The 56157-nt window shown below is 38.6% G+C and overlaps 2 protein-coding genes across 3 annotated transcripts; one reads left to right on the top strand and one right to left on the bottom strand.

The window, feature by feature from the left end:
• Positions 1-5978: 5978 nt before the first annotated feature.
• On the top strand, positions 5979-20394 carry LOC120744262 (desmoglein-3-like). 2 transcript variants are annotated; one of them, XM_040048538.1, is made up of 14 exons: positions 5983-6115; positions 6365-6490; positions 7120-7275; positions 8317-8455; positions 8914-9083; positions 9445-9579; positions 12338-12523; positions 13950-14503; positions 15467-15609; positions 16811-17032; positions 17943-18182; positions 18494-18627; positions 18842-19150; positions 19266-20394. In XM_040048538.1, the coding sequence occupies exons 1-14, from the start codon at positions 6074-6076 to the stop codon at positions 20025-20027; spliced, it is 3318 nt and encodes a 1105-aa protein (XP_039904472.1). In that variant the 5' UTR covers positions 5983-6073; the 3' UTR covers positions 20028-20394. The 2 variants fall into 2 exon arrangements, with proteins under 2 accessions (XP_039904473.1, XP_039904472.1); XM_040048539.1 differs by lacking the exon at positions 16811-17032 and having other exon boundaries at positions 5979-6115.
• Positions 20395-24855: 4461 nt separating this feature from the next.
• b4galt6 (UDP-Gal:betaGlcNAc beta 1,4- galactosyltransferase, polypeptide 6) lies at positions 24856-47069 on the bottom strand. The gene is made up of 9 exons (XM_040048436.1): positions 46308-47069; positions 42137-42253; positions 36986-37099; positions 36693-36817; positions 35547-35663; positions 30814-31001; positions 30568-30690; positions 29106-29207; positions 24856-27361 (listed from the first exon to the last, which is right to left on the bottom strand). Exons 1-9 carry the CDS (start codon positions 46420-46422, stop codon positions 27214-27216), a joined length of 1149 nt encoding a protein of 382 aa, XP_039904370.1. The 5' UTR covers positions 46423-47069; the 3' UTR covers positions 24856-27213.
• Between the last annotated feature and the right edge of the window lie 9088 nt (positions 47070-56157).

Raw genomic sequence — 56157 nt, 5'->3', positions numbered from 1 at the left:
TTGCCCAAAGGCAAACTGTGTACATTGCAGTGTCACACTAACGCCTTCATTTACATAGTTCCAGTAAAAACACATGGATATCAACATCAGTCCCAATGTCTGTCAATCTGTTCTTCTCACTTTACTTTATTATTTTGTTATAGTTGACTGATTTCCATTTATATGCTTATTTCTGCTGTGTTATTGTTAATAGTAAAATTCCATCCATCCATCTTCTTCCGCTTATCCGGGGCTGGGTCGCGGGGGCAGCAGCCGTCCTTCTCCTTAGCCACCTCCTCCAGCTTGACACCGAGGCGTTCTCAGGCCAGCCGAGAGATATAATCTCTCCACCGTGTCCTGGGTCTGCTCCAGGGCCTCCTCCTGGTGGGACATGCTCGGAACACCTCACCCAGGAGGCGCCCAGGAGGCGTCCTTGTCAGATGCCCGAACCACCTCAACTGGCTCCTTTCGTTGTGGAGGAGCAGCGGCTCCACTCTGAGCCCCTCCTGGATGGCGGAACTTCTCACCCTACTTCTAAGGAAGAGGCCAGCCACCCTTTGGAGGAAGCCCATTTCCGCCGCTTGTATACTATACACACTATACACAGTTCAGGTAGAGCACCGCTTTCCCCTCCTAAGTCGCCTGACAGTTTGCCAGAATCTCTTCGAGGCAGTCCGGAAGTCTTTTTCCATGGTCTCTCCGAACTCCTCCCACACCCGAGTTTTGCTTCAGCCACTGCTGCGTGCTGCTCGGCCTGTCGGTACCTATCAGCTGCCTCCAAAGTCCCACAGGCTAACCAAACCCGAAAGGACTCCTTCTTCAGCTTGATGGCTCCCCTCACCTCTGGTGTCCATCATTTGGTTCGGGGGTTACCACCATGGCAGGCACCAACTACCTTGCGGCCGCAGCTCAGTGCAGCTCAGTGCAGCGGCCCAAAAATCGATCATCGACCTGCGGCCTAGAGCATCCTGGTGCCACGTGCACTTATGGACACTCTTATGTTCAAATATGGTGTTCGTTATGGCCAAACTGTGGTTTGCAATGAAGTCCAATAACAAAACACCGCTCGGGTTCAGATCCTGGAGGCCGTTCCTCCCAATCACGCCCCTCCAGGTCTCGCTGTTGTTGTCGTTAATAGTAAAATTATTCATGAAAATTCAAAGACCTGAAGTGTGTGTGTGTGTGTGTGTGAACAGTTGGTATGCCACTGATCTTGGCCTCTCTAATTGGTTGTGTGTGTGCGCCAGTGATTCTTCTTGGGGTTTTTTGGTAAGGACACACGCAGCACTTTCTGGACATTTTGAATTATGAGGACAGGGTTGATGTCCTCAATGCGGGGCCGGGTCGTGGGGGCAGCAGCCCAAGCAGAAGACATGGCACGGGAGCCAGGGGAGCGCGCAGGGATTTATTGTTGGATTATTCTTTACCTCACTGTAAATAGACACATTGTTGTGCACAGAGTCCTGCATTTTGGGTCCACCTTCCCCACATCCCTACGGCTTGCACTGGCAAACCGTGACACTGATACTCTCTTTCTGGCCAGACACATGGCGGCACTTCCGCTATAATTTTGTTTGTATTTAACAAAATAAAAACGCTGACATAAGTGTACACAGTTTTTGACTGATAGTGAAAATTGTTTTTAAAGACCTTAATTTAACATTTCACTCAACAACAAACAAACCCTCCCTAACAAAAAAAGGAACTTCAAAGGCTAAATGACATCATCTTTCTTCACGTCAATATACGGGCTGCAAGTAGGGGTGACGTGGGCTACAGGTGGCTTCTCGGACTGTGAGTTTGAGACGCCTGCTCAATCGATAAGTTGCAGGATTTAGGTTATAAATACATGTTCATATTTATTTTACAATCAGAAAGAAAGAACAAGAGAAGGGAAAAGTGCAGGACAGACAGAAAGGTGACAGGCTCAGATTGTATAAACTACTACGAAATTGGCATTATATTTCCTGTTTGTGTTATTATTTGTTGTAATAGGGGTACTAAATAAGATGAGAGCTAAATTTAACCACAGTGTGGATAAGTTAGCACACTGGCCAAATGTGTGGCTCATGTGAATAAAATACCATTATGTAACTTAATGAGTGAACTGTCTGCACGTTTCTCCTTAAGACAGGGGTGTGGGAACTCCAGGCCTAAAGGGCCGGTGTCCTGCAGGTTTTAGATGTGTCCTTGATCCAACACAGCTGATTTAAATGGCTAAATGACCTCCTCAACATGTCTTGAAGTTCTCCAGAGGCTGGTAATGAACTAATCATTTGATTCAGGTGTGTTGACCCAGGGTGATGTCTAAAACCTGCACAAACCTGATCCATCTAACCTGAGTCCTCTCTTTTCACAAGCTAGAAACAGAGTTTACCCCTCATGTGAAAGAGAAAGTAAAAAGTGAGCTGTTGGAGCTACTATCCATGATGTAAAGACCCATCAGGACATCCAAGATGATGGCCCCAAGTGATCAGCTACTTATTATATCTATAACTGGAAGTTTAGTAGAGGTTGGGGTCTGTCACACCAGGCAGGATGCCCATGAAATAGCGCAGCATCTCTCAGCACCGAGTGAGATGTTAGCAGCCCAACTGGTCGCAGCAGATGGCCGCTCCTCCCTGAGCCTGGTTCTGCTTGCTCATAGGGGTTCATATCATTAGTGGGGTTTTCTCTGTTTACTGTGTATTATTGTAGGGTCTTGACCTTGTAATATAAAAAACACCTTCAGGCAACTATTGTTGTCATTTGATGCTATATAAAATTCAATTGAATTGAACTGAAAAAAACAGCTCATAAATAGTTTGTCTAATGTGCGGTTTGGTGTGCATCGTAATTTCCCTTTCATGTATCTTTCTCTCCCTGCTAAAGTATTCTGTTCAATCAAATGTGAAACCCACCTCTCATGGTTTGTAGAACACCCTTCTCTCCTTCTCTGCTGTCTGTCTGTCTTGGCTTCCTGCCTGTCCTCTTACAAACCCTACTTAGGAAATACCTCCCCAGATCTCAAGCAATGCTTCTAAACTCACAACCCACAATAACTAGTTTCAGCTTCACAGCTCCACATAAACTATGCCTCACCCTTTCCACAGACCCTCCCTTACTATAAGTTTTAAGTTTAGTGCCAGGTCAGATTATACTTCTCTGTTGATATATTTTATAATTGTAAATAAACCGAGTGAACACCAGCTCACTGAAGCCGTAGAGAGCAGGCAGACAAGTAATCATGTGGAGTGTAAGAGTCCTTTTCAGGGAAGGTTTTGAGAAAATGGGCACTGCAGGACTCAGGAGACATCAACATGAGGTTCCTGGCACACTTAATGAGTGAGGTAAATGAGGTATGTACAATTCAATTTTATGTATACAATGCCATACATTACCCCAATGTGCTATATATTGTCGAGAGAGCTCTAACAATCAAATGACCCACTATGGGCAACTGCTTGGCAGTGGGAAGGAAAAACTCTCCTTTCAACAGGAACAAACCTTTGGCAGAACCAGGGAGGTGCAATGACTGTGGCAATACAGAGTGGTGTATTAATGCATCATGGTAGGCCCCCAGCAGCCTAGGCCTATTGTAGCATAACTAAGGGAGGGTTCAGGGTCACCTGATCCAACCCTAACTACTCTATCAAAAAGAAAAGTTTTAAGCTGATATTAAAAGTAGAGAGGATGTCTGTCTCCCAAATCTAAACTGCGATTCAGGAGACAGGGTTCTCTCCAAAGAAAGGTTTTGCTCCAAAGCTGGAGAGGTTATTTCCAGAATGAGGAACTGCTCGAGTTCAAGAGCAGTGGCAAAAATTTTATCTTCATTAAAATGAATCTTTATTAAAATCACAAATAGTTTTTAAAAACCGGAAGTAACCCTGAAAGATAGAATCAAACATGCAAACTTGACACAAAGTCAGAAAGGTAAACAAGACAGAGCTGACACACGAGGACAAAACACTGGAGGACAAAATAATAAACTAAAGACCAAAACCAAACGGGAACTAGAATGTAATAGCACTTGAAGTCCAAAAGAAACCAAAAAGACAGAAAACTCAAAACTCTGGATTAAAGACCAAGGACCATGACTGTCAATATATTTAAGGTCAGTAGTTTTACACATTATGAAGCAGAAACTTATCTCCATATTACACAATATAGTTCAATTAAAAGCATTTCATAAAGTTTAAAGAGTTGGCAACAGAACATAACATCACTGCGAAGGTTTCTTTAGAGTTGGAGAATGGCCTAAGGGCTGAACGCTTACCTTGGATGCAAGCCAGTTTCACTGTTTTGACAGAGAAACATGTCTATAGCTCTTTATATGAAAATATAAGAACTGGTGGTTGCCTGCTAGACCCCGAGCAGCTGGCTCCTTAGAGCAATGACCCAGCTCCCTCTGAACTCCTAATCCATCCAAACAAGCTGTGTGTGTGAGGTAGAAATAAAGTCTGCATGTGAAGTATGACCTCACATTGAGGACCTTCAAACTTTATGAACAAGCCATTGTTAATAAGGAACCTGATCTGTTTTGCCCAAAGGCAAACTGTGTACATTGCAGTGTCACACTAACGCCTTCATTTACATAGTTCCAGTAAAAACACATGGATATCAACATCAGTCCCAATGTCTGTCAATCTGTTCTTCTCACTTTACTTTATTATTTTGTTATAGTTGACTGATTTCCATTTATATGCTTATTTCTGCTGTGTTATTGTTAATAGTAAAATTCCATACATCCATCTCCTCCTGCTTATCCTTTTAAGTGTGTGTGTGTGTGTGTGTGTGTGTGTGTGTGTGTGTGTGTGTGTGTGTGTGTGTGTGTGTGTGTGTGTATGAACAGTTGTTACGCTACCTATCTTGACCTCTCAAACTGGTTGAAAGATATACGACCGAAAGTATGTGAGAACGTTCTTGTCTGTACCTGCATGTAAAAATAAGAGTCTTAAACCAGCAGTATGCTGATTTGATCTTTTTGCCTAAGGCTAAAACATTAATGAGAAGGACTAGCATTTTCATTTAACACACTACGCATTGATGATAGCATCCCTGGAGTCATTTGACTTGATTTATTTATTTTGCTTTATTTTGGAGAACGCCTTAAAGTGCCCAAAGGCAAACTGTGTGCACTGCATTGTCACGCTAACACCGCCATTTGCATCATTCCAGTAAAACTTTATGGATATGAACATCAGTCTAAATGTTGATCCATGATTGAAATGGAGTATTTCACAGTATGTGTGTAGGCACCAGTCATTTGATCAAAATACAAGGTTCCACCAATGATATAAGTTCATATGAATTAATTTTCAGATGACTTGCAGATTTACAGATGACTGTCCAACAACAAACTACAGAGATTACAAGACTACAGTATGAAATGGTGACATCATAGGCGCCATGGTCTATGGACTCAAAACCCCTATACATGAAACAGTCCCTCATCTGATATTGCAGTTTTCTTTTATGAATGTTCTAGATTGATGATTTGGCCACTCACAAAGTCTAAAGTCTCTCTCTCTGATAGTTTTAGTTTTTCAGCCCAGTTGATCCTTTACTTGAATGTTAAATGGTAACAAGTATTTAGTGGAAGGCCAACATCTGGAATCAATCTGGTGGAATTAATTTTCCATAAACTGCACAAAGACAGTCAGGAAAACTCAAAATTCATTTTGCCAGACTCTCTTCCCAAAATCAAAGAACTTCTTTAAATTTTACCATGGAAAACACTGAAAAAAGCTAAACTATTTATTCATTTATCTTTTTGAAAAGTAGCCTCTTCTCACGGAATGCCTTTGAAGTGTGCTTTAGGTGTGGATTACCTTTAAAATTATTGTGCTGATAAGACACACCTTTAACTCTCAAAAGTACATGCTGTACATGCTTGTGTTAAATAAGGACGCTAAATAGAAAGGGCCTGCACATCACAGAGTGTGTTGGCAGCACATTGTGAGGTAACATCATGTTTCCAAGCCCTATAGAGGGACGGACTTAAACGTGATGTGGGTGTGTCTTTACATTATTACATTATTAGATTACATACAGCACATCGGTTTGTTCTTTTTTGAAAACCTGACTCAACACATCCCAACCCGTCTCTGCACTCATGGCGGAGTTGAGACTACTGCTTCTATTTTTACTGGCCTTAGTGAGTATTCAGTCTTAAACTACTATCACATTAACATGCTAGGGCATCCTTCTTATTTAAAGCGACAAAACAGCACCATGAAGTGGTGCGGTCAGATATTATTTATTTTACTGCCTAACACAGATTATTATTTATATGCTACAATCAAAGTTGGCGGTTCGCAGATAACACAGTGTAAGGAAAATAAGAAAGCCTCGCCCAGCGTTTTGTTGTGGACTGAGGGATTTAACTGTACTATTGTCATTACAGATGATGAGTTCTGAGGCCAAAGAGAAGAAGGTAAAGAAACTGAGGAGGAATCGGAGAGATTGGATTCCTCCTGCTACAAAGCTGATGGAGAACATCGACTACACCCATTTGGAACACGTTGCAAAGGTCTTCAGCTCATTGAAATCTTTATAGCATATACACATGTTATATGCACGTTATATTTTTAAGCAGTGGCTGAGTGGCTTCTATCACATCATTTGGTTATCTTCCGCTACTTTAGGATTGCATGTCATGAACATTCCTTTAAAAAAGTCCAGTTGTACACACAGTTGAACACTTGAAAACAACCACAAGTCATAGGTTTGCTGTCAGTGCAGATTTCCTATTAAAAACTAATTGTTAAAGGATTTGCAAATCCAATATGATCACAGTGATACATTTCAGGTGCAGACATTTGTAAAGTTCTGCATATACTCTTTCTTTTCAATAGTAAAATTAAAAGTTTAGACATCATTTATGTCTGTGCAGTATCTGTTGTACCTGCAGTGCTTTGGCATAGTTTTTGTATTATTACAAAAACAATTCCAGTAGAGAGGGAAAAACAGTTCTTGAACACATACTTGCTCTTGCTAAAAAGTATAACAAGGAATATTTAAGAAGCACCCCAACCTGACATCACTGTCTGAGACTTAAGTTCAACTTCAATAGTAGAACAATTTTTTACATGTTTACCATCTATTTTACCAAGTCTTACTATGTAATTTACAGTAAATGCTCCCCCTGTTTTATTTCAGATACGCTCTGATAAAGACAAATTTGAGATAGTTCAATATTTCCTTTCTGGAGAAGGGGCAGATAAAACTCCATTAAACCTCTTTGTGGTGGACCGAGAGACTGGTTTTGTACGTATCACTGATCTGCTGGATCGGGAAAACTGCCCATCCTACAATGTAAGTTTGTTTTGATGTTTGTTTGTTCATTTTTTCTTTTCTGTTTTTTACTCTGCACAGTTTTCTTTCACCATTTTCTCTATTATGTAACACCAAACAATATCATGGAATTCCATTCCTGGTCTCAGCTCCAGATACAGACCTCAGGGAACGTATCCACAGCAATCGCAGAAAAATAGAGTTAGCATTTTTGTATGGTTGAAGGAATGTACATTAGCTGCTAACATTAGCTACTAGCAGCTAAAATATATATTATGAATGTCAAACAGAAGTACAATCATTGCATTTATTTCTGGCCTTTGTATTTCACCGAAACTACTGGAGTCAATCATTGCCATCCATTAGCTGGTGGCCAGGACTGCTGGTCATACTGCTGTTGGATGACAGGCAGCTCCAGCTGATTTGTCATTCTTACAATTGTAAGTCAGTCCCTTCTTCATGGCTTATCTTAAGCTTACACAATTTCTGATTGCTAATAGCTGGTGATAGCTCACAAACCTGCTTTGCAGCTTGTTTTATGAAGTAGGCCACAAAACCAACAGTTTCCAGTCCAGTCTTTTATCACAACAAGTCCACATAAATCCAATCTAAAATCAATCCTCCTTCTGATAAAATGTAATTATTTTTAAAAGCAAAACTACTCAGGCCAGGTTAAAAGTATTTTCCTTTAAAATGTCCTTTTCTCTCACCGGAGTGTTTAATTTCAACCATCTTCAACCTGCCACAACTGTGTCCAATAGCCTCCTTCCTTCCTGTTTTTCTCCCTAAACTCATTCTTACTCTCCCCTTTATAGAGAAGGGCCCTATCGCACCAGATTAATAACAGATTGCAAATTTTACTGAAGAAAAGAAATGACTTTTCTTCAGTAAAAGTTGAACTTTAAAGTTGAACTTGAAGGATCAATTTTAATCTTAGGCCGTAGAACTCCAGGTACGAGCTGAAATTCCGAAGTCATTAATATAGTTTCTATATATAATTGTATTACATATTAAAAGTTACATTTTAAAACTATCTCAGTCTGTCATTCACAATTTACACAGCTATCAGGGATCGCTAGATACAGGAATGGGACCACGGCAGAGGATAACATCCCACTGATTATAACAGTCCAGGACCAAAATGACAATGCTCCTTCTTTTGAGCTGCATACTGGAAACATTAATGAGGCAAGCGAAAAAGGTAATGATGGATTTTAAACACAGTTTTCTATATGTGATGGGATACAAATTGCATTTTAGCTTTTATGGAGTTCTTGTGAGAAAATCCCTGAAATCTGTCCTCTTCTGAAGATATTTCTTCAGCCTAGTAAGACTAGGAGTAGTGAGATGATATTGCACGAGCAATAGAGAGAGGGGGAGTCATGACAGACAGGGGAAAAGAAGAACAGAAGAACTCTGGGCTAGAAGCTTAACATTTCACAGACGACCTTCGACTTGCTTAGTCACAGCCGTCCACATCATATTTACATCTTAAAAACTGTTAAAATATGTCTGCGTTCTATAAGATCCAGTTGACATTCATTTTGCGAATCAGCCTCTAACCTTCTTTTTTGTCGCATATAAACACAGTCTGCATATATTATGTATGTGAAAGTTGTTTGTCAAATGATCATGTTGAGCTGTTGTGCTCCACTGCAGGAACCTTTGTCATGCAGCTTGAGGGTAAAGACAACGATCAAGCTGGAACAATTAATTCAGAGATCTCCTACAGCATCGTCAGTCAGAAGCCAGAAGGCACAGGTCACATGTTCCATTTAGATGAAAAGACTGGAAAACTGTATGTCAAAGAGCCCACGCTGGACAGAGAGGTGAGGCTAGCAGTCACTGCACGTACAGCAAGACACATATATGCTTCTGCATTTTTGCACGAATTTCTTTCTTAGCTTTCTTAATATATTTCTTAAATATATACATTTTGGTTCAGGCAATCTTTGTCAGGTACAATAAAACAATGTTCCTGGACTGAAAATGTAATTCAAATAAAATATTCTTAAGAGAGACAGTGTGCAGATGTCATAATTGGACCATACCTGCTAAACGCGCAAAGGTGATTTTCTCATCGTGGAAGGAAAACAGGACCGACTGGACCGACTCATCTTAGCTTAGTATGATTACAATTCTTCTGAAGTATTTGGATATAAGTCATGCGTTTTCACCTCCTTTTCACAGACTTATGACTTCTACAGCCTGGTTATAAAACTAACTGATATGGGAGGAGCAGCAAGTGGACTAACAGGAACTGGAACTGTAGAGATCAAGATCCTGGACATCAATGATAACATGCCTACTCTGGAAAAATCTGAGGTAATGAATATGGCCTTTACTTGTTCTTAAAGCATCCAAATTTATTCTTATATTATTAATCACTTTCAAAACAACTGTACATAGCTGTGTCTGTCTCATTATTTATGGATGGCTTAAGTTATGCACTTTACGTTAGTGGTATCAAGTGCGCTTTGGTGGCCCAAGCTGCAGGGAGTTTAGGAATATCCAGTAGCAGTAAAAGGCTGTTACTTCTGCACGCTACCTGTTCCCAGAGTTTTGAGAAGCAGTCGTAGATTCATTTCCATCTTCGTAGTATGAAAGTATTCATCTGCGTGTCAGACAAATTGTGGCAAAATGGTGTTTAAAAAAAATTCTTAAACTGTGGTGGCCCATTTTGGAAAGCTCTGGAGTTTGCTCCTTTGGACTGTCTATGTAATTTAGACATAGCTTATGGATTTGAAAAGTAATACAGGAAGAAAGTTACCCTGCATTCTTTCTAATTGCCATGGGGTAAGTCCCTTGGTAGCAAAAAAAACAGTTTCAGTTGTTGATTTATTACTTCAGAAAATATTTCTGTCACAGTCTGTCTGAGGCAGACTGCATGTATTGTGAAAAGGACTCAAATGCAGACCAAAACAGAACGTGAAAAATGACACAGTACACACAGGAGGGTAATGAGGGAAGTGGGAACACATGGGGAAAAAAGCTGAAAGAAAAGAACATAACGACATCACAAGGGGAGAGTAAAACTAAACACAATGAACACAGGAACACAGGACCACTTCAAAATAAAACAGGAAACATAATGAAATACAGACATGAGAACATGAACTTGACAACAAAAGACATGAAACACATAAAGGACAAGGAAGACTTAACACAGAGGTTGAAAACACAAGGGAATCTAATAAACACATGAACTTAGATAACCCAATGAACTTAAACATCAAAATAAACTCAAACTCAAAACGCTGGGTCAAAAGACCCAGGATCGTGACAATTTCTCTCCTGAGCTCAAGTTCAATATAGTTTTAATGTTTGTGTTGGGTCTGTGTTTCCACAAGCCCCGCTAATTCTAGAGACTTATTCATCATGAAGAAAACAAGACAGTCAATCGATCGATTATTTGCGCAAGGGAGGCCTCGTCCGTGTCCACCATGAAAATGACCTCCAGATCTGACCTCCTCCTGCTGCCTTTTATTGAGAGACAGTTCACACAAAACACGTCAGAACAAAGCCACGCCCCCTTGGTTCTAAGACAGGCATTGTATGTATATGTGTGAACTTCTGTATTTAAGTAAGAGTGTGTGTGTGTGTGTGTGTGTGTGTGTGTGTGTGTGTGTGTGTGTGTGTGTGTGTGTGTGTGTGTGTCAGACCTCCTGCTGACCAAAGGGTCGTAAACGCAGGAAGCTTACATCAAAAGCACAAGGATGTGTCTGTGATAAAAGACTACAGCCCCCCACCTAGAACCTCGAGAATCTGGGGGGAAGGACAGTGGAATTTCTTTCATCAGAGTTAAAACGATGTACAAATGGTAAACATGAAAATGACAAACATTTAACAATTCACTCTAACAGTTTGCTTTGTTGAGCATGGGCCAATTTTCAATAAAATGGAAGGAGTGCATGTTTTCAAGCATACTTACATTGTAATGTCATGTGAGTTGTTCATGTTGTTCCAGGTTACTGTTATAAACAGTTTTTAAGTCAGCTCTACCTTATTACTTTTTATCCCTATTACTTACTCAGTATTATAGTGTACTAAATATGTAACGATGTCTGCTGTTCAGTTTTTATAAAGTATGCATCGTGTTTTAACTTTTAACCAAAACTAGCATCCAAGCCAGGAGAAAAACTTCCAAGCAAGACAGTATTAGTGCCTCCTGCTATGAGCACACCATAAGCTCAGAGATTCCAACAAGCCTCTTACAGCCCCATAAACCCTGCTTCCGAGTACAAACTACACTGTGTTCATTAAGGCTGTTGTCTTTAATTCTTTGCTCTAAAAATGCCCTAAAAAGGTCAGTGATCACTGTTTTATTACCACTATTAATCTGCAGCATGTTTTAAAGCAGACAAAGAGCGATTCAGATAATCCATTTATGTTGTAATAAATCAAGGGTCCAGCGTACACTGTGCGGGACAGGATTACCTGGGTCCTACCCTGGTGCCTGGCCTGTCAGGCCTGTATAGTTGGAGAAATACTTTGAGAATCTCATCAATCTCATCTCATGCCTTCTATAATAGAAGCAGAGTCTGAGGATGAGGGGACGGCTCGATTTCATCTTTGTTTTTTGTAGATGATGTAGTTCTGTTAGCTTCATCAGGTGGAGACCTGCAGCTTCCACTGCAGTGGTTCACAGCATGGCATTCTGAAGGATGGACTGATGGGTCGCTTAACACTGGGGTTATGATAATTATTGGTGAAAAAACAGAGCTGCCTTTTTTCATCTGGTAAATACAAAACATCCTGTTTCAGAATGACACTGAAAAAACAGTTCATGAATTTTTGGCAGGATTTCATTTAATCTAAAATTAACAAGAATGCTAACTGTGAGAGACCACCTTACAGAAAGCTATAGAAAATTTAAGAAGGAACTATGTACAGTTTATCATTTCATATAATTTCAATGTTTTTCTAGTCTTTGATAAAGAAAAAAAAGTACAAAAGTACAAGATGACAATAGGATAAGTTTGAATTACTAAAATAATGTATCATTTCCAGGCACTTAACATCGTATTATTACAAAAACATTTTCATTATTGGGTGTATCTTTATCATGCTGTTCTAATTTCAGTATTCTGGCTCAGTGGATGAAAATGTTGACCATGTCGTGGTGATGAAAATCAAGGCTTTGGACAAAGACCAAGAATACACAGACAACTGGCTGACTCGCTTCACAATTTCCAAAGGAAATGAAGATAATTTCTTTTCCATTGAGACAGACAAGAAAACCAACGAGGGCATCTTAAAGTTGATAAAGGTATTTAATACAGCGGGTAAACAACTACTGAACGTGTCACCAAGTTTCAATATTTTCGATATTTCAGTAGCACCTTTATTAGTTTTAAAGGAGCTATAAAAGCATTTTCACTAGATGTCAGTCGCAACCAGTGTTGGTCAAGTTACTTGAAAACAGTAATTAGTTACTAATTACTGATTACTTCTCCAAGAAAGTAATCCTGTAACTTTACTGATTAAATATTTTCAAAAGTAATTAGTTACTTTATTACTTACTTACAATTAAAAAAAAACATGATACACAACCAGAATATGTAATATTAGAGACACTATAACAAACACAATCACGGTTTAGTAGCGCAGTAACGCAGCATGCTCAAGGGAAAGTAACAGTACTCTTATTACTTTTTTTGCAATAGTAATCCCTTCAATCGTTACTTGAAAAAAGTAATCAGATTACAGTAATGTGTTACTGCCTAACCCTGACCCTGACCCATGCAATTCATACCTGCAAAGAAAACAAACCACAGATGCAGGGACACCGCGAAAAAAGTCTTGAGCACATGAAGAAAGGGAGGTGCAAAAAGGAATGGAAAGTCATGACACCAGCTGAAATCTGTCGGTACTTAGAAGCAATCCTGCCCGCCTATCTGATAGCCTGAATGTTTAAGTGAGCACTGCTAGGGCCATAATCAGGGAGTGGAAAGACCATAGACCGGCCATGACCAGGTGCTCCCCCACAAGATTTCAGACAGAGTAAAAAGAATTATCAGCAGAGTTGTCCACTTGTAGAGAGCTACAGAAAGACCTGGAATCAGCAGGTTGAATTGTTTTAAAGAAAACAAGTAATGCACTCGACCACTATGGCCTGTAGGCATGCTCACTGAAGAAAAAACATCTTGAAGTGCATTTAAAGTTTGCTGACCAACATTTAGGCAAGCTCGTGAGATCCTGAGAGAATATCTTCTGGTCTGCCGATGCCATGTTTGGAGGTCAAAAAGCACTGCATATCACCACATATATATGTTATCACTGTAATATTATGGGTCTTTATATACTGAGCGGTTTGTATACACTAGAGCTCTTTCTTAGATTTAGTATAATTTAGTTCAGTCTGTCACTGTTCTTATTGTTACCACATTTCTCATTTTTACACATAACTCAATACTTAAAACGTAAAACCATGAACATCTATAGTTTGATTTCTCTACACGTGTGGATTGGTGGATTGGTTGTTCTCAACATCTGGTGAGAATTTCATGACAGTAGCACCTTTAGAAATTGGTGACGTGTTCAATGTTTTACACTATGTATTTGTATAAACTCACTTCAAACATTTTAATTTGCAGCTAGTTCTGGGTTTGTCTCTTGAATGTATTTCATTTTGTGTTTTGTGTGTCTGTTTTCTCTCAAGTAACTCATTTTATCTTTTATCATTTATTTTGCAGCCTGTGGATTTTGAAGACGTCCAGAAGCTTGAGCTTGGCCTTTTGATTGAGAATATTGCTCCGTTTGTGATTGGTAGTGCTGTACAGATGGATGTGGATGTTCATGTTGGAGAGGGTAACCCTCTAGTTACTGGAGCTGGTGCCGGGGCAGGAGCTGGTGCTGGTGCCGGTGTGGGTGCAGAGACAGAGCTGGGAGTAGATGTGGAATTGGATGTAGGCGTGAGTGTAGATGTGGGCCTAGATCTGAAAGGCAAGGGGGATATAGGGTTGGATGCAGGACTTAAACCTGAGGTGGAGGCTGGCCCTGGAGTTGGACCTGAAGTGGGCACTGATGTGAAGCTTAAACCAGGACCAGGAACAAAGCTGAAGCCAGATGCACCAAAAAGCTACCCCATTAAAATATCAGTTAATAATGTACCAGAGGGTCCAGCATTTATACCTGACACCAAGATTGTTCATGTATCCGAGGACCCAAAGGAAGCACCTAAAGATGGCAAGATCGCTGTGTTTGCCGCCACTGATCCAGATACAGGAAAAACAGCTGAAGATGTCAGGTTTGTCAAGTTACAGTAAAATCTGTGAGACTTATGTTCAGTAATTGAACAGTCATCAGCTTTTGACCTAGTCATAATGATCCAGTTTTCAGTAATTTCCATTAATGGCAAAGCTACCAATGATATGATTTATATAAAAATGTCACTCAACAAACACCTATTTCATTTGATCAAAGTATAGCAGAGTGTTGCAGTAATGGCAATAATAATATAATGGCTAATGCTTTACACTAAGGTTTTCTAAGAACAGGCAGTAATGTGGTTAAAATTCATTACAAGATATTTATTAACACATATGTAAATATTATGTGTCAAAAAGACTATAACTGGTTAACTAAAGTATCAATGATGACAATTTTTTAAACTTTACTAAATTATTTTTAAATTTGGTAACATTTTATGATTTTAGCTATAATATACAAGAAAAGTATCCTAGTGAAGTCAAGAAATAAATTAAAGTTTTAGAAAAATGAATAAAATATAGTTTCTGTTGTTACTTGGTGCTATTTGAACAAAAATGAATTGGAAAAAATTGAATAGCTGTATTAATCTTAATGAGGGCTCTTTCCTTACTTTTACTCTGGTAACAGCAAAAGTTGTCAATTGGTGTAATAATACATTAACTAATCGTAGCAGGTAGCAGGGGTAGCTGTAAAAACAATAAAACAACGTTAACATTTAAAATATCTTTGATGGGTCTGTTTAATCCTATCAAGACACAAATTATGTTAATAATATAAAGTCTTTAATGTAAAGCATTACCAGGTATGATTATTTATTATAATTAATAAAATAGTTAAAAACTACTTTGTGTTAGAGGTTTTTTGTTTGTTTTTGAAGGTTTCATCTTTATCATAATGTTGAGCAGGTGTTTTATGTAAATGGAAACTTTTACTTCACTGATGCTCGTTTTTACTTTACTGATGTTTCTTTTTTCTTTCTTATATATGTTTTGCATTCCAGTTATGCCAAAGCTTATGATCCAGATAACCTGTTTACAATTGATGCAGAAACAGCTGAAATTAAACTCAAAAGGACACCAGACAGGGAGTCACCTTACTTGAAGAATGGTACCTATATCGCCAAGATTCTAGCTATACCCAAAGGTAATTCTCTTGTCAACACTAAGACTTCATTGCTGCTTCCTCCACTTCTTATATTTAGGTTTGAAGGTTATCTTTTTCCCTACTGAAGGATTTCATTTCAGTTAACTACCAATAAAATATTGGTAGCAACAACTTTTCAGATCTTACTTGAAAATTTTCATTGTGGAGGGCCAAGGAGAATCAGGTATTTAACCTATCAGGTTAACAAGCCCCTAGAATTACTGGGTTGTGCTTGTAGCCAAGATATTTAAGGCAGTCAAAACAAATGTGTAACCTGCCTTCATATGAAGCCCTTATGTCATCAAACATTTTGGATTTGATCTTAAAAGCTTTTATTATCTTATTTCATATGATCAACATATAAGTGGAATCTAATTAAAATATTAGTTTCACCAGTCTAAATTGAACATATGAATAATTAGTAATGGATTAAAGGTCATCAGGGAATGGGAAACCGGAGGGAGACACAGCTGGGAGCATAACCAAACAGAGTCCACAGAGACAGTTCAGGAGGCCGACCCAGAAACTGAAATACTAGTAGAATTCAAATCAACAAGAAAATGTTTTAAAACTCTACAAACCTAATTCAAAAAATGTTTAGGTATAGTCCTGATGCATGCTCAATCATCCAGGTAAGGAAGTCCCAAAAAGCTGATTCTGTTGATCTGGACACTGAAAAATGCTACGTCCAGATGAAAAGAATCAACTTTTCAGGTGCTTAGGTATAAAGCATGTATATGTACCAATGACTGAAAATTAGAAAGTAGAAAGCACTTCCTTCAACTTAAGGAAGGGCGATCGTAGCTCAAGAGTTGTGTGTTCGTCTTGTAATCGGAAGGTTGCCAGCTCGGACAGTCTCGGTCAGTCTCGGTCATTGTGTCCTTGGGCAAGACACTTCACCTACTGCCTACTGGTGTTGGCCAGAGGGGCCGATGGCGCGATATGGCAGCCTCGCCTCTGTCAGTCTGCCCCCGGGCAGCTGTGGCTACAACTGTAGCTGCCTCCACCAGTGTATGAATGTGAGAGTGAATGAATAGTGGTATTGTAAAGTGCTTTGAGGGGTCCTGAAAAGCGCTAAATAAATGCAATCCATTATTATTATTATTAAATGGAAAGGTGCTATGTATACCAGTCCAGCAAATGGCAATCACGGCATTTGCTTCAAATTCTTACTGACATATTTACCGTATCTGCTTTTCAGACATGCCATCAAAGACAGCAACGGGAACAATAGCCATTCAAGTCACTGACGGCAATGACCACTGTCCAACCCTGACTACAAACCATGCCAGTCTGTGCTCTGATCAGAAATCTGTTTACATTACGGGCATTGATGAAGATGTTAGTCCCAATGCTGCTCCGTTCACGTTCAGAATAATACCTGATGGGACACAAGGCAGCTGGGTTGTAGAAGTCATCAATGGTAAGAAAATCTGGTTTCAGTCAAAAGAAAAAATGGAAACGTTTATTTTCGCCTCTGTCAGTGCGCAACAGGGCAGCTGTGGCTACACTGTAGCTTGCCATCATCAGTGTGTGAATGTGCGTGTGAATGGGTGGATGACTGAACGTGTAAAGCGCTTTGAGGTCCTTTGAGGACCAAGTAAAGCGCGATACAAATACAGGCCATTTACCATTTTAATTTAATTTATTTATTTATTTTTGCATTAGTAATTGTAGTACTAATTTTATTATTATAGTGATTTACCGTAAAGACTTAAGCCTCATCTATACAGTGGGGGAAATGAGTGTTTGATCCCCTGCTGAGAATATGCAAGTTTGCTCACTTACAAAGAAATGAACAGTTTTTCATTTTAATAGAGAGAGAGATCATAAACCAAACATTTAGATTAAGAACAATTCCATAAAAGTTGATGGGCACAGTAAACACACCCCTAAACCTTGTGGAAAGCCTTCCCTGAAGAGTTGACACTGCAAAGGGTGGGCTAACATGATATTGAACTCTGTGGATTAAGAATGTAATGCCACTCAAGTTCATATGTGTGTAAAGTGTGAAAAGTTTAGGCAATATAGTGTACATTTTCAGTTACAATACAATAATTATTTCCTCTAATGCTATTACAGTGGCATCAATTCACCCTATTCTAATATCATGCAGTAAAATAAACTATCTGCTAGTTTACAGAAAAGAAATTTGGGCAAATTTTTATATGTTGTTTTTACTAAATGTAATGTAATTGGTTTTTCCTTTCCAAAGTATTTGCTTTGTTTGAGGAGGCAGAATAAATCCTGAAGTAAAGTTAATTCGAAGCTTGAGTTGCAGTGTAGTGGAGGGAAATTGTCTTTGAAAACTTTTTGTGCTTTGTTATCTCCAGAGACAAGCGCTGCTATTCATTCTCATGTGCCACTCTGGCCTGGACAACATAATCTCCAGGTAGAGGTGTTGGATGCCCAGGGTCTGTCTTGTCCAACCAAGGAAGTTTTTACGGTGAATGTTTGTACTTGTTCGGAAACAGAGGACTGCAGCCTGAGAACAGCAAGACTAGGAACTACATCATCTAAGCTTGCTACACCAGCCATTGGCTTGTTGTTACTGGCATTTTGCTTACTGCTATGTGAGTTGATTTTAGAACATCCACTAATGATACGTATAGCAGGCCTAGTTGGGAAAAACATATGTTTAAGATTTTCAATACATATTCAGGACTATTTTGTGTCTGTACAGCTATTTATTCTATAGTATTATTAAGTTCTATTTAAATATAATACTAGTTTGTTGCAACCTATTGTATTTTTACCTACACTGAAAAAGTACTGTGCATAACAGAAAAAAGGTTTAAATACATGAAAAGCCCAAACTTTTATGCTTTAGTTTGAATCTTTACATTCGAATTTGAATGTTTTTATCTATTTTTTATTTGTGCAGTTATCCCATTTCTTCTGGTGGTCTGTCAGTATGCAGGGGCAGACAAAATCTTTCCTGACCAATTTAATGAGCTACCATTTCTCCCCAAAGAAAACCTCATATCCTATCATACTGAAGGCAGAGGCGAGGATAAGGTGGGCATTCACGTTTGTCTGGGAAAATTTTTTTTTGTTTTATTTAATGTGGATATGTAGAAAACAAACTGATTTTTAAGGAGGAATGCGATAGCTTGTCAGTCATCCCTGATTCAACTTTGTTTTAAAAACATGATTCTGAAAACTGAAATCAATGTCGTTTCGTACAGAAGTTGTGTTCAAAGATAATTTTTTCTTCTTCTTTTACTTTTAGGAAATGTCACGCCAAAGTTTACCTGTTATGCTCCAAAAGGTTAAGATGGGACAGTCATCAAATTTCAACAGGAAAAATTCAAACATAATGGAAATTGATGAGATACAAATCCACAGCGAGCAGAAATATCAGGCAGCTGTCCAGACTGTAATGGAGGTTGACAATGCTTACACATTTTCAAGGGAATCAGTGAACCTTGGCAAAGGGCGTGCGTCATTCAACAGAAAAGTGATGGGTATACAACACACAGAAGCCCTGTATGAGGACATAGCCCTTCCTGATGCTTTTCTCAATGATTACTACTCTCAGGTACTATGGTATAATAGCTATACATGCAATTATTTGTCACAGTATCTTCTCTTTGGACTCCTGTGTAATGAAGCTTTTGATGCCACTGACTGTTTTGTTTATTTGCCTCAAACAGAAAGCGGCATGTGCTGTTCCTGTGGAGGATTCCCATTTGGAATATGATTTTGAGGGCCAGGGCTCCTCTGCTGGTTCTGTGGGTTGCTGCAGCCTTCTGGAGGATGACAATGACTTAGATTTCCTCACTGAACTTGGGCCAAAGTTCAAGACTCTGGCTGAGATCTGTATGTTTCCTACAGTGTCCCCCAAACCCATATTGGCACAAAATGTTGCAGGTGCTATCAAAAGCACAGCTGATTTTGTCGAGCCAGTTTTTAAGAGCAGACAGGAGCACATTGTTGAAACAAAGCATGCAGACATAAAAACAGAAAGAGTAACGTCAAATACAAATATACTACAGTCATCTGTCGGTACTGTAAGTACTGCCCGATCTATGACACTTCCTACCTCTAAGCGTACTAGTGTCAGACGTTCCTCTCATATTAGTCATTATGATAAACTACTCAGTCCAGTTCAGACTGTTTTACTACAACAGGAACCAATTTACTACACCAGCTCTGTATCACAACCCATACAATATGTAGTTCAACCACATCTACAGAACACACTTTTGTTAGTAGATGGCTCCAACGGAACCAATCGATTTTTTATCCAGGACATTGAGAGGTCAAGAAATCCTGCTAGCCACAGTGTTCCAACCAGCCCCATTGCCTTCCTACCCATCAGCCCACCTATGCCTCTGGGCTCTACGGAGGATAGGAAACTAATGCAGCTAAATGGTCATTGTATGCTGAATAAGGTTAAAAGTAGTCAAAAGTAGGAATTAGGAAGGCCAGTTGGAACCAATCTCATCTCAGGGCATTTTGACAAGAGGTGTTATTCTGGTTATAGAACCCTTCAGAGTGTGTTAGATTTGGCAGTCCAGTATGCATCATAGCCTACAAGGACATCTTCTTGCCAAAAAACAAACAAACAAACAAACAAAAAAAAGAGTTGGTGGTGGTTGTTGTTGTTGCAGTATGTAGACACGTGGAGTACACATGGGTAGATGTGGTTAGGACCATTCAATGTTTTAAGAGGTTTCTGATGGTGGTAGTAACAAGGCAGACTTGTCCAGACGTAGCTGATCAAATCAGCATAACACTGCTCCAAGAAAATCTGCCATTGGTGTAAACAATGGCTGTCAGTAGCTGTCAACTGTATTCCAAAAACACATGAAGGAGTGGTAGACTGTGTGAAAGTCAGTTTCAAGCTTAATAATTTGGTCATATGATCAACAAGAGTATTTAAGCAAAAGAAATAAAGAATACTAGTCACATCAAATATAGTAATATAAAAACCTTGCATCACAATTGCATTCATGTGAAAGTTGACACTGGAAGTTGGCTCATAACATCAACCTAAATCTTTTTTTAAAGGCAATTGTGCTCATGGGAACGAGTGGCCCCCGAGCAGGAATACCATATTCATATGAGTTGTTCGCACTAAAGTAAAAAGCACCATCACTTCACCCTCTCAGCGACACCCTGATAACGACTGTGTTTAGACTGTTCCTTCCCATTCCATGCAAGGCCACCTGGGTTGGCTGGAAGACTGTTTACTTAGCCTAGCAGGGCGAAGGACACTGTCTCAGCTGAACTCTGGACACACACACACATACATATATACACTGATATGCACACACTCATCCCCCCTCCCTTTCCAAACGCCTTCGATGCTTATTCCCTTCCGATGTTGACGGTGGATCATGGAGACCAGCGCACGCAGGCCCGGATGTGCTGTCTAATTCGGCTGTCTCTCACCCTTGTCATGTGTTTCTTTGGTGTATTAAGAGTTTTTTTCATTTGCTATGTGCAGAGGTGTTTTTTTCTGTTCTCAAACTGATCTCCCTGTTGGAGCTCAGTCTGGGGGGAGTTATTTTTTTCTCCTTATCTTTCCTCATGTTGTGCATTTTCCATTGTTATACCTCTCTGACCTGTCTTCCCCATGTGATGTTTTGTGTAATGTATGTATGGTCGGAGGGTAAGATGGCGCCGCCATTGCGTGCAATAGGTCGGCAGCCTTATGAAATTTCCCCTTGTGGGACTAATAAAGGTATATCAAATCAAATCAAATCAAATATCAGAACGAGTTCATCATGAAGTTGAAGCTTAGTGAAAATGACAGTGAACCCAGTGGAGTGTTGCTGAGCTAAAATCAATAAGCTTGATTGATTTTCCACTCTGTAATGCATGCGCAGGATGAACTGATCCCAAAAATATAAATGCGGGGGAAAGGTGTGGTGATTGTTGCATTTAGCATGCAAAGGATAGATGGATGTTTCTTGAACGCAAGAGTTTGTTTTCTCATTATGTGATAGTGCTCTCATTTAACAGGGAGTCAATGAATATAGGACAAATATGATCTCTCTTTTCTAGTCTCTGTCAGTACTCTCCAGCTTATGAGCTATCTACTTTAAGGTGCGCATTTGAGAGTCAAACCAGGGAGTCAAGTACGTCTGATTTGAGGCTCCCTTTTTTCAAGAGCTATAGTATCCAGAGTTATAGGCAATGAAGATGGAAAATTATTAACAAAATAATCAACCTCTGTGGATTAGCATTCAAGTAGCTGCTCTGCACTCTGTTGGCACAAGGCACTGAAGAAGATAAGAGCAGATGAATGATATCTTTAACTTGGTAAACTGACTGCTTCTTATATAGCACTTTTCTACTCTGAGCACTTTACACACCTTGACTCATTCACCCAGTCACGGCAGCACTTTTTTCCTATGCTCTTTCTCTGTAAGTCCTTTCTTTCTTTTTTCATACTCAGATGGATGCATGAGAGAGCAGACTTGTGAGACGTATTGCTGCAAGTGTACTTATACTTTCTTTTATTAGAATATAAGGGATTAAATGTTTAGTTAAATATCTTTATATTGACCAAAAGAGGAATTTCACTGCTCTGGTTCACTTAAGAAAGTAAAATTAGTTTGATATCCCTGTCTTAGGGGGTTGTCTGATTATAAGTTGTCTTACAGTGTAAAGCACATTTAAGTGACTCTTGTTGGGATTTGATGCTATATAAATAAAACTGAATCGAACTGATAGCTGGGACAGACCCTGTCTCATTGTTTGATTTCAAATCTACTTTCATGTTGTACAAAGTCAAACACTGACTCGTTGTTAAAAAACACACACACACACACACACACACGTGGATCTGCATATCTAAGTCCAATTAAAGTTCATTCTTCACCAAGGCAGCCTGGAGATAAATGTCACAACAAATACATGTAATGTTATGAGGACAAGAAAGCAGATGAGACAGCTCACTTTCCAGAATATGCTGATGTGTTTATTTACTTTTTGATTGACAGAAAAAAAAAAGCTTTCACAAAGTAACAACATAAAACACTTAAATTGTTTTATACTGTCTGGAACTAAAGACCGCAGAAATCTGACAATATGAAGGGCTCTAGCACTTGCTAGTAAGAGGCACAACTCCAGGGAGTAGGTGCTACATTAACATTTTAACAGGTTTGGCTCATTTGTTCTTTTATAGAGATGTGGGCATGAAAAACGTGACAATTAGACAGTTAGGATCAAAGAGCTACAAAGAACACAGGCTACTTTGTTTAGATGAAACTGGGATGAAATCCAAAATACTCAGACCAACTTGAGCATGGCAGGGAGTACGGAAGAGGATTAGGGCCCACTGGGGGAAAAAAAAAGTGGGCACGTCTTTTTTTTTTTCCTTTTCTTGAATTCTGAGATTAAAGTCAGAATTCTGACTTTTTTCTCAGATTTTTTTCCAGTGGCCCTAATCCTCTTCCGTACAGGGAGTGATTTTGTTTTCTTTTTAAAATTTCAGTTATTACTCTTAGTTTCATGACACAATTGGGCCATTATTTAGAAAATGTCTCTACTTTATCAACTCTGAAATAACAACCACTGTAGCTATAAACAACAGCAACTTAACATATTTTGGGTTTTTTTCACCATATGAACGAACTTGACGGTTTATCACTAAAATGGTGAACTTACTGGCAAACACCCAAAGAGGTATGAACGTCCCAAACTGTCAAGGTCATAAAGTCATCACATCAGGTTCTTAGTAACCGCTTTCTACACAGTGGAAAGTTACCACCTGTGCCAGCCATAAAAGCAAAACCTCGTTTCTGCTTGTCTTCATGCACATGGAAACTAGTTATGGCCTACAATATCTTGTGCGCAGATGTATTTTAAGACCGAGCCATACAGAATGAAGAAAATAAAATATGTTTTAAGGTGTAGCCATTGCTTTGATTAGCCTCAAAGCTTGAGGATCTTTGCACAAAATACGTAGTTGCCTTCAAACTATATTCTCTTGGAAGGATGTGAAACACAGATTGTTTATTTATTTATCATTTTTAAAGGCACCTCAGCTACAAAGGACATGGATAAAATGTCCACTGCCCTGACAGCTCAGTCTTAGTGCATCGTTGGCAAGATTTTCTTAAAAATGACCCACAGTTAGTCATGGTAGATCATTAAAGGATGACAGGACATCAAGGCAAGAGAGGACAAAGTATGCAAAACATTCCATCAAAACCTTTTGGATCTGAAACATGAAAAACATACTGCATATTCTTTTAGACTTCATATAATTAATATGAAGGGTGAAAATCATTGATAATTCAGTAAAATAGAACATTTTTTAATATCTATGCTAAAAATGTAAAGTCATAAAGTAACATAAAAACTCAAGGCACAAATACTACAAATAGAATAACCATTGCCCAATGGTGAACACATTACCTGAACAACCTTACATACTTTTAGACTACTGATAATCATGTGATGAAAAGTCAGTTTCACCTGATACTGAGACCCAGTGAGCTGACAATCAAGAAAACTCTCACCTACTTCTGTATATGGATCAGTTTTGGCCAGTCAAGTCACCTCCTAAAGGAGCTATATGTTAGCTGCCCTGTCAGACCATCTCTTAGTTCATAATGGAAAATACTCTTATTACATAGACTGACTTAAAGCAAAAAACAAAACAAAATATACTAGAGATTTGCAATGGATTCAGTCAGCAACCACACCTACCTATAGGTCTTTAGTCTATCTGGCTGTTTGAACTACATACAGTTTCCATTTTCTTCCAGTTAGCATGCTTGTGTTAGGCTTTAGCACCACAAAAAATATCCCAGCAAAGGGGTATAAACTTCAGTTGTACACTGATAATGGACATGGGGCAAGTTAATGTACCAGATGATCTAATCCAATCCCATGTGAAACAAGGTTTTTATTCTGAATACTGCTTCCCAAAATTTTAATATTTTTCTACAAGTTGGAAATTAAGGCATTAGTACTGTCACTGGAGGATCACATTAATACAAAATATAACCAAAAACAAAAAATGACAGCAGAGTCACAAGAAAGACAAGTGCATGCCTTTAGATCCTGCAGATCCTACTCTGTGATAAAGCAGAGTGTTTCTGAAACCTGAGCCTGGATGGGATTGTAGGTTCTCACTAGTCTTTCCAGCTCAAAAACATGGAGCATACAGAAAATATAAAACAAAATTCTCTCCATCAGTGGGATATTTTAATTTCAGCGATCAAGATAACTTTTCTATGAACTTAAAAAAATATAAATATGCAAGCAATAATGCATCATCTGTTGCCAGTCGTTTTGATGTATTTTAATTTTTTCTTGTTTAAGAGTTACTTCTTAGCAAAAGTACCTTAAACATCTGTTACGCAGTTTATCTGCAGATTTCAAACTTTTAACATAATATAAGCCATCTCCTTCCACTTCCAATTTTACAAGAGGCAAACCTCACCAGCTGTTGAAAACCACATAGAAAAAAATAGAACGCAACGATGTATATGTTTAAAAGTTTTAAACGAATTGATTTTCGTTTAAATGAATCTGATGCTGATGCATTCTTCATTTTTCCCTAAATAATTGTGTGCTTTTATTGCAATATTGCCTGAGGATCTACAGATTGAAACATTCAACAATTTCCGGCCAACCAAAACACTAAAATTAGTTATACTATATGGATATGCCGTTGTACAATTTTGCATTAAATCCAAGGTTTAATTTGCAAATCACTGATTTGGTCTTTTTTCTTACATGGTACCCATTTACACAAAATCAGGCTGGACAGTTTGTGTTCATATCTTATTCTGACTAACTGGTCTCTAGGTAGGCATGAATCGCAGTTACAGAGGTAAACATATTTGGTCACCAATGCTCTAAATTAGTGGACAATCCAAAGCAGGAACACCATTTAGGCTGACAACCAAAGAACAAATTGACACATGTATAGGAGAGTAAGAGGTTCATTCTGAAGCCGTTTAACAGGATTCAATAATCAGCAAATAAAGTCCAGGACAAACGTGGGCAGAGAACTATTTAACAACATAAAATCTCCAAACATACAAATCATGGTCAAATTTAAATCCTAGCGACACAGAGAATCATAACGGTCAACATGTCACCAAAAATTCTGTGTACACATTTCTATCATTACGCTCTCTAGTGCTTAGGTTTAGAAAAAAAAACCTGTTTTCACAGCATGAATACCTATGAGAAGCTCACACCAATGTTCTCTCGTTCTGGCTCTTCTCACTGCTTGGCAACTTTGGAAGAAATTAAAAAGAAGGCCCAAAACATTTAAAGCCACAGTCCAGACACATCATCCACACATCAAATTGCCATGCTTCATTACATGGTACAGTACAATAAAGAGGTCTATCATCTCGTCCAGCACTTGGAAAAAAAACAAACAAAAGCATAGAAAACCATAAAAAACAAAAACATCTGAGACAAAAAATATAGACTTATGTGAAACCATGAACCTGTACTGAGCATGTTGTGTGGACACGATGGCCAGCCATGCTCTTTTTACAAAGTCATGGAGCGCCTTAATCATGCTTTATCTAACCTTTATTTGTACAGTGCACATTTAAAAAAATAGAAATTAAATAATTTAAATACGCAGATCTCTACCTGATGAAATTAATTTATGTTTGAAAAAAAAAAAAGTGTAAAAAAAAAAAAAAATTAAGGCATGCAAAAGATGCTAACAAATAATGAGATGTGGATGCTTTTTGACCCAAACATCTTACATCGTTAGAACTTCCAGCTGGAAAGGAATGATTCACTCTTATTAAATACTCAAATCAAGGGTAGCTGCCAAAATAAAATTCATATCCACTGGAATATCACTGTATTTGCTCAAGCATTCAAAGACTATTTACATATCTGTGTTCTGTGATCATTAAGAGGCTGATATTTACATACATGTTCATGCAGATTCAGCAGCAGTGCAGGAGAAAAAACAAGACAAAAGAGAAATACTAAACATCCTGAAACAGAAAATAAATACAATTTATCAAAATAAGAAAAAAAAATGTACATCATACATATATATGTATATAAATGTTAACAGTGTGTCCCTCTTTTAAAAAGATTACTGTTATAACAAAATGATATGTATCAAACAAATGAAATAAAAGTTGAGAAAAAAAAACAAAACATGTTTATTGGCTTGTAAGGTGATGGTTTTATACATCAGACGTGAAGCAGTGCAGAGCCGAGAGCAGGGAGCTGTGGTTTTGCCACATTAAGGCTTTGCAGTAAACATTAGAGTTGAGATAACTGCTGCTCAAGATTAATGTCGACTTGTAGTTAAGCTGGTACAAACAAAATGACATGCAGCAACAAACCCATCAATTCACACTCAGCACACCCACACATTTTTCAACTGACACACAGAATGAATTGTTCATCTTTAGAAACTAGCCACTGCCTTTGAAACACAAAAAAACTTTTTTATTTGGATTGGATTTTTTCCACAGCAAGATTTCTTGGCAGCATTATATGGCGCTTCTCTTTATCCCTCAGAGCCTGTGCCACCTCCTCTTCTCCACAGCTTTACCTCTGAACTGCTGAAGATAACACCAGGAGGTCAGACTGGAAGAGAACAGGGTGAGCTCAGGGAGTGCAGGAAGATGTGGCTGGGTCAGTTCAGTACTCTGTGATAGGGGCAAGCTCAGGATAAAGGTCCACAGAGATGTTCTTGTAGAGACTACTAAGCGAGATGTGTGGACTGTAACGCAAGTTGTTGAGACCATCCAAGTGTTGCCGCTCTTTGGAATATCTTAGGAGTTTATACCTACAAACAAAAAAGTGACACAGTATCAGTACACTCTACCTGCTCTACTCCTATTTGGGCATTTAGGAGATTGAAGCATCAGGTTATTAGACCCAAAGTGTCTAAACTGGTCCAACATTAAGGTAACAGTTATCTAAATATAGTCAGGTCCGGAAATGCTTGGTCAGTACTTTTGTATTTCTGCCTCTCTACACCACCCCAATGGACTGCATAGCAAACAGGTGCTGCTAATCAAATATACTTGCGTAACTGATCATCAGCAAATGTGAACACATTTACAAAAGCAGAGGTTTAGTCAATTTGCTGGTCTGGAGCACTCAGGTGCATCTTGGACTCCACAGGCCCCAGTTACTGTTAAATACCAGAGTTCATAACAGTACAATTACACAAAGACTAAACAGGTATGGCTTGTCTGGAAGGGTTGCCAGGAGAAAGTCCCTTCTCTCTCTAAACCCCCCCCCCCAAAAAAAACCAAAAAAAAAAAAAACCCCACATGGCTCGGTTTTGCAAAGTTAGATATAAACATACCACAGATAAGACCAGAAGTGAAGATGATTGGCTTTAATTCACAAGGCCAAATTTTGTGAAAACAGCATATTAACAAAAACACACTATCAAGTACAGACTTGGAGGATTGAGGACTTGGACTTGTGAGTCAACCATGAACTCCTCTGTATAGCAAAGTATTCTAGAGTCAAACATGGGGCTCTCTCCCTCTGACTACTAAATATAGAACAGAATGACTGAAAATGAAAGAAAGGAACCACGGTATTGCAACAGCCCAATAAAAGTCCAGATCTGAACTTGACCGAAACGTTCCGAACCTCAACAAGGTCAGGTACAGACGGCCAAATTTCTACAGTAATTAGAGAAACTGATCATACTGAAAATGATTACTGGTTGCAGGCCTTTACTGCAAACAGCTTCAGTTGTCGACTATTTGAACTGTGTCGCTTTATTTTCAGTCACTGAAAATCATAAACTCTGTTGGATTGAGATCAGTTGACTTACTTGATCATTAAAGAATATCTCATTCCTTTGCCCTAAGAAACTCTTGGGTTACTTGTAGTAGACTTTTGGTCATTATCCATTTGTACTGTGAAGCACCATTTGTTACATTTTGCAGTATTTAGCTTAATCTGGGCAGGGAGTATAGCCCTGTATACTTCAGAATTCATCCTGCTACTTCCATCAGCAATCGCATTATTTTATTATGCAATTATTAAAAAATTCACATGGTTCCACATTCCCAGGCCATAACATTTCCGCCATGTTACACTGGTGTGTACTGCAGATGGTGTGCAGATCAGCGTAAAGGCAGATACAGTAGATGCACTCTAAGACCTCAACACCATTACCAATGGTGTGACTTAAGAAGGTCTGAAGTTAATACAAACACCTCTTGTAGCAACTTTAAATTGTGCATACAGTTTCCTCTCATAAACAGACCCATAGACAAGTGAACACATCAGGGTACAAAGATACAGACCGGTGGAAACCATAATCCAACAAACCTATGTTTCAATTACTGGATGGCCTGCTCTGCTCTTTTTTCTAAATTATGTTTGTGTACAACATATTTGTATGCACTATCTAGAGGATGTTAGATCTGCTGCAGTTAGAATCAAAACAAAATAAACTCAAATTAAAATTAAAGGTTTAATGCTTTTTTAAAAAAGATATTATTCATTAGAGTTAGGACATTTTGTAAATGTATTTTTTAATATGAAAAAAGAAACTTTACCTCCCAAGAAACTGCACCTCTCCTCTGTGATGGTGAGGAATTGATTTATACTTGCCAATCTCCCCCTCTGGTCGTGTCACATTCAGATCGGCATACTGAACCCTGCAAGGTAATCAAGCTGCATCACTATTTACAGAATTAAAACCAATATTAGTGTATACATAACATCAATAATAATTATGGGCTTTTAATTATTCCTATTATTATTATTTTAATTATTGAGTGCACAAGTTTGAATTTATATTGGACTTTTTAAGCACGGGAATCAAAAATATGTTTTTCTGTTTTCTATCTCGTGCATGCAAAATGTATAAACATTCAGAACTTATGTCAACGACGTTGCTGAATTGTGTGAACAAATGTTTTTCAGTACATCACTGCAGGAGGGGCTTGTCAGTCGGAAGGTTGGTGGTTCAATCCCTGGTATAGAAACAGCCACTCAAAATTGCCGGTTTCAGCCAGATGTCAGTCGGCTGTCTGTTAACTGACAGCCAACTTTCAGCTAGCAGTCAGCGGTTGGGAGTCCCCTCCTCCGTCCTTTGGGGCGTATCTACTTTCCACTATAAACAAGCCCCTTTAACTTAATTGCAGAGTGTCACCAAGAGATTTCTTCCAAAAAAAAAAAAAACTTTGACTTGGATAGTTAGCTGCAGATGATTTTCTCAGTATTACTGTAGGGTCTTTGCCTCATAATTAGGTCTGTAAGTGTTAACGTATCAATGGCATCATCACGATTAAAAAGTTTTAACGCAATCAACCCATCTGGAGCACAGAATGGATCAACTGTCCGAAATGCATTGACAGAGACTTTTAAAAATTGAATTGAATTTCACATTCTTTTGACAGCTTTCGTTGTAAAAAAAAAAAAAAAAAAAGTTATGTTTTAAAAATGTAAAATAAACTTAACAGGCAGTTTGACCATTCAGACATTTTACACTGCAAATCACCAAAACTATTTCCAGTAAACAGCTTTTCCTTGTGTTCCATTTTAATTTAATCTAATAAACAGATACAATTTAAAAGAAAATTAAATACAGAAAAATTATATTCTTGCACACAAGCTTCCTCATAGATCCCAAACCAGATGTGGAGGTTATTTTTGAGACTATTGTTTGCTGGGCTGTTACTTCTTCAGACTTCAGTTTCAATTATGAGTATGTCCTTCTTTCCTTTTCTCTGTTAGGTTGCAATTTAATATTTTAAAGATTTCTTCAGACTCTTATATTGTGCAAAAGTCTTGAATGACCCCAAATTTCTCTATATTTTGCTACATGGAGGCCAGAACTTCACCTAGTTTCTTTAGGTGCTGTCCAGGCTTTATGAAGGCATTTCAAAGTCATTTTTTGGACAGTGGCTACTTGTCCAAGGTTTTTAGTAGATCACACATTGCAAACTCAGCATTTTATCTAGCAGCTTCCTCGGTAGCTAGTAAAGTAAGAACACAACGTAGTTGGTAACTCACCTGTTCCATAAGTCATCATCCTCTCCACCCCAACCCCAAAATGCATTGGGAAAACCATTAATCTTCCAGAACTGATCCACAGTGAGCCCACTCACACCACCAAAGAACTCACTATATGGAAGACTGAAAACAACAAAAGAACACATGTTTAATAAAAATCAGAAACTTTCTAGTTGGTTAATAATTCCAGGTCTGTTGCAATTAAATTATTATCCTACCAGTCTGGTAAATTTTCCACACACTCACATGTACATGTATTTGTCCAGCCTGGCAGCAAAGTGGCGTGGCATCTGACCACAACCATAGTAGTTTCTGTCATTTTCAGGGATATGGTCAACATCATGGAAAATCAAGCAGTCCCAGTCCAAGTCCTTCATAGCTTCCATGAATCCCACATTAAATAACATGGCTCTGTTGAATGGCTGGCTTCCACTCTAAAAAGTACACATTTCTGGTGAGCATGGTGCAGTTTTTTATTTTTTGCCAATAACAATTCAGTTTAGTAAACTACATTAGCACTTATTTAAAGCAAGCAAGAGATCTGAAACAATGCAATTAGCAAATTGCATAGCTCACAGTAAAACAATAACTTTAACATATGAACTAGGCAAAAAACCCACTATCAGTCCTAACTATATGTAACTTTTGCACTACATCAGTGCATCAAACTACTATGAGGATGGATGCATGGATTTTAGCAGTATTTATAATAGTTGGGGGGGGTGGGGTCTCCCATGGCAAATTGGTCCTGGGTCAGGGACCACACAAAGAGCAGTTCATGAGAAGAAGTAGTAGTATAGCTGGTACTGATGAGGAAAAAAGCAAAGAGGATGTTTGGTGTATCCTCTGGAGCAAAAAGGTGCTCTCCGATGCAACCATGGCAGCACTTAGGTAATGCTTACTTCTTAGATAGAACGGAGAGCAATCTACAGTAAGCCTCCAGACGTTGTATTGAAAAATGCAGATGAACGGTTAACAGCTTGCTATCCTGTTTCACATGGAAGCAAACAGGGGTAACTCTAAATGGAAGCATGGGTGTACTAGACCATATTTATTTCACAAGCTTTCCCAACATTTTTTAGATTGAAAGTGATATAATATAAAAATACTGCATTAATTAAATTGCATTAATATTTAAAACTATGAAAATAAAACTTTCTTCACAGATCAGCAAAAATGCACATGGGCCAGTAAAACTTTGAGACACTGGGTTTTTAGGCTGGACACTAAATTATTATTAATATTAAATAACATCTAGACCATCGTAATGTCTTGCACAAAAACTTCAGAATACTGATATGCTCACTTTTCTTCACTGCAGCTACAACACACCTTTAAATGCTTACAGACACAAACTGACTCATTCACTAGCACACTTAAACAAATCTACCAGGAGATAAAACATTGTCAGAACACTTTTTGCCTTCTATCGAAGTAAGTAAGTCTTCCAAGAAGACAGAGTAAAGGCACATTTCTTTATGCCTTAGTTTAGATTGCATACATATCTAAACGACTTCACCACTCAGGAGGATTGTAAAGAAGACCTGGACAGAGTTCAGCAATTTATTGACGAGTGTTTCGAGTGCATTGTTATGGGAAAACCAGGTAACAAGGCACTGACTCCCTCCAGCAGCAAAGGAACAGCGTCCTCGAATTGAAGCCCCCCTGAAAACTCACCAGAACCAGCTTCTCCACCAAATGGCGACATGGTGGACATTTTGCTGTCCATAGACAAAAAAAACAAACAAAAAACAGTCCAACTTTGACGCACGCTTGGCATTCCTGGAAATCCTGCATAAAGATTTTTAGACGCTGCACATGGAGTTCTGCAAGCAGCAGGTTTATCACTACCAAAACAACACGGCATGGCTGTATTGAGTCAGCTGATCTGTATCTACACATACGTCTCTTTCTACTTTCACATAATAGACATGTCTATAGGACAATTACTAGGGGTGGGTTTTTACCAGAAACACCAGAATCTCAGCTTAAAGCTCACAAAACTATTTTGACAACCACTAAACAGCAAAAACAGCAAATGATTAAAGAGCAGGTAAACAGATTCTGCAAACAGATGTAAAAACAACTGTCGGGTCACGTACGCGGACACGTCGTCGGTGCTGAAAGCAGATATCTCACACATTCTGAAGCTGCAGGTTTCATCACTGTGACCAGAATTCACTGAACCAGCAGCATTAGAAGATCAAAACTACGCTTTACATTTGAAAAACATTGTCATGAATTTTGTCTTAGCTTCGCTGTTTTGCTCCACCACAATAAAATCACACTTCTTCCACATCTCTCTCTCTCTCTCTGTTTACCATAAAAGAAATCTCTATTTTTTGCATTATTCAATTGTTTATTATGCACCAGTCTACCGTTGTGTACAGTTTTATGTGCAGTGCTGTCGGCCAAAATAACATTGGCCGACAGCACTGTGTGTTCAAAAATGGTATACTGGGGACAAACCGAGCCAATTCAGCGATACCTGGTGCACAGGGAAACATTATCAATATGCTTTTTGCCACATTTTGGTTTGGTGGTGTGTCATGTGATTTTTCTAATGTGAAATATGTGCCTTGGCTCCAAAAGGTTGGGAAACACTGATCTATGTGACATGCTCCCTTACTTTCAGTTTTAGCAAAGTAGGCCTATTTCCAAGCTGCCTTTACTTTCCAAGGTTTTAGAGAAGACTGTTTTTAGTCAACTGAAAGATTTTCTAGATGATAATGGCATCTTTGAGGTTTTTCGGTCAGGTTTTAAAACCCTTCATAGCAAAGAATCTGCATTATTAAGAGTTTTTAATGACATCCTTCTGGCATGTGATTCTGGTAACCATGTTGTCCTTGTCTTGCTTGACCTAACTGCTGTTTTTGACACTGTAGACCACAATATTCTAATTTCTCGATTAAGTGATGTAGTAGGTATTGGTGGCACTGCACTCAATTGGTTTAAGTCTTATTTGTCAGATCGAACTTTCTCTGTCAGCCTTCTCGGTTCCGAATCATCCTCTGCTCCCCTGTCATGTGGTGTCCCACAGGGCTCAATTTTAGGGCCACTACTGTATTTATTGCCTCTGGGTTCTATCCTTAGAAGGCATGGGATCGCATTTCATCGTTATGCCGATGACTGCCAAATTTATTTGCCACTGGACCCAGTGGTCCCTGTGAGTCCTCCTCTGCAGATTTGGGACCTCTGGAAGTTTATTTTAAACTTGTTGTTACTAGCCTTGGTTTTAAGTTGGACAACCAAATCAGAGCAGTGGTGAAGTCCAGTTTATATCATTTAAGGCAACTGGCAAGAGCAAAATCTTTTCTTTCGAGGCAGCACCTTGAAATAGTGATCCATGCTTTTATTTCTTCCCGCCTGGACTACTGTAAGGCGCTTTATGTGGGGGTCAGTTAGTCGTTGCTCTCATGTCTGCAGCTGATTCAAAATGCTGCTGCACGACTCCTAACAGGAACTCGTAAAAAAAGAGCACATAACCTCTGTCCTGGCCTCACTGCACTGGCTGCCTGTGTCTTTTAGAGTTCATTTTAAAATTCTTATGTTTGTTTTGAAATGCTTTCACAATCTTGCCCCACCTTACCTCGCTGAGCTTCTTCATCCCCACACACCCTGTCGGTCTCTTAGGTCAGCTGACCAGCTGCTCCTGGGCATACTGAGATCCAGGACGAAACTCAGAGGGGACAGGGCCTTTTCTATCGTGGCTCCTAAATTCTGGAATAATTTGCCCTTGCAAGTTAGAGAGGCCCCTTCACTGTCCACTTTTAAATCACGTTTTAAAACCCACTTTTATTCTTTGGCTTTTAACCTCAGTGAGACTTAGTTATTCAATTTTTTTTTTTCTTTTTATTTGGCTTTTATTTATATCTTATGTAATTTTATTTTATGGTTCCAATGTACAGCACTTTGTGTCAGCTGTGGTTGTTTTAAAGTGCTTTATAAATTGATTGATTGATTGATTTCTTATGCATTGCTAAGAAAACTATCATTATGAACTGGATATATAAAAATAAATAAATAAATGTACTCATAGATCACATCAGTCTGGAGAGAACATCTGCTTCCTCAAAAAAAAAAGGAAAAAAAGGAAAAAAAGAATGAATTTGTTCCTCTCTGATCCCCACTGATCAATCCCATTACTTTGTGGGGGTGGTCGGCTGTAGTATTTCCCTGTATGCCTTGCACATGGATGAAGGTGAGTATCGGGCAGTTCTTGTGCGCCTGGAGCCCTGGGACCCTGCTTCCACCAGGGTGGCCGGCCTCTAGTGTAGTCAGCTGCCCGTGACCTCTGGTTGTCTGGGACTCCCACCCTTTGGCTGTGGGCACCCGTCCTACTCCTGCTCAGATGAATGCGCACAGATATCACCGAGATGCATGGCCTTAGGTTTTAGGTACTCTTGGGGGCTGCGGATTGCCCGGTTGTCCTTGATCTGTATCCATTTACCCCCTGCCACTCTACTCCCCCCCCCCCGTTCTGCCTTAGACAGACAGAACAGGATTTTGAAAAGGAAGAAAAAAATCTATTGCATATATTTATTATTATATTTGACTTAGACCTTTGACTGTACTTTATTTACATATTTTTGCATTTAACAAAATGTTTTCTTTTAAAAAAATGATATGGAACAATCAAGGAGTTTACTTTTCTGGCAGATGTATGCAGTTAAACATTGCAATTTCTAAAATGGAAACTAGTTTAGAAAACATTTAACCCAACAAAGTTTAACCCAACCAGGAAAGTTCACTTTGAAAGACTTTTGAATATTTATTGTTGCTATTTCGATTACTACAATCAAAAGTTGCAGTCCTAGTATCAAGAATGTCGTGTGGTAATAGTTCATCCCTACAATTGGTTTTCATTGGGAGCTATTCCTTGGAAAATGCTTTTTGCACATGCTGAGCTCAGAAGAATCACATTCAGCTGAATAATAACCGTATACCCTTCAGTGCAATTAACAGACAACTCACTGTACCTGCTCAATGACGTAGAAGCCAAAATGCAGTCGCTGTCTCTGAAGCATGGGGATAAGGTGTTGGAAAAGGATGGGAAGATGTTCATGGCGATTTCTAAATGGAATAAGGATGGCCACCTATAGATGTCAGGGTAAGAATCAGCACAACAATGTGCAGTTATTAACTGAAGTTAGTAGCCCAACAAATATACTCAGTAATAGTTTCTCACTACTCATTTCCTCTTTCACCCCACAAAGTTTGTGGCAGATGCCTGCCCACCTTGAGTTTGGATCTTTCAGAGTTTTGCTTCAGTTAAAAGGGAGTTTTTATTGCCTGTTATCAACAAATGCTTTCTTGTAGGAAAATCATTAGGATTATATCTATAGTAGAATAAGGTATTAGCATGCATAACATGGATCTTGATACCATCTTTACTTTTATTCTCTGTGAGAGTAAAATATTTCTTTGGTTATGTGACATGAACAACCACAAGAGTATTTACTAATAGTAACATACAAAGCAGGAATAACAATCTCCTGTGCCATGTAAAGAACATGCAGGATTTTGCATAGTTTGAACAAAAATAAATTTTACTGTCACTGATTTGCTGTTCATCGACTGTTTGAATGTTTTATTCCTTAATCTAATTCAATTTAATTTAATTTAATAGGAAAACACTTTCAATAGAGTCAAATAAGGCATCGTAGACACTTCACATGCTTACTGTTGCATATAGCCCACTTTAAGCCAAGAAAACTATCTGGACAAATTTGGAAATGGAAGAATTGGTGATCATTTTGGCTAAATATACCACCACAACTGAGGCAAATCAAAAAATTATCCAAAGCCAAAAGAAAAGCAGACTTCCGGCTTCCAACTTCCAGTCAAGATACTAAATTTATTTTTGAAAATTACATTTTAATATGCCACATAAGCACAATCAAAAGGTTTGTTTTTTGTGACACATGCTGGATTCACTTATTTGTCATTAATGCCTTTCTTCCCGAATTACTCGATTAATCAATGAAATAGTCGATAGATTATTTGATTACTACAATCATCTATAGCTGCAGTTCCGCCAGAAGCCATACCGGCCAATACAAATGTTTTAGTATGTTTCATCATTAGTCTTTACAATATACAATTACGAGACTTGTAAAACCCACCTTCCAGCGAGGTCTACAGTCCTTTGGTTTCCACTGGCCTCCAAACTCGACGCCAAAAAACTTGGAGAACTTCATTTCTATCACCTCCATAGGGACCTCTGTCATATTTACTTCCATAAGGCCCTCTGAGGAGATTATTTTTAAGCGGGAGGTTATTCCACAAATATACTTGGAATGAAAAACTTAAAAAAAAAACAAAAAAAAAAAAACTACAAAATATTTTTTTCCCCTTTCCCCCCCCAAAATCTTACTGAGCCACTTTAACACTTATCTTCTGATATCAATGTACTCACTCATAGAAGGTAATCGTTCTGGGCAAGGGAGGTTCTGAGCGTAGGTAAAGTTCTCAGGGAGGTAAGTAGTTGGTTGGGCCAGGTATTCACTGGAGTTAGTGCCATCAGGATAATCTGTAGTATAAACAACCAAAATAAGGTACAACTTTATCCCAGCTACATAGTAATATGGCCCCCGAAGCAAATGCTAAATGCGTCAGAGTAGTACCCTTTCACTGGCTCATTGATATACTTAATGTTCCAGTGAAGAAGTAAAAGCACTACTATGAACAACAATGACTGAGGCAATCACAACCGGTTGCTGTTGTACAATTGTTATCCAGTACTACAAGTTTACTACCTCTTCTGTACTAAATGTGATTAGTGTTGCTTGTGTGACTCAATGAAACAGAGCAATACAATAGAATAGTTCGGCATCCTTCCTAGTCTTACTGGGGATTTTGCTACCGAGCGTTACACTACAGGCCACAGTCACCTTGTTCTACACATACTCTGGTATAACTCTCAAACGCACACAGTAAAGCAGATAACTCAGAAGTTGTAGAGAATATGGCATATCACAATTTTAGAAGATCATCATTTAGCCTGGAGAAATACTTTTGCTCCATTATAAGGAAGCCCTCTTTAAAGCTCGAACCTTATACTATTCATCATTGATTGAAGAAAATAAGAACAACCCTAAGTTTCTCTTCAGCACTGTAGCCAAGCTGACAAAAAGTCAGAGCGCTGTTGAGCCAACCATCCCTTTAACATTAACTAGTAATGACTTCATTAACTTCTTCACAAATAAACTTCCAACCATTAAAGAAAAAAAAAAATACTCATAATCATTTCACAGATGTAACATTATCTTACAGCTACTTTCAGTATCATTGATATTTATTTACTCTTTTTCTCCAGTTGAGCTTTCTGACTTTGGAGGAAGTAATTACTTCCTCCAAACCATCAACATGTCTTTTAGACCCCATTCCTACAAGACTGCTCAAATAAGTCCAACCATTAATTAATGCTTCAATCTCTATTAATCGTCTATGTGTCACAGGCCTTCAAGCTGGCAGTAGTTAAACCATTACTTAAACCATCTCTTGACCCAGCAGTCTTAGCTAATTATAGGCCAATCTCCAACCTTCCTTTCATTTCAAAAATCCTTGAAAGAGTAGTTGTCAAACAGCTAACAGATGATCTGCAGAGGAATGGCTTATTTGAAGAGTTTCAATCAGATTTCAGAGCTCATCACAGAAACAGCTTTAGTGAAGGTTACAAATGATCTTCTTATGACCTCTGACAGTGAACTCATCTCTGTGCTTGTCCTGCTAGACCTCAGTGCAGCATTCGATACTGTTGACCATAATATCCTATTAGAGCGATTAGAACATGCTGTAGGTATTACAGGTACTTTGCTGCAGCGGTTTGTGTCATATCTATCTAATAGACTCCAATTTGTTCATTTTAAATGGAGAGTCTTACTAACACACTAAGATTAATTATGGAGTTTCACAGGGTTCAGTTCTAGGACAAATTCTGTTTACATTATACATGCTTCCATTAGGCAGTATCATCAGAAGGCATAGCACACATTTTCACTACTTTCACTACTATGCAGATGACACCCAACTTTATCCATCCATTAAGCCAGATAACACACACCAATTAGTTTAACTGCAGGAATGTCTTAAAGACATAAAGACCAGGATGAACTCTAATGTTCTGCTTCTTAATTCAGATAAAACTGAGGTTAGAAAGTCATCATCAAAGATGATAACCCAAGCAAACCAATCACTGCTGCTGCTCTAGACCCACGATTATCTGGACCCACAAATAAAATAAAAACTTTTGCCCTGCATTCAATGGAAGCGAATATGAAAAACAAGATTGATGAAGCTACAATCTACAATCAGGTGATAGGAGAGCTGATGAGCTCTTGAATCACTCTTGAATGGATGTGATTCAACAAAAAGCTCGAACAATTAACAGGATTCACACAATCAGTTGATAATTAATGAAGTATGATTTTTTTTTAATTGAAGTATTAGTGGTGCATATTAATGACCATTTAAAATCAAATTTAACATGTCATATTTAGCCATCAGGTTAATTTTCATCTGTTGTACCATGGCAGGTGCTGATCAGTTTCAAATTAATGTTTCATGGGTGATTACTTTAATTTGCTGTGGGAAGAGACAATAAGGTTATTTTAACAGGTGGGCAGACTTGAAAAGGTGAGATAAAGTATATACTGGAGCCTAGAATAGGACTAATCGACTAATCAAAAAATAAATAAATAAAAAAAATCAGCAAGATTACTTTGGAACCAAAATAATTTTTAGCTGCAGGCGTGGCTGTAGCTCAGGAGAGCAGGCCATCTACAAATCAGAAGCTTGGTTTTGGTCCCCGATTGCTCCAGGCTGACAAAAGCTCTTGTGGCCAAGCATTCCTTAAGGTTTACTAGTAATGACTTCGTGAATTTCTTTACAAATAAAATAGTAACCATTAGAGAAAACAAATACTCATAACCATCTCACAGACGTAACATTATCTAGAGCTACTTCCAATATCATTGATATTTATTTAGACTCCTTTTCTCCAATTGGTCTTTCTGAGTTAACTTCAGTAATTACTTCCTCCAAACCATCAACGTGTCTTTTAGACCCCATTCCTACAAGACTGCTCAAAAAAGTCCTACCATTACTTAAATCTTAAATATACCAGGTATTAGGGAAATATCGTGATTAGAATATGGGTAAAACGCATATAAGAAGTGCCTTTATTTTCATACGCACATGGCGGAAAAAGCATGGTGGCAACGCAGAATGAGAAGGGTGAAAGCGGATCGTTGAATGAAACAAAGGAACCAGAACTGGATTGTAAAAATGCTGCAACTTCAGTGGTGTGGAACTGGTTTGGCTTTCGTCCGTCAGATACACACCAGAGCACCGCTTAATGGACTGTTGGAGCATTACGGCTACCGTAGGCAGGAGCCTCGCGGAGTGATACGTACTGTGCTTCAACATAATATTACCGTATTGTGTGTGTATAACCTCTTTTTAAGTTTTGTGGATATTATAAATGGTTATGAGGATCAGGATATGCAGGCCAATTTCCACTGGAAATGCCTTTTGGTTAAACTGTCAGCGAGGAATTTGCATTTGGACTGTTAAATCTTTATATAACTTTAATCCACATAAAATGCAGCTGCTTGTTTAAGTGAAAATACATTGATGTTTTTTTTTTGCACTAATAAAGTTGTAGAGTTGTAAAGTATTTTGTCTCGCGTCAATTATATCGTTATCGCAAATTTTCAAATATATATCATGATAAATATTTTTGCCATATTGCCCTGCCCTACCAGGTATATCTTGGCATCACTTGTCACCTTATAAGTGATGATTATGAGTTCTCACCACCATGCCAGCTGAACAATGACACACTAGTGGCCCACAGCTACAATCTTAAATATAATCAAGATTATATTTATATTTTTTTTATATTAATCAGCTATGTACAACAGGCCATCAAGCTGGCAGTAGTTAAACTGTTACTGGAAAAGCCATCACTTGACCCAGATGTCTGCTAATTAAGCCCCTTTTCCATTAGTACCTATTTGGATTGACTCGCCATGGATTGCCACAACTTCACTCGGATCAACTGGTTTTCCGTTATAATCCAGTACTACCGAACGTGCATGGCTTTTGTCATTGCAACGTCCCACGATGTAAATAATATGCGACACGAAGGCTACAAAAAAGGTGGAGGTTGAGGAAAGAATATACCTCCTGATATACCTGCTTGAGCTGTTGTTTTTTGTCAAATTTGGGGATCATGGCGTTGTTTTTTGCAGCCTTTTCCCTCGTTGCCGGGTTTTAATGACAGTTTAAATTTTCGTCAATGAGATGCTCTGATGACTCATCAAGTGATGCTAATGACCAGCCAATCGTCTGACGACATCAGATTTTAGTACCTGCTTGGATCGCTTGGAACCCCAGGCAAGCAGGTACTAAAAAGTAAGTGACCTAATGGAAAACCCTGAAAACTGTGGCTAACCATGCCAAGTCGAACAAAATAGGTACTAATGGAAAAAGGGCTTTATAGGCTATTCTCCAGCATTCCTTTTATTGCAAAAACTCTTGAAATGGTAAAACATGGTCGTAAAACAACTAACTGATCATCAGCAAAGCAATGGGTTATTTGAAGAGTCTCAGTTAGGTTTTAGAGGTCATCACAGTGCAGAAACGGCTTTAGTGAAGGTTACAAAAGGTTTTATGGTCTCTGAGAGCGGACTCATAGTAGCATAGCAGTGCAGAGTTCAATAATGTTGACCGTAATATTTTATTACAGTGATTAGATCATGGTGTAGGTATTAAAGTTACGTTTCTGCAGTGCTTGAATCAAATCTAACAGACTGTAATTTGTTCATGTAAATGGAGGGTACTCCTCACACACTAGGGTTAATTATGGGTTTCCACAGGGTTCAGTGCCAGGACAAATTCTATTTATATTATTACATGATTCCCTAAGCATACATTTTTCACTGCTATGCAGATGAAACCCAAACTTATCCATCCATGAAGCCAGATTTAAAACACCAAATAATGAACTGCAGGAATGTCTTAAAGACATAAAGACCCTGATGATCTCCAATTTAATATTACAAAAATAACACAAGTTAACACAAAATTCAGTTTCAAACTGAAGGCGTTTAGTATTAAGGGAAAAACACACAAAAACTAAATGGCTCTGTGTGGAAAACGTGATTGCTTTCTCCTGTTCTAACATAAATTATCTGTGGTGTATCACATCTTTGGAAAGCTGAGTTCAATTTCTCTAGCCACACTGAGGCCTGATTACTGCCACACTCATTGTCAATCAAGAAAGTTTTAAAAGGTTATTGAGTTACTTCTAAAGCTGTGGAACTCATCAAGTAGATCCAAGAAGTGGATAGAAAAATCCTGCTTATGAGCCATGGATCAGCCAAGAACTGGGCAAGGATCTGTTGAAGTCCTGTCACAGACCACCCAGCAATTTTAAGTGGCTATGTCTGTACAGTCAGCATTATGCAGACAATTGCTCTAAACTCTTTATACTATATACTGATTTTTGACATGTCATTTCTTGGCTAGATACAAAGTCAAAGTGAGGACTTATACAACCCACCTGTCCCATTAAGAGTACTGTTCTTGTTTGTATACAATCTGATCATCTGGCCGATGGTCCTCACATTGTCCCTCAACATGATGCCTTGAGCCTGCACCATGAAGAAGTATGTGTTGGCTGATGGAAAGAGCAGACATATAGAATTTAGTGTTACTGACTTAGTGAATTACATAAATTCAAAAAAATTACACATTCAAACTTTTAAATACTAATAATTACCATCTTGTAAATCTTTGCTTTCACTTTTCTTGGTATCCTTTCTTGCTATCGCCCACCTCTTACCTCCAGTGCATACTTCCACCTCTCCAGACTTTCATTCTCACTACAGATCATAATGTTCTCTGCAAACATCATAGTCTACGGAGACTCACACCTGACCTAATCTGTCAGCCTGTCCATTACGAAGTCTAATAAGAAGGAACTTAGATCACTGATGAAACCCCCCCCCCCCTCCTCCACCATATATGTCTGCATAGGTTCTCAGTCATCCAAGTCATGGTAGTCTAAGGAGCTTCAAAAGAAAGCAACTGGACTTCTTTAAGATGTTTCACTTCTTATCCAAGAAGCTTCTTCAGTTCTAAAACTACATGGTGAAGAGTCCCAGAAATCCCTAATGGAAGTTGTAATAATATAGTAGTAATATAGTCAGTAAACCTTTGGGTAGTTATGGTAGTTCTGTTCAAGTCCTGCTGAAAAAGGAAATCACCATCTTAATAAAATTTGTCAGCAGATGGACACATGAAGTCTAAAATCTCCTGATAGCTCTACTTTTCTTCCAGATTCCATTACCTTGATTTCCAAATCGAACACAAAATACACTTTTATCTTAAAAAATGACTTTGGATCACTGAGCAACAGCCCACTTTGTGAGTGAGATACTTCTGATATCATCTGTTTCAGTTGAAAGGGGTTTCAGCGTGACAACTGAAGACCCTTTCCTGAAGACGTTTGAATGCAGAGAAATGAGTGAGAAGATCACCTTTCACTCAATCGGAAGTTGGCGTAAAAAGTCTTACCTATGATTTTGCTTTTTTCTATTGAGCAATTATTAGAGTAATACACAGAATTTATAAAATCTAGAAATGTATTCAAATTTGAAATAAAATATTCTAATAATAACAACAACAACAACAACAATAACCCAAAATCATCATAATTTTTTTTTTAATGTTATTTTTATGCAATAGACAAGGAGTGCCTCCTTGTTCAACAACAACAACAAGTTCTATTGTAAGATATCAGCAGAGTCAGAATTAAACATGTAACATTAAAAGTAAACATTTTAGGGTAGTAGCTATCGATTAATAAAGTTTGTATTCTATAGATCAGTGGTTCTCTACCTGGCTTTTGGACCCACCATCACCTTCATATGACAAACTACGACCCCAAATTTTCCAACATCAAATTTTTTGAATGACAATGTTGTGCAGCTTGAACTGCACAGTATTACCAAACAGATCTGCAAGAGGCGAACTGTTCTACACCAAAAAGACCGCTATTTCCGATCGTAGTTCATAAAAACGGGACAGCACCTTTCCCCACCAAAGCCAGCATACCTCTGCATGATACAAGAGCTGCACATGCTCACTGCCAACATCTTGGCACAGTTTTAAAAACATCTTAAGCTCCATTTAATGTAGTCCACTTGGATGACTTTTAATGTCTCTGGAAGCTCGGGAACCATATCCTTTGTTGCCAGGGCCTGCTGATGCAGAAAACAATGGTTCCGAGTTGCATTTGGACCTTCCTCAAGGATTCTCCTTATGACCCCAAGATTTTTTCTGTTATGGAGGCAGCACCATCACTTGTGATACTGGGGCACAAATGGGGCTTCTTTAACTTTGCAATGTCGTGTGCCACCAGGTTAGATGCATTGAGAGCCTGTTCATGCTTCAAGCATGAAGATTTGAGTCTGATATGATCAGACATGAAAGACCTTTGTCTTATTGATGAGCATGAACAAATATTCAAAAGAGAAAAAACAGATCTTTTAAAATAAACAATATTTTATATCCTGGATAAAACTGGTGTGTGTTCATGACATGTCTGTCAGCAGGTGTCATTGCGGCTGTCGTTGGCCTTCAGCTAATTTAAACATGGTATCAGATGAATCAGTATCAGTTGATCTGCATATTTTAATCCAACTTTTGTAGCTTTACTGTAGATCTTCCCTGTGTAAAACTAAACGTGGTGGACAGGACCAGCTACAAAGTTAGCTTTTTTAAATTTTACATTTGATAAAGGCCTACCACTACCACTAAACTTTAATGGTGATTACAGTACCACTGTTTTGGACCCTAAAAAAAACTGTTTTATTTCACTCCACCTGAGCTCAACGTCTCAATACCTGCTTCACCTCTTTACTCTTCATGATGTGTATGTGTGTAGACACAATCATTGTGTTGTCAAAAACAAACAAAAACACAACAGAGGGATGCATTGGCTTAATGTTGTCATACTTTGCAGCCTCCAAATCACTGAGTGATCTGAAACTGGCATTGGGTATTGAACTTCAGTTCAGGTGACATTTTGACCATCTCATACTGAATGTACGTATTCATAAGAATCAACCTACTAGTAGTTACTTTTAAACCATAAACCACATTTATATTTTAGATAAAATAACCAGTAATATAGTTAATTGTGCACATGTGCTCTAGGTGGCTAACATAACTTACCTGGAGCAATGCCAGATGGACTACAAGGTAGGCAGTCAAAAACTCAGACTGAATATGATGGACATTCACTAAACGTTTCCACAGAATACTTGTGTTTCTGCCATTACAAACAAATGGCCTGTTGCATTTGAGGCAATAAGCACTGTCAGCACTGACTCCAGCTAAGCACAACCAAACTTTTGAACATTTAATTCTCTCCACCATCCTCACAAAGACCAGGGTCTGCGGGTGTGTGTGTGAGACAGAGCTGTGCCACACCCGCCCCTCACATGCAGGCTCTTTTATGCTGACAACTTTTATGTAGAGATAATATATCTGTTTTCTTAATTTCTCCACTAACAAAAGCAGTGCTTTCAATGTAATGTTGGTTATTGATACTTTGGGTCTTCAATAATTTAGCCCATTCTTTAGTCAACACAGTTGTATTTAAAGAAAGCTGTAGTTAAAAACAATTAAAGCGAGGGAAAAATAGAATTTGTTCCCCTCAATAAAAACCACAGTGCATACACTAATGTATGCACTGCAATTTCTAAAATTCAAACATATGAGCAGCCAATTTTAAATTACCCGTGTTTTTTCTCTTTGAATATTTATTATTGCTCACAAATAACACAAAAGTAATTCTTATCAGATTACTCAATCAATTGCATAATTGATAGAATACTATATTACTAAAATAGTCAATAGATGTAGCCCTACTACAGAGCAAGTTCAAATATCCAGGATCTCTTTTCCTTAACTGGCTTCAGCTATGCCAACAGAAGTAGTTATCAACTTGTCAGCAAAGGGGGTTGCCAGCTTAGTAAGTTAAGTAAGGGTTTCCCAATCTAGGTGTGAGCATGTTAGCATGAAAGGGGTGGTGCTGCTACTATACAACCAGTCAGATACATAAAAGGACTGGAAATATGCTACTAAGTTGATTAAGTCTGGAATCTGCCTTCATTCAAAAGTAGATCTAAACAGAATATTGAAATAAGTTTTTTCAGGTAAGGCAGTTTTGGAAAGTCTTAAGCAATATTGCTCAAATGCTGGGATAAAATATAATCAGTTTAACAAACATTACAACACAGTTCCAGAATTCAGCGCCCATACCTAACAATACTTTTTTCAATTTCACCAAAATAACACTATGTGCAAAATAAATATATAAAATAATACAAATAAAATAATAATCATTCCATCCCATTCATAAACCAGCAATGTAGTGACAATTAGTGTCAAAACATTACCCTCTTGTGCGTATTTTATTATTTCAATGTTTTAATTCAATAGTCAATAGACACATTTGACTGATTAACATAGCAAAATTACTAAGTCCAAATAAACCTAAGAGCCTGGTATCACACTTGAAACAGTGAGCCTGTTACTAACGGTAAACAAGGTCGCTATCAGCTACAACAGCAGCAGATGGTTAAGGTGCAGAGGGTATTTCAAACGTAATTAAATTAACTGTTACCGTCTTAGGTAGTTAGCGTAAACTGCTGATTACTAACCTATTCCGGGAGCCACGTAAATGAAGTAGAGGCAAGTGGTGGACATGGAGAAGATGAATATGAAGGCCAAAAATGATCGGTTGGACATTCGCAGCAGCCGCCTCCAGTTCACCATTTTAGCTTATGCCCGCTTCTCTCTTCGCCGATAAGAATCCCATAAAAATACTTTTTGAAGTTAAATGTTCCTCCAGTTGGTAGATGTCAATGCACAGGTGTGGCCAGAGGAAAAAACTGCACTATCAAAAACTACAGGTGCAGTGCGGAAAAGGCTAACGCTAGCAGTGCTAGCTGGCCTGCTCTCACCTGCCAAGAAATTTCGAGATGGTAAAAGCAGGCCTGTAACGTTACTATCAGGCTACTGTGAACTTCCAGCTGTACCAGCAGCCGGGCATTGTGAAAGAGTTCCACGACCGACTTAGTGGCAGCAGTAGTTAAGGGATTTCATGGTACTGGCCCATAGTTAGAGTGTCGCCAGCGAGAACTTTTATCGCTAGCAGCTGAAGATGGTCATTGAGGGGGGCAGGACCGCTCTGCCTTCTCCATCAGTCTGCTCTCAGCCGGTGCAACGTTTTCCACACAGTCGGCACCCTGTTTCATCAAATCAAGCTGATAAGCCTATTCATTCCACAAACGGTCGACACTGTGATTTCGCACGGCTGGGGCATTCAACACTACTAAGTGCAGAATGATTTGAAAAATAAACTCACGAAAAAAGAAAAGTAATACTTCCGATTCATTTTCTGCTGGCACTGCACTGTTTCCGGGGGGTGTGCTCCTCCACATTTCCATGAAAACCAGTGAGCGTGACGTGTCTGTGTCGGTTCTCAATCATCCAGGCCATAAGAATAAGAAATAATAAGAATAACTATTGATCTCAGAGGGAAAAATCATATATCTGCTAACTGTATGAGAATTGAAAAGCCTGATGGTTGTGGGGGTGAATCATTTTCTGTATTTCTCCGTTTGACAACAAACGGGAGACTTCCAGTATTGATTTGGGGGGTTTTTCGTCTATGAAGATGTTATAAATTGGGTTATTGGAGTTGTTCAGGATGGCATCAACTGTCTAGTTTGTTATCTAGGTGTAAACGTAGATATTTATACTTGTTACTGCTCAGAACTTTCCTATCATTTCCTTCGTCTTAGAGGTGTTCAATATAATAGCAGTTTTTGTGACTCCAGTCACTGGAAGCTTTTACAAGATCCCTGTATTTAGATTCTGTCTATTCCTGATGCATGCCACTAATGGCAGCATCATCTGAGTATTTCTGGATGTGGCAGGAGTGTGCTGTATAAAATGTGAAAAAGAAATAGACCTGGAACGGTCCCCTGTGGCGCTCCCATACTGCTTATTAACATTCCAGAAACAAAGTTCCCCAGTCTCACAAACTGTGGCCTTTCTGTCAGGTAGTCTGTGACTTAGAAAACAAAGGAAGAATCTGTTCCCATCTTTGTGAGCTCGTCTTTGAGTATATTTGGTTGAATAGTATTGAAAGCGTTTGAAAAATGAACTCTCATAAAAGTGCCAGATTCCTCCAGATGAGCTAGGACATGATGAAGCATGTAGAGGACAGCATCATTCACTTCAATGTGTTGTTTGTATGCAGATTGAAGGGGAAGTCTGTTTTTTACCTCGAGTTTCAGTTGGTGTCATAATCAGCCGCTTTAAGGTTTTCTTGACTACTGGTCTGTAGTCGTTCAGTTCAGCTGGAGACTTTTTGTACCGGCACAATACAGGATGTTCTCCACAGTGCTGGCCAGAGTACAGACATTCTGTACTTAAGTAGAGGTACAGATACTACTGTTAAACAATACTCCAGTAAAAGTAACAAAGTATTTGTTACCGTACTTTTCAGGTATCTTTACTTTACTTGAGTTTTTCTGACAGCTTTTACTTTTACTTTTCTCTCTACATTTCTAAACAAATAGCTGTACTTTCTACTGCTTACATTTAAAAGAGGCTCATTATTTTTGGTTTAAGGGATATGGGAGAAGTCATTATTTCACGTCACTGTGGGCCTTCAAACATCAAACTGATTTAAGCCTGAACAGTAACACGTGAAAGTCAATCCTGTTCATGTATTAATCACCAGGGGACGTCGCATAAAAAGAGATCAAAGAGGCACAATCATGTGCTATAGTCAGGGGTTAAAGAGGGTGTTTGTGTTGTTTTCTTTTTTCTTGCACAGCACCAGAATCATTGCAGACAGAGAGGACAGGAGTGAAAGAAGAGAGGTTAGATTTAATGGTAAGGACTGCTTAGTGATGCTTGATAAACTGCATATGTTAAGCTTGCATGTAAAGCCATCAATTTAACCATGTACTGGATCTGTATATGGTGCGTTTTGATAAATTATGTATTTTTATGCTGTAAACAATTTTGCAAATCAAACTAAGCTATACCAGCTTTGTGTTATTCAAAAATATATGCAGTCCTGTGGTGAATTCACGGTAATGCTGTTTGTTTGACTGGTGCTCAGTGGCTGTGGTCCTCATGGTCAGATTTAGGTTACATCAAGTGTAGCAGAAAAAAGGGGAGCGGGTAACCTGATCACAGCCTGTACACTAAGAAAATCTGCTGAAGCTCTTATAAGAAATTATTGGAGTTGTGATTCTTTTCCTTCTTTTGAACTACTACACAGATCTTAGGGTTCCCCTACCTGCTGAATTCCACTGTAGCCCTTGACTGTACTCATTTTACTTTTAAGGTCACCCTATACAATGTAGACAACATAAAATTGTTATTTTTTAAAATTCCCTTTCACTGCTTGTGTGCTACATTACAGATTCAAGCTGAATACAGTCCTTAGAGTTAGAATTTAGATTTGAATAACATTTGTAGTATCATGTTCAATCTAATATTGTTTTACTATTATATTAATATAGCACAAAGTTACATTTTTACAGAGATGTTTAGTAGAATTGTCCTTCAAGAAGCTACTTTTTACTTTCTTACTGTGAGTACATTTCAGAGCCTGTACTTTTCACTTTTTTTGAGCAAAGAAGTTGCTTCAGTATTTCAACTTTTTACTGGAGTATTTTTTTAAAACAGCTATCAGTACTTCTACTTAAAGAAAGTCTGGGGTGATCGTGGATCAAGAGTTGGCAGTTCGTCTTGTCAATTGGAAGGTTGCCGGTTCGAGCACCGGCTCCGACAGTCTCAGTCGTTGTGTCCTTGGGCAAGACACTTTACCTCTTGCTTACTGGTGGTGGTCAGAGGGCCTGGTGGCGCCAGTGCCTGGCAGCCTCGCCTCTGTCAGTGCGCCCCAGGGCAGCTGTGGCTGCCACCAGTGTGTGAATGGGTGGATGACTGAATGTGGTGTAAAGTGCTTTGGGGTCCATAGGGACTAAGTAAAGCGCTATACAAATACAGGCCGTTTACCATTTTTTTGCCACCTCCGTCATATACAGAGTGAATTGACTATTGGCTACTTTGTTGTGCTTTCTTTAAGTAGTATTCAGGAATAATTCTCCAGACTTCTTGAAGGTTATTGAAAATCTGACCTTTGGAGGCTGACCACCTTTTGTTCTGTGTATTGTCAAGGTGATCCCACACTGCTTTAATAATGAAGATGTCAGAGCTGTGGAAGTCCAGTCCATTAGTAATACTGTGCCTCTGTGTGATGTGTTTTACTGCATTAGTGGTGGGCTTGAGATCAGTGATTGGTAGATCAAAATCTCCCATTTTGGATTCATAATTCCATCAATTTTGACCGAATGCAGCCACAAATGATGACAAACCCACGTTGTTTTATACACTGCTCAAAAATTTCAAATAACCCTTTGAAAAGACATCAGATATCAACAAGGAAAATTAAAATAATATATACATATGCAGATATAATAAATTAAAAGAAAAGATGAAGAGGTAAAAAAAAAAAAAAAAGATGTCAGTGAGGTCCACCTATGAAACCATTCCTGATTCCTGGTGCACCTGTTGTTAATATCATAAACATGCTGAAGCATGGGATCATGTAGCTTGTAGAGGTAGCAAAGAGCCTTGCAAAAAAAAAAATTGGCATCCAGGTGTATCGACTCCACATAGGCAGCATATAGCTAAAGACAGCAACAAGACTTACTAGCACTTTAAAAATGCTAGAGAAAGAAACTTTTAGAAGTTATATCCATAGAGCTTATAGCTACCAAAAAATTACCGTGTGTATTTTTTTATGGAATTACACGTACAGTGTAATGTAATGGAGTGTACATTACTTTTTCAAACCACATCTTCTCTACATCACACATACTAACCAAGGGTGGTAAGCAAGAGGAGACTCATCGGTTACAGTGCTAAAGAACTGAAGCTCGTTTTCTTGCTAATGCTAGCATGATTCCATATGAAGTGCAGGTTGTAACTGTTCTCAGAGAAGTAAAAAGCTCCAACCGGTTGTTGGCTCTCTATGCAGTAGAGTATCATTTCCTGTTCTTGTTACAATGCACAGTGGTGTTTTGTGTGGCTTATCTGTGTCGTTAATTTAATTAAAAACAGTGGCAGGGTGTGATCTGTGCCTCTGCAGCAGGGGAGGGTTAGTTTTGGCCAGTAGATTAAATTCTGTAGTCACTGGGACATCTTAACTCTCACTTGCACTGGAGTTGTCACATGATCTAGAAATTTGAGAGATTCTTTCATATTTACAGTTAGGCTAGCCTCCCCGGGTTTGTCCAGAACAGCTTGGATGTCCTGGAATTGTTGTTCCCAGCACCTGGAGAAGGTGATGATATCATCCAGATACACAACGCAGATAACACCTTTCAGATCCCCCAGAGCTCTTTCCATTTGCCTCTGGTAACATTACAATGTTAACAGTTTATGGCATAAGCATAAACTGTTAGAGACCCAAGGGGCAGATGAATGCAGTAACATCTTGTACTACGAGATACATTTCCACCTGCCAATAGCCAGGTATTCAGGTCTAGCAAAGAAAATACAGCAGCGGCAGCTAGGTTATCCAGAATGTCTTGGATTGTGGGAATAGGGTAAGACTATCTGACTGTGCATTCATTCACTTCCTGAAATCCAGCTTAGATGGGTTTATAATAATTGGTGCGGTTATCAATACAGGCCTACACTGAGCAACTGTGGCATTCTTCTTCACTGAGAGAAGTTCAGGCGACAATCTGGCATTTTACACTATTTTCTTTAAATCAGGCAGTTAAAGATTCAGGTTGCACAGCTGTGGATGTCTCTATGTCAGCCTGCACACAGAGAAGTGAAGTACAGTTCATAATTCAAAGTATATATTAGACACATGGAAACTAGAAATATTTGTGATTAGCTATTGATGGGGAGATGCCGTGGTTTAAACAAAGCACTCCCTGATGTTTTCTCCTCAGGGTCCTTCTGCATGGTAACAGTCTTTGACCTCCAGTCAGGGATCTTGTCCTGTGTGAGAAAAACTCCCACTGCCTTACAGTTGTTACCAGGGATGTTTTATTTTCATGCTGATGTCAGCTTTAACCAACACAATAAAGTTTGTATTTCTTGTTGACTAGAACATCGTGTTATACCCCCACACAAGGCCAAGGGAGCCTCCTATCTGAAACTCTGTTGTGCAAGTGTGTAGCAACTCCCCTGCCTCTTAGCCCTTCACACCGTGGGGCTTCTGCTTGTATCCTTCTAACAAGGAGTGGATGAACTCTATTATGAGCATACACTGCAATTAATGTTATAAAGAAACTGAATAAAGAACTTATTTCTAACACAAACAAGAAAGGAAACGTTAGGACATTTTGACTGGCACCAGTAGCAATTATGGTAAATGGGGCGATTCTTAAATATAACACTCTTCTACTCTGAGCATTTTATACAACTTGTCTCGTTCGCCCATTCGTACAAGAACTTTTTTCTATGCTTTTCTTATGAAAGTACTTTCTAGCAATCACACACATATAGAAGACCAACTTGGGTTTAGTATCTTGCTCAAGGATATTTCCCATACAGACTGGAGCAGATGGAGACCAAACCACCAACCTTCCAATTAGTTGGTGACCTGCTCTACTTCCTGAGCCACAGCCACCCAAATTACTCTAAACCTACTATCTGGCCCATCAGTATGTGGGTATGGAGTAGTTTGATCCATTTCTTCCCCCCAAAATACCTGAAATACTGCTTCATACCACCACTGTATGATGGTCCATCCCAGATGCCTCCAAGCCCAGAGAAGTCAACGGCGTTTCTGGACACTTGTCATACGGCTTCCTTTTGGCACGGTACAGTTTTAACTGGCATTTATGGATGCAATTACATATTGTGGTACTTGACAAAAGTTTGCCAAAGTAGACCTGAGCCCATGTGGTGATATCGCTTATAGATGAATGACAATTCTTGACGCAGTGCTGCCTGAGGGATCGGAGATAAGTTGTTCAGCTTAGGCTTGCGCCCTTGTCCTTTACGCACTGAAGTTCCTCCAGATTCCTTGAATCTTTTAATTACGTTATGCACTGTTGAAGGTGAAATATCCAAATCTCTTCCTATCTTTCTTTGAGGAACATTGTTTTTACACATTTCAATAATTTTCCTCACGTATTTGTTGGCGATCCTCGGTCCATCTTTGCTCCTAAAGGGCTAGATGTTTCTTGAATGCTACTTTTGTACCAAATCATAGTTACAATCACCTGTTAACATCACCTGTTTCAAATCACATTATTATTTAACCAATTTACCTGATTACTAGTTGTAAATTGCTCCCATCCCAACCTTTTTTTGGAATGTGTTGCAGGTCTGAATGACAGGAAAGGATGAACATTTACAAATGAAGTTGACCAGGCAAAACTTTTTAAAGAAAAATTTGTTTACACCATACTGTTCCAACGTTTTCTGATATTTAGGGGTTTTTTTTCTGTGCTGCATAATTCCATGTATCTTGCTTCACATCTTTGTCTTCAATATGTATCTACTATGTAGAAAGCAGTAAAAATAAAGGTCAGCTGTTTAAGGTTTGTATGGTGGAATAGTTTGCACTATTGTAATGCAGGTTTCCTTTGCATAAATCTTCCACTGCACCAAGGGCGTAGATTTGGTTTTGGCATTGGTGGGGACGGATGATTCAACCACCGAACCCTGCCCTGTTTCTTTTTTTTTTTTCTTTTCGTCTTTGCTTCTTGATAAAAAAAAAAAAAAAAAAAAAAAAAAGAGAAATATACTTGCCTACATATGCTATTCTACATGCTTTTAAACCATTTAAAATTACAATTCATAGTTTTATATTTGAATTATATAATGTCAAGTTACTATTAAACAAATGACTAAGTATTTTATACTTTAGTTTACTTCAACCATATTTCATATAAATCAGATATCATACAAAAATAAAAATAGCTTAAAATACAGTCATGACAATAAAAGAATATGACTTTAAGGACTTAACAACATTACTTCAGTTATAGTACACCAACATCTCTGATACATTAGCACTAAGGGAACACTGAATGACCTGGTGGTTTTTGTCCATAAAACTACTCATCTAAGATTACCACAAAGTAAAAGATCTCTTAGCAAAATTATGCAACATTTTAGTCGCACTATTGCCCCTATCAGGTCAGTGAGCTGGGGTGTTTTACTCTAAACATGAACTACTGTTACAGCAACAGACATGGACTACTGGTGTCCCACACAACAACTCAATGTCCACTATGTGAAGGAGCCAAACACATGCCTGCTCCTCTCATTAACTGAGATAAACTGCTGGCATATTTGTTTTACATCTATACTGTCCAGTCTCTCCTGGTGGACATGGTAACACGTTATTCATGGTTACATACAATTTTAGACTGATGTGGGCCAAAGCCTAAAACGATGTGCCGGGAGTTTGCTGTTCTCCCCGGTTCAGATATTTGAAGTTTGCACAGCTACATTCTCGCCTGAAAATTTTTTAAAAGTTTATTTTGCAACCCAGAAAGAGTAATAAGAGGGGCACTGAAATTCGGGATTGTCCGAGAAAAAAAACGGGAGGGTTGGCATGTATTGCCTTGCATTGCCTGTAACGTTATTATGATGGACAGGTTTTATGAGTGAACTTGACTTTAAGTGACTTACAGGTTTCTTTGAAAAATACTTTCTTATATCCAGGTTCTTTTTGCTGCCCTCCTCCTCTCCTCCTCGCAGCACAGGCTTGCAGCGGCTAAAACTAAACAGAGCTCCCTGAAAGGCACAGCCAATCACATTGGCCATATTTGTCACATGATATAGGACTCCAGTAGAGAACGTAATTTAACTCTTTCTGCACCGCTGAGTGAATGAGACGTTGACAGATCGCTTTTTTTTAATTTTTTAATTTTTTATTATTATTTCCATCGGTTTTGTTTTTCTTTACTGGAAGAGATCAAATTATTGGTGGGGACCAGTGTTGGTCAAGTTACTTGAAAAAAGTAATCAGTAACTAATTACTTCCCCAAAAAAGTAATCCCGTTACTTTACTGATTACTTATTTTCAAAAGTAATTAATTACTTAGTTACTTTTTAAAAAACACGATTTACAACCTGAAGAGGTGATAAAGCGATAGATCTTTCAGCCCAATTCTACTTTTTCTGCATAATCCATCATACAAAATGTAATCAAATGGAAAAGTCTCTTTTTTTAACTTGTTTTATCAGTTTTAATCTTTTAACTCTATGCATCAAGCAAAAATTTAATTATATGCAACATTCTCTGACTTGAATAAATTAGTTTAACATTTAAACCTATTTTCTGCACATTCCAGCACATAAAATATTTTTTGTGTTTACACTCAGTCTTTCAAATAGATGCAAGTAAAACACAGCAGAAAATAAATAAAGTCAAAGACTCAGCGGTCCTGTTGCTCTATTTTCACCTGTAAGGCAGGACCGCGGTAGGCGGAGGTTTACCCTGGTGCAGGTGTGCCGCGGTCAATGGAAGAATCCGCGAGTTTCTCTGTGAATTTCCCATTACGTCATAGCACACTCGGTGCTTGCTTGGAAGTTTAGGGGGTTTTTTTTCGCTGTAAAAAGAAGTTTTCTTCCCACGCACGATGGACGCTAATGTTTTTGTCACTTTTTATGGAATCAAACTCAAAGTAAGGTCAGTACTTCCACGCTTTAAACGCTACACGCTCATACTCTCTCCCACAATCATATGTGATCCATTGTTGATCTGCACACAGCTGTTGTCACTAACGGCGCACTCGCTTACGTCACTGTCGTGAGACATTCTTGCAAAAAAAAAAAAAAAAAAAAAAAAAAAAAAAAAAAATCACGGTTTTAGTAACGCAGTAACGCAGCGTTCCTACGGGAAAGTAACGGTAATCTAATTACCGTTTTTGCAAAGGTAATCCCTTACTTTACTCGTTACTTGAAAAAGTAATCAGATTACAGTAACGCATTACTGCCCATCTCTGGTGGGGACAATTCAATAATCGTTGGATATTGGTGGGGACATGTCCCTTCCGTCCATGCCAAATCTACGCCCTTGCACTGCACCCAAGTCTTAATCAGAATAATATGTGCACACTGCTCTACAATTCCTATCAGTCATTTCTTATATCAAAAGCATATTTATTTTTCCTTCTGCGTCCTCTCATTTATTAGAATTGCCACACTGTTTTCAGAGAGAAATGCGTGAAACCTGCTCTAACACTTTGTTTTTCAGTCACTAATGTTCTGCTCTTGGCATAATGGTTGTTTTTACTGAAGTGAACTGGCTGAATCTTTGTATATGAATTCAAATGTATTATTAATGGCGACATTGCAGTAATTTCCCCAAATTAGTCAGTCTCATAGAATATAAGTAAAATACAACTTATTTTCTTATATTTTACAGCACTGATCCAGTGTAACCCAGTAACCTCCTGCCTGTTTAAGTAAAAAGTTAGAAGCACCCAGTGTAAAGCCAAA

Source organism: Simochromis diagramma, unplaced genomic scaffold, assembly GCF_900408965.1.
Source record: "Simochromis diagramma unplaced genomic scaffold, fSimDia1.1 OVJJ01000557.1, whole genome shotgun sequence".
Lineage (NCBI taxonomy): Eukaryota > Metazoa > Chordata > Actinopteri > Cichliformes > Cichlidae > Simochromis > Simochromis diagramma.
Note: the sequence above shows the minus strand (reverse complement) of the source record. Positions and strands in the feature narration are given on the sequence as shown.

What these genes read in the sequence shown, in the direction of transcription:
- LOC120744262 (XM_040048538.1), top strand. Translation starts at nt 6,074, where the DNA reads ATGGCGGAGTTGAGACTACTGCTTCTATTTTTACTGGCCTTA. An exon ending in AAAACTGCCCATCCTACAAT is followed by an intron (nt 7,276 to 8,316) that starts GTAAGTTTGTTT and finishes CAATTTACACAG; the next exon opens with CTATCAGGGATCGCTAGATA. An exon ending in GATTCTAGCTATACCCAAAG is followed by an intron (nt 15,610 to 16,810) that starts GTAATTCTCTTG and finishes TCTGCTTTTCAG; the next exon opens with ACATGCCATCAAAGACAGCA.
- b4galt6 (XM_040048436.1), bottom strand. Translation starts at nt 46,422, where the DNA reads ATGGTGAACTGGAGGCGGCTGCTGCGAATGTCCAACCGATCATTTTTG. An exon ending in CAGTACTCTTAATGGGACAG is followed by an intron (nt 37,100 to 42,136) that starts GTGGGTTGTATA and finishes TTTATACTACAG; the next exon opens with ATTATCCTGATGGCACTAAC. An exon ending in CTGGACAAATACATGTACAT is followed by an intron (nt 30,691 to 30,813) that starts GTGAGTGTGTGG and finishes TGTTGTTTTCAG; the next exon opens with TCTTCCATATAGTGAGTTCT.